The sequence below is a fragment of the Bidens hawaiensis genome, unplaced genomic scaffold (assembly GCF_021521415.1).
Source record: "Bidens hawaiensis isolate Kalapana, Puna unplaced genomic scaffold, B.hawaiensis_p1.1 tig00016864_1, whole genome shotgun sequence".
Taxonomy (NCBI): domain Eukaryota; kingdom Viridiplantae; phylum Streptophyta; class Magnoliopsida; order Asterales; family Asteraceae; genus Bidens; species Bidens hawaiensis.
In genome coordinates this window covers 60,105-132,193 of record NW_027492557.1, presented here as the reverse complement: position 1 = coordinate 132,193, position 72,089 = coordinate 60,105, and the positions used below count along the sequence as shown (strand labels likewise).

Here is a 72,089-nt window from a genome sequence, read left to right as displayed (position 1 = left end):
AAACTTGATCGGTGAAATTTTCACCGCCAGCTTTTGAATTTGGTAACACCTATAATTCTTTAATCACAAAAGAATTAAATCACACAAACGACATTTCCGATTAAAACCCCTTTCACGTTGAGTTTAGCCTGTTGCAAAACCAGAACCATACACCCTTATCTGATTTAAATAATCCTTTGTAACACTCTGATAGGAAGCCCAACTTAGTTTCGATATGCGCTGTTTGATAGCTTCATCTCAAGCCACCGCTTGTTGTCATCTTTGTTAACTTAATTATTGATTTCTTGAACTTGGCTATGATGCCAATTCAAGTCCCGGATCGATATTAAACATGAATTAAATGACTAACTCTCGTTAATATTAATCATAAAATATAACTAAAAAAGTTGGTTACGACTCTCATGACAAACCCTAACTCGATTTGACTCTTGATGAATCCTAACTTGGTTGCATCCCACATTTATAATGTTAACTCTAACTTTGCTAAAAAGAAATCTAATAACTCTAACCCTTTTAATTCTTAGGTTGGCCCTACACTAAGGCCGAACAACAATTGAGATAACAAAAGGAAGAAGGGATCGTGTCTTTTATTATTTGGACACTCTTTCACGCCTAGGAGCAAGGAGGCGTCGAATTCTTATGTTAGAAAAAACCACCAAGTGTAGAGTGGTAAAAACGAAAAAGCCGGTGGTTGAGATATTTGTTTAGCAACTCGAAAACATGCGGCTAGTGTTTAGTTGGTGGCTGATACGCATGTGGTGCTTATCAATGATGGGTTTGACAGAATACTGAAGTGATGACTAGAGAGATAGATCGTTGTATGTTATGGAGGTGGTGGTCAGGTGTCCGGGACAGAGAGAAGACTTTGGATGTGAACAAGGTGAAGTTTGGGTGTCCGTGAAAAGTCGAGATGGTTCGAGAAGACATAAACGTTGTAATGAATGATGGTTGAACAAAAACAAGTAAGGGGTGTTCACATGGGTCATGGGCCATTTGGAAGGATCAACCGACGTTTACGATTTTAGTTTCTTCATTTAGTTAGCTTAGACCAAGTTTATTAATGAACTTTCCTAGTTATAGGTCGTTGACCAAATAATAAAAGGAAATAAAACAGTTATCAAAACTCTACAGTCTGGTTGGTTTGACAACCCAAAGTTGTGATGAGTTATGTGACACGTATGAACCCAAGAGTGATTGTGATAAATTCTCTCTCTCTCTCTCTCTCTCTTTTCTTTACTTACAATTAGTATTTAAAAAAAAATTAGCAACTTATGTCATTTAACTTTTTAAAAAAAAATATAGAAACACAATTTTGTTTAGTTTTTTTATGAACATTTGGAAATGAATTTTATAAAATGTGTAGTACTTTTAAGAATATATATATTTTAATATGAGTTCGTAAGAATTTTTTTTGTTAAACTTGTATATAAATTATTAGGTTCAAAATAAAATTAATTAAGTGTTTAGTTTTTTAAAATCTAAAAGCACGGTGTTGTTTAGTTTTTCATATATAAACAAATTTCATTTAAAAAAATAAAAATTTTATTATTTAGAATAAAATATACATAATAAACTAAAACTAAATCATATTTATGTAACAAAAATATTGGTTTAGATTGGATTGTGAATAAAAGTAAAAAAAGGTTGAATTGGTTTGAGTTTGGCATGTTAAAGAGAGACATTAGTTTTTATGAAAGGTTGTGTTGATGTAGGTTGTGAATAAACATAGTAAGTAGTAGTGATAATTCACTTTTACCAACAATAAGTGAGTGTGTAACCGTGTGGTTAAGGGCTTGAACCAATAGTATTTTAGTAGGAAGGATATGAAAGAGGATACTTTGCTCCATCACAAATACACAATTAAAACCCTACATCAATTCAACATAAACAAGTGATCCTCAACTTCCCCGGTTATCATAGTCCAAACCAACTCTACACAATTCCTCCGATTCCTTTCTAGTGGAACACCAACATGTGAATCAAGGCCACAAACTTTTATTAAGATATGATGAACATAAAAAACTTTATAAAACTGATACAATAAACGTATTCTACCACTTGGTTATATGATAACCTTTACTTGCCCCTTAAGCTGTTAACTCCTAAACGTACTCGATCTCAAAAACAATAAAAAGGATAAACTAGAAACTTAAATAATAAAATATTCATTTTTTTAATGTCTTCTCCTAACTTATAGGATAAGCATAAAATCTTCCTTCCCACGAAGTAATTGGTATTGCCAACTTTAAGACTCCCTCTCAATATCAATACATGATACCCAATTTTATTCGGTCGAAACAACCACCCAAATTCTTGAACCCATTTGGTGTTTACCTTTCTACACCCCCTCTCAATACCGAACTTTCTCTAGTCGTGACATGCATGGATAACCTCGACTCGAAAGCGACTCAATGAAACAAATCGTGTCTTCCGACTTCATTTCAAGTAAGGGTGGCAAACCCAACCCAAATGGATTGTTTTGGGTCAAGATGGATAAACTTTAAAAGTAAGATGGGTTAGGATGGATCATAAAAATTCTTTAAGTGGGTCATGATAGGTTGGAAATATACAAGTGAGTTTCATTTATAGGTTAGAATGGGTCAAAACAAAATATCCAAGTTATCCAAAATTTATTTAATTCAAAGTACCCAAACTATCACGTGCGAAACAAAACTCATCCGAAACTCAAAAAACGATCAAAATGAAACAAAAATCCCGAGCCGACTAAAACGAAACAAAAAACTGAACCGAAATAGAAAAACGACCAAAACGAAACACAAAAAACCGGAATGAAACTGAAAAACTGACCAAAACGAAACAAAAAAGCGAAATGCAACCGAAAAACTAACCAAAACTTAACAAAAACACCGAATCGACCGAACCGAAACAACACTGAATCGAAATAAAAAAACGAACAAAACGAAACAAAAAAACCGATATGAAACCGAAAAGTTGACCAAAACAAAACAAAAAAAAATGAAATACAAATGAAAAGTTGACCAAAACAAAACAAAAACACCGAACAGACCAAAATGAAACAAGAAAACCGAAACGAAATTGAACTGAAATAGAAAAACAACCAAAACGAAACAAAAAAACAAAACGAAACTGAACCGGAATAGAAAAACGACCAAAACGAAACAAAAAAATACGAAATGCAACTGAAAAGCTGACCAAAACAAAACAAAAACACTGAACCGACCAAAACGAAACAAAAAAACCAAAACTGAACTGAAATAGAAAAACGACCGAAACGAAACTGAACTGAAATAGAAAAACGACCGAAACGAAACATAAAACTGAATTGAAACTGAAAAACTGACCAAAAGGAAACATAAAAAACTAAATGCAATTTAAAAACCGGATCAAAACGAATCAAAAACACCGAACCGACCAAAACGAAACAAAAAAAACTGAAACGAAACTCAACCGTAATAGAAAAACGACCAAAACGATACAAAAAACTGATATGACACCGAAAAGCTGACCAAAACGAAACAAAGAAAAGCGAAATGCAATCAAAAAGCTTACCAAAACGAAACAAAAAAACTGAAATGTAACCGACTAAAATAAAACAAAATGAATCAAAACGAAACAAAAAAAAAACTAAATGAAACCGAAAAAACTGACTAAAACAAACAACACTGAAAGCGAAAAAACTAAGAAATCGAAGCCGAAATCGTTGAAACCGAGCAAATACCGAAACTGACCGAAAAGAAAAAAACAAAACCGAACCGAAATAAAAAAACCCGAAAAACTCGAACCTGAACCAGTACAAAACGTTTTGTGTTTTTTTTAACGAACGAGGATGACGGGGGAAACATTTTAGTTATTTTACATTTTGCATTTTTTATTTATATTTTGAGTTATTATTTTTTTAATTGTTTTTTTGAATATTTTTTTGAGAGGTTTTTAAAACCTTTTGTATGGCAACCTTAACTTGGTCAAGATATGTTAGCTTTACCCATCTTGACTCATATCTATCCCAACCCTCTATTTTAAATATTCATCCTGACCCATCACCTAAATCCAACTCAACCCACTCACTTTGCCACCTCTAGTTTCAAGTGTTGAATTCCAACACTCCATCTAAATTCATACTTATTCATCTGAGGACTTTCATGGTCCGCATGTAACACCGGACGAAACGATTGTTTAATGCACACGACACCAATTAAAGTGACAATATTTATAAAATTCATATAATTAAAACATTCATCACAAAACATAAATCCAAAACAAATACCATATTTCAAACATTATCAAGTCTTAGTAAATAAAGTTCTAAAGTCCAACTAGGCAGTCTTCATAACTTGTGCATCCTTAACATGTAGCATGCATGTAGAAAATACTTGTCAATACAAGGTTAATGAGCAATCATTGGTTTAATACAGTATCTATATAAATCAAAATTCACGAGTCATATATCATTATGAACAATCTAATCATAATGTAAAATGCAATAATATAACTGAAAACTTCTGTTACCCATGGCACATATTGTCAATCTACTAGGAAGTGGGTACGTCACACTGTCACAGTGGCCATCCCACTATTGAGTTTGCCTTTGTGTTTGTGTAACCATCTCCAACATTAGCAAATAAACACCACCTAGTACTCAAGTAGCATGTATAGCATGAAACAATATGAAAGATAGCACAATAATCATACTAACATGAATCGTGTTTGAATATGTAAATCATGGAATCAATAGATTTAAATGACGGGTACATGCTACACTTCAAAAATATTAAAATAAAAAATAGGGCCACGAAATACTCGCCTCTTTATAGCAGGTGAGAAAGATAATAATGAGAATAGAGGTTGAATTATAATAAGAAGATTAGTTTTCCTAAGAAAGATAGAAAATAATCTTATCCATTCATTTTAAAATTGAATGGTTGAGATTAGATTAGAGAGATCATAAAGTGTAAAACAAGTGTAAGAGCATAATAGGGATAACACATTTGTTGACTTTCTCTCTCCACATACCAAATACCCCAATCATTTTAAAACGCCCATAACTTTTTTATACGACATTTTTTTTAAAAACAATTTCACCATAATAACGAGTGTTTTTTTTATCTTTTATATGAATACCATATTGCTATATCAAAATAAAAAAAAATTCGTGGGTTTTTTACAAAGTGTGTTTTACCAAAATTGTGTTTTACAAAATTGTGTTATACAAGTGTGTTTTATTTTTTCATAGTGTTTTTTGCATTGTGTTTTTTATATTGTGTAATTTAATTATGTTTTTCATTGTGTTTTTGTCATTGTATTTTTATTTTCATAGTGTTTATTCCATTGTATTTTTTACATTGTGTCTTTTTTATTTTGTTTTTCATGGTGTTTTATTTTCCGACGAAATTTTCGAAAACTTTTCCGTCAATGTGGTGGCGGTGGGCGGTGGTGGCTGTAGGAGATAAGTGAAAATTTAAGTGGGTTTTGGTTAAGTGGGTTTTTGAAATTAAATTAAGTGGGTTTTCAATAGGATATTAAGGTATTAGACAAAAATACCCTCCTTCCTAGCCTTCTTAGGATAATCAAACTTCTTATTTGATCTGTTCTCATGAAAATAGACTTTAAACCAATGAGACGGCTTGACTCGGCTCAACAAGAAGCCCTACGTAATTAAAATATGGATCTTAGAAAAGAGTAAACGAAACAAAATAACGAGTATTGAATACTAGAGGTTCAGTTCGTGTATCGAGGTTTTTTTTTTGTATAAAACTAGTTTAGTAATTAAGTTTAACGAAAGAACTATTTAGATGAATATTATGTTTTAATTTCTTTAATTTTAACTATAAAATGTAAGTTACAGTAGTTATTAATTAATTTTAAATGGTTCGGTTCGATTAAAATAAGCAAATCGAAGTAGATGAAGAAAGTATGTTAAGAGAGTGTTTCTAGATGTAACTTACATATAATACATAAATATATTTTTAAAATATATATTGTTTCGTGAAGTTCTTTCATGTTACCAAAACTCAAATAAGCTATCAAATGATGTCATTTCTATATATATAATATTGCTGATTGCATAATTTTATATTTATCATATTCGCAAAAAATTTATAATATTTATATAAATAGTAGGCTCGTTTAAATTCATAAGCTTAGTCAATTGACTCGTTTAAACCCGTCATTGTAAAATCTCAAATAACTTTTAGAACTAAATTTGTCTTAATGTTTTCTCAAATGCAAATTCCAACAGCCACAGGAACGTTGCGTAACATGACGACACTTAACCTGAGCTACAACAAGTTTACAGGACAAATAGCATCATCGATGCAAAACTTGAGCAAGCTAGTGTCCATTCTGCTAAATGAGAACATGCTAAGTGGGGAAATCCCAACTTGGCTATTGAAATTCAGAACCCTTAAAGCTTGGACTTGTCACACAATGAAATCTCAGGTTCGATTCCCCAATCACTAGTGAAGCTTGGCGAACTTTCAGTTCTAGATGTGAGCAACAACAAGTTAACGGGTAAAATCCCTTTTGGTGGGCAAATGACCACGATGAATGAGTTGAATTATTTTGAAAACAACAGTGGGTTATGTGGTATACAGATTAGGGTTCCGTGTCCTGAGGATATCCTACGGCCTGAAGGAAGAGACGAGGAAGATGAGAATAAAAAATCATGGTTTTGATGGGAAGGGATTTGGGTTGGTTATCCAGTTGGGTTCTTCTCATCAATTTTGGTCACGGGCCACTTCCTTGATTTTCTTCGGCTCTTCAAAGTTTGGTGAAGGTAATTAAGGATTGAAGAAACGTGGATCTACTCACTGGTAGTAAATCTACTTTCCTCGGGTGTGATTACACTGTTTCACCGATGGTTCCTCCTGAATCCGTGTTCTTCCACCTACAAAACGAACAACGCCGTTACTTACCCCTCAGAAAGGGACAGAGGGGTCCTCTTTGGGGTAACCCTCCGGCGTGAGAATAAGTATTCTGTAGGAGAAGATAATAATATTGTGAGAGTAATTCTGGAGAGTATTGCTTAATAGCTGAATACTCTCTAGATGAGTGTGTAAGTTACTCTGTAAGTGTAACTGCTTTGTATCTGAATGTGAATGTGTGTAGAATATCTGATGTCTCATGATGATGGAGGCAGTGGAGTATTTATAGTGCTAGGGTTTCCACTGATTGAACACAGCCTTGTTGGCCTTCTCCAATTGATCGGCGCCACGTGTCCTTTTTGGACACCTGGTGCTCTCTCATTGGCTATAACTGTGTGGTAGCACTTAGGTCATGCTGAGTTGTCCACCTTTCATTAATATGCTGTCAACATCAGCATTTTCTTATTCCTTAAAAGGATATCTTCTGGAAGGTTGTCTCACGTGTACAATCAAGGTTGCCCTAAATCCTGTTTTGGATAAGGACAAGGTTGATCGCATGCGCTTGCCCTGAGGGCGCGCAAAGTCTTCTCTTTATTCTCACACGCAGATATTTCATGCGCTTAATATGTACAAGCATGTAATATGCGCCACGCGTAGATATGATATGCACGAGCATGTAATATGCGCCACTCGCAGATTTGATGCGCGTGAGCATATGTGATGCGTGAGCATATGTGATGCGTGAGCATATGTGATGCGTGAGCATCTATGCTATGTGCCACGCGCAGTTTATGTGATGCGCAGACATATGTTATGCGTGAGCATCTATGCTATGCGCCATGCGCATAGGCTTTGTCTTTGGGCCTTTATCTTGATTTCACCCGTGTTTATCTTGTGGGTTGACCCGCTCCGGTGGAGGTTGAGGCGGGTACATACCTCTTCAAGCCCCCCAGTCTAATGTGTGTCTTGTCTCGCGCGAGCGAGGGATGACAGATTTTAGACTTATTAGTTTGCTCTTTGTGTAGGCTTTTTGTCTTTTTCTTTGTTTCTCGTCGTTGCGCGGAGGTCTATCCATTTGGTTGAAACGAAGCGTCAAAGACGTGATTGATTGTTGGTGACGTGCGCCGTAAACGTGTCAGACGTTTCGTGTGCTCGAGGTGCTACAGTTGTCTTTCACGTCCCCTCGCACAGCTGTTTGGGACACGTGTCGCGCTCGTATTGGTTTACACCCGCGAGTGGGGGCGCGTCTCTGCTCTGTGGCTGTTGCACGTCCCCTCAAACAGGGTCAGGGACACGTGTCGCGCCCGTGTTGGGTCATATCTGCTGGTGGGGGCGCGTGAAGTCCGAACAGTGCCGGCCTTTTCTCTTTCCTGGGCCTATAAAAGGGGACCCTTAGGAAAATTTCAATTTCATCTTTCATTGTTTGTGTTTTTTGAATCTCTGCCTTGCTTATTGTTCTTGCTGCACTTGTATGTCTGATAGCTCAGACTCCAGTACCCCGTCGATCACCTCTGTTGCCTCTCGAAGACGCCGTGTGAAATCAGTGGTGATGTCGACGTTGAAGAAGACCGGTAAGGGGAAGAAGGTTGTTGATACCACATCGGAGGAGGTGGGGAAGACCAAGGCCCCGAAGAGGTGGAATGAAATCCCCTGCAAATTGAAGCAGGCCGATCTCGACACCCTCGTCGCCTCTCAGGGTTTTCCCCCCTTGTTTGGCTGCATGTTGCCTTCGCCCGGGCAAACGGCGGCGAACCCGCCTGCCGGGTATATTACCGTATACTCCCATTTTTTCACCCACTGTAACCTTCGTCTCCCGATGACAAGGTTTGTAGGCGCGGTGCTTCAGTTTTTTGGGATACATATATCCCAAGTCCATCCGTTTGGACTTGTGCGCATGACTCATTTTGAGTTCATGTGCAAATCACAGCGCGAGGAGCCCACCCCTCGGCGCTTTCAATTTTTCTACAAGCCCAAGGTCCAGGATTCCTGGATCTCCGTTATTCCTCGAAGTCAGAAGGCTAAGTGCAGCACCGTCTCTTTCAAGAGCCTTCATGACTGGTCTGAGAGGTTCTTCTACATCCGGGCTGGCGTGATTCCCATCCGCATGGCAATGCGCGCGACTGATTCTGCGCCTGCGGATGTGGATGTTATCAAGAACCCAGTTGGCGCCTGGGTAAAGAAACTGACCGCCCAACCATCCCCCGCCAAGAAAATCTGTGAGGAAGCGCTGGTGGGGGTCGGCATGAGCCAGCGGTGGGCCGATGGCGCGAGTGCGCCCGTTATTCAAGTAGATGGCGAATGTAAGTTAATACATTGCCTTACTTCTGCGCTAATTCGATATTGTTTGCTAATATCATTTGTCTTCTTTGTTATGTAGGGACGAAGGAGTATGTCCACGCCGCCTACGATGATGCGCTGGAGGGCGGTTCCGTTGCGCTCGGCGCTGGGGAGGTGGGTTTCCCAGATCGCTTCGATGACATGTTCATCCCTGTCGATTGGGATTTGATTTTGACAGCGATGCGCCTGGTAAGCCTTTGTGCTTATGTTTATTCCTTCGAATCCAAAATGTGATTAACATATCTTTTGCGCGTACTTGTAGATGCGCTTGAGAATTATGCGCTGGAGGTCGCCGAGGAGGAGGAGGAAGAGGAGGTGCCCCTACTGAAGCGTAAAGCTAAGGGGATAACTGGCGCGGGGGCCAGTAAAAAACAGAAGAAAAATGATGCCCCTGCTGTTCATCACCATGCTCAAGCGCAGAGATTTAGGAAAACTCCGGTGTTTACCACCAAAATTCCCTTCCCTTCCCTGCCTGTGAAAGTGGGCAGACCTCCTGTCCACCTGAGGCATGGTGGCGCCGCCTCCTCCCTTCGCGCGACTGAAGAGATAAGCGCTGCTGCGCCTGCGACAGGTATGTTTTTCTTTCAACCATTATGGTTGTATGAGCGCGACTTATTATTAAATCTCTGCTCATTTGAATGTTTTGCAGGACCGGCGACGGTAGCGGATCAGCCTGAGGCGCGAAAAGGTGCCGAAACTGCTCCTGAGGTCGCCTCAAAGTCCAAAGTTCTACCTTTGAAAAAGGGTAGAATGGATTTTATGGCGATGTTCGCGTCGCGAACTGAATTGCGCCAAGGTAAGTGTTGCGCTTCTGACTTTTCACCTTTTTTTTTTATTTGGATCCAGTCCTTAACCATTTTTCCTTGTTGTTTTTTCATAGGAGTTGTAGCTGGCGTGCAGGCTACTGTTGGCATTCCTGGCGCTGGTGCCAGCGTCGTTGGCTCGGTTCCTGCTCCTGCAGACGCTGAGTCTCCCCTCATTGGGGTGTCAAAGGAGCAGGAGGCCGTTCTGCGCGCCGAGCTGGCGGCGTCGCGACCACCCTCACCTCCTCCTGCGCATAGCCCTCCTCGCGCGACCAATTTTGACTCAACTAGGTCGCCTGGGAAGAGGCCCATTGAAGAAGATGAGGAGGATGAGGAGGTTCAAGTTGAAGACTCCTTTGGAGATCGCGCCGGCCCTGCCGCGCCACAAGACACTGCAGGACAATCTTCTCGTGGGGCAGGCGCTGACTTGTCTGCTTCATCCCCGCAGGTATATATTCTTTTTTGCTCCTCTGCGCGGACTTCCATATAAGTATTTGATGACTTATAATTTTCCTTGTGTTTTTGCAGGAATCCGATCACATTTACCGCCCAAGATGGACCATTGATGGAGATAGCTCCTTCCAAAGCATGGGTGTGTGTGAGGAGTTCTGGCTCATGCCGTGCCTCCAACTGAAAGGAGGTTTCAGGAGGAGCGCACGCGCACTGACGTGCTAAACGATCACTTCTTCGCTGGCGCGGCTTTCTTCGCCGTCTCCCGAGAGCTTCACTACGATTACATAAGAGTACGTGATGCTCTCGCGGCGTCCCAGCAAGAAGCTAAGGTGGCTGCTTGGAACATTTCCGATGCTCGCGCCCGAGCTGAGAAACTCCAGGCCGAGCTCAGTGAAAACCGAGCTAGTTCCAACAGCGCCTTTGTCAAGCGCGGGCATGAGCTCCAAGCTGCGCGGGAAAGGCAGCAGGCTGCTGAGGCGGACGTGGCCAAGTACGCTCGGCGCGTCCGTGTCTTGGAGCAGGAGGCGGAGGCGCGTGACGAAGCTATTGTCTGAGCTATCAGCGACAAATCTAGCTTGGAAAGCCAAGTTGCGCGTCTCAAGGAGGAGCTAGCGGCCGCGCAGTCCGAGAAAGATGAAGCCCTGGCGACGGCAGCGTCTAGCCAGGAAGCACTTGATGCTGCGCGGGCGGAGAACGAAGAAATTACGGCGGCAGCGGCGTCCGACAAAGAGGAGCTGCAAAAGACTAAGGAGACTGTGGAGTTATTAAACTCCCAGGTTCCTGCCCTTGAGGCGTCTGTTGCCAGCCTCAAGCAGGATCGGCACTGGCTAGTGTCACAGGGCATGACTCGTTGCGCTTACGCGATGAAATACTCCGACGAGTTTCAAGCCCTGGTGATGGACTGCAACGCTTCCGCGCGCTTGGTGGGTCGAGCTGAAGGGTTCGCGGATGGCTATGACTATGGGATGCTGAAGAAGAACCCATCCGAGTACCCCTATCAGAGCGACGCGGCCTGCGCGGACATGGCCGCGGTGGGGGAGAAGTATATGAATACTCCCATCCCCATCCTTGAGCAGGTATTTTGTCCTTGACAACTTTGTTAAGTTATTTTCCAAGTGATTTTGTACTGAGTACTTTTCTTATAATTTGCAGATAGCTGCGCTTGCTGACCAGCCCGACCTCGGTGCGCTTAAAAAGTTGCTCGATGAATGCGAGGGGGCTGGTGGCGATGATGGTGGCGCGGAGGATGTTGCTCCTGCCAGCAGCGCTGGCGCGGCCAAAGAATCCGCTCCTGAGACTATTGTCATCGAAGAAGACTCCAATGAAGACGAAGAACTTGACTTTGGTCAGTTTGGAGATGATGAGGAGCGGGTTGCGCCAGATGCTGAGGGCGGCCATGATGAGGGCGATGAAGAGGCTGATGTCGACGTGGAGAATTAAGAAGCCCTTCATGTTTTCTTTTTTATTTTTATTTGTAACTCATATCTCATCATATTGTAAATTTTATTACTTTGAATGAAATTTGTTTTCCCCTTTTTACATCTTGCGCATTTCCATTCATCTCCTCATACTTGTTTGTGTAAATATAAGATATGCTCACACGTTAAAAATAAGAACAAGGTTGTAAGGATATTCGTCACCTAACCATTTTTATATTTTTGTAAGTGGTTTTGCATTATGTTGTTTATGCTGACGCGCGCCTTGGGTTTTCATTATTCCATTTATGCGCGAAGCAAGCGCGCATTTTTATATGGAATTATGAGTTTTAGCCACTGCATGTCAGCATGTGTTACTCAGATATCCACTATGATTCCGCGCGTGACCTTGACCTGAGACCTTAACAACTATGATTTAGCATGTGCTTGCCTTAGTTGTGTTTAAGGATTTTTATGGTCTGGCCGCGCGAGATGTAGGATGGATGTTTGTGAGTGCTTTGAGCTAAGGCTCGTAGTTTAGGGCTAAGGCCCTGACGTTTTTAGAGTTAAGACTCGTTAACGTTTTTGAGCTAAGGCTCGTAGGTTTGGGCTAAGGCCCGCGCATGTATGTTTTACTTCTCTTTATTTTTGTTTTGAAGTCAATATTGTATTGTCATATTGCTCAACATTAATAAAGGAAGTGTGAAACATGTATGCAATATGTAATAGAACAGATATTGAAAGATAGTGCGAATCATCATTCATATTGGCTAGAAAACCTTGATTACAAATTTGAATTTCTACATGTTGCATTTTCGAAGCTGCGCTGCGTTCCATGCGCGCGGTATCTTTTTTCCATTCAAATCTTTTAAAGCATATGCGCCTTTCCCCAAGACTTCTGATATTTGATAAGGTCCCTCCCAATTGGGTGACATTTTGCCTGGGGGTATCGCGCGGCTAGCTTCATTGTTTCTTAGGACAAAATCATTTTTCTTGAAGTGACATTCTTTGACGCGCTGGTTATAATATTTTTCCAGCCTTTTCTTGTATTTTGCTTCATTGATGATAGCCGCTTCTCTGCGCCCTTCAAGTAAGTTGAGATCCAATCTTCTTTCACGCTCGTTATCAGTCTTGTTTATCATGAGCACCCTATGGGATGGGCACCCAATTTCTGCTGGGATCATAGCCTCCGTCCCATAGGTTAGGCTGAACGGGGATTCGCCATTGCTAGTTTTGCTTAGTGTCCTGTGCGCCCACAGGACATTAGGTAACTCTTCGACCCAAGAATGGGATTCTCCCTCCAACCTTTTCTTCAGGCCATTTAACAAACTTTGATTCACGCGTTCCACTTGGCCGTTCCCCTGAGGGTGGTATACCGAAGTGAAGATTTGAGTGATGTGCAATTCTTTGAGCCAGCTAGAAATCTTCTTGTCAGTGAATTGTTTGCCATTGTCGCTCACAATTTCCATTGGAAGGCCAAAACGGCAAATTATGTGACTCCAGATAAATTGCTTCATCGCCTCAGCTGTAATTTTTGCTAATGGCTTGGCTTCAACCCATTTTGTGAAATAGTCTACAGCCACTACCAAAAATTTCACTCGCCCTTGCGCTTGCGGCAGGGGCCCCACAATATCAATTGCCCATTTGTGGAAGGGCCATGCGGAAGTCACTGGAATCAAATTGTTCTTTGGCCGCATGGTGTTTGGCGCGTAGCTCTGACATGCCTTGCATTTTTGGATTTCCTTTAGCGCGTCCAAGTACATGCCTGGCCAATAGTAGCCTGCGCTCATTGCCTTAGCAACCACCATGCGCGGGCCAGCGTGTATCCCACAAATTCCTTCATGTATTTCTCTAATCACATAGCTTGCTTCTTCAGCATCTAGGCATTTCATGAGTGGTCCAAGATAAGAGCGCCGATATAACGTACCATCAAGCAATTCATAGTTCTGCGCTTTGTGTCTTATCTTCCTCGCCTGTGCGCGGTCGTCTGGTACCTTCCCCTCCTTCAGGAATTCCATTATTGGAGTTATCCATGAGGAAGGGGTTGTATGAATTACCAGGACAGACTGCGTTTGCACCGACGGGTTGCTCATCACCTCCACTCTGACATCTCTGCCAAAGTGATCGAAGTTGGTTGATGCCATTTTACTCAGGGCGTCAGCGGACTTGTTCTCACTGCGCGGGATGTGTATGAGTCTGAAGAAGTCAAACTGCTCAATGAACTTTTTTGCCTGCTCTAGGTATAGAGGCATGGTGTTCTCCTTAGCATCATAAAGGCCATTGACCTGTGCTGCTACCAAGTAAGAATCAACATGTGCCTCTAGCCTTTTAACTCCAAACTTGCGCGCAATGCGCAGACCAGCCAGCAGGGCTTCATACTCAGCCTCATTGTTGGTACTCTTGAAGTCCAACCTAATAGCATAAGTATACTCTTGATTTTCACGGTCCACCAGCTTTAGGCCTGCGCCAGACCCTTCATTGTTTGAGGCTCCATCTGTGAATAGCCTCCAAAGATTTTCATCATCATTGGCTCGCGGAGGGTCCACCTCGCGCTGAGCCTCTTCAATCTTTTCTTCTGGGATTTCTGCGATGAACTCCGCCAAAACTTGACCCTTTATTGCTGGACGGGGCTTGTAGGTGATCGTGTGTTCACCTAATTCCAGCGCCCACTTTGTTAGCCTTCCGGAGAGGGCTGGGCGTCGCAGGACTTGCTGGATATTGTAACCAGTCAAGACTTCAATAGGATGACCATTGAAGTATCTGTGAAGTTTGCGCGACGCGTGTGTCAATGATAATACCAACCTCTCCATGATGGAGTAGCGCGTCTCCGGGTTTGTCAGTACTCGACTCACATAGTATATTGGCGTTTGGATCCCCTCGCGATCCACCAATAATACCGCGCCGATAGCGCGTTCTCCAGCTGATAAGTACAACGTTAGGGTTTCGCCAGGAAGTGGAGCGGTCAGCGCGGGCAGCTTTATCAGACACTCTTTCATCTCATTAAAAGCTTGTTCGGCCTCTGGCGTCCACTTGAACTGGCTCTTCTTCAAACAATTCCTCAGAGTGTTAACGAATGGAGTAGACTTGCTGGCATGGTTCGCTAGGAACCTGTTGATTGACACCAATCTACCATTCAGCTTCTGAACTTCTTTCATGGTGGATGGTGAAGGCATGTCAAGGATGGCTTCAACCTTTTCTGGGTTCACCTTGAAACCATCCTTGGTGACTATCACACCCAGGAATTTTCCCTCTTCTGCGCCGAAAGTGCACTTGCTCGGGTTGAGCTTCATGTTCACTTCCTTTAGGCGCTGAAGAGTTTCCTCGATGTCTTTAAGCATCTGTTTTTCCTCCCTGCTTTTGATTACCACATCATCTACATAGACTTCTAGATTTCTCCCGATCTGGTCGTTAAAAACCGAATCCATAAGTCTCTGATAGGTTGCACCCGCGTTTTTTAAACCAAAGGGCATTTTTGTGTAACAAAAAACACCCTTGTCGGTTCTGAAAGCGGTCTTGTCCTCATCTTGTGGTGCCATTTGAATCTGGTGATAGCCTTTGTAGGCATCCAGGAAGCATTTGAGCTTAAATGGCGCCACGGAGTCCACCTTTGCATCGATGTTTGGGAGGGGGTAACAATCTTTTGGACATGCTTTGTTGAGGTCCTTGAAGTCGATGCACATCCTCCATGACCCGTTGCCTTTCTTTACCATTACAGGATTGGCTATCTATGTCTGGTATCGTATCGGACGGATAATGTTTGCGCGCAGTAGGTCCTCAACCTGATCATTCATTGCCTTCGTCTTCTCATCACCCATGACTCTCTTCTTCTGAGCAATTGGCTCAACCGACTTGAACGTGTTGAGAGAATGTTGCGCCAAGTCTCGCGGGACCCCCGTCATATCGGAGTGTTGCCACGCGAAGACTGACGTGTATTTCGTGAGCAATTTTTTCATTCTCACCCTCGTCTCGTCTGAAATGGTCGCGCCAATTGTGATTGTTTGTTCCGGGAATTTTGGGTTTAGAATCCACTCCTCTGGCGCGTTGTCTGCCATTGGAAGCTTCATCCTCCCCTCCCGCGGTGTACTTGTCACTGCGCACAAATGATCGCGGTACACAAATGTTACGCCCGTTGGTGTAGGGAACCCTAATGCGCCGTGCGCTGGCGACGGTATAGCATTAAACTGGGCAATCGTTCCCCTACCCAGGATCATATTGTGGCATGACGTGGTGGGCAAGACCAAGAAATTGACAACTTCGGCTCTCTTGTGTTCATCATCCCCCATAGTTAGTTCAAACTGAATTTGCCCTAGGGGATGGATGATTTCATTCGAAACACCACAGATTGGTGCGTTCACAATCTCTAGCCTCGCTTGGTCTGCCGGATCTAACTTCCTGAAACATTGCTCATACATAATGTCAGATTCACTTCCAGTGTCCACCAGGACTTTTGACACTTCATAATGAGCAATGTGTGTGGTGATGACGAGAGGACTGCTGATTGAGGGGCCTCCCCTGATTCTTGGGAAGATGACTTGCTGCTCGCGCCAATCTCCGTGGATTTGCGCGCCTCTCTTTTTTAATTTCTGCCCTTGCTCCCCTCCCTCAGCCACACAAATCCTCTTGTACTTCTTGCTGGCAGAGGCTCCTTCCGCTTGCTCATCTTCTACCCTTGGGTGTTTTACCAAGTGAGCCAGCTTGCATGATTTCACATCCTTCTCGATCGCATCCTTTAAATGATGGCACGCGTCGGTATTGTGGCCCGGGGACCTGTGAAATTCACAATATTTGCCACTGTTTTGTGGCCCCTTGTAGTGTAGTTGCTTGGGGCTCTTGAATTGGACATTCTCAGTACTTAACACCTGCGAAGGTGTTTTTGTGAGGGGAGTCCATATTCTTGGCAGAGGTCTGCTAGGATCTCTGCTGCCCTCCCTCTTGTCACCCTCCCCGCGATTACGAACGTCCTTTTGGGGCTGGGGTGAGCTTGGTTGCACCTGTTTTTCTGCTGTAGAAAAACTGGTTGGTTGCAACCTGGACCAAACGGAGTTCTGTTTGGCCCTCTTCTCTTTAGCGCGCGGTGACTCAGCTTGATGCGCTCTTTCTCTTGCCCTATCTTGGGCAATTTGTTTCTCATTCCTCGCGAAAACTCGCGACGCTTCCATTAACTTTGCCCACGTGGTGGGCATGCCATCTCTGCTTACGAGAGCTCGGCGGAGTTGATCACTGCGCGCACCTTGTATAAAGGCGACGCGCAGTAGTTGCTCCGTGATACCCCCGATCGCCAGAGATTCCTGATTGAAACGAGTGATGTAATCCTCAATCGTTTCATCATTCCTGCGCACGCAGTGCATGATGTCATCAGGATCGCGCGTGTGTCTGCGCTGTTGTACGAAGTGGGCTTGGAACTTTTCCAGTAGTTCCTCGAACCCATCAATTCGCCCAGTTGGCAAACTCTCGAACCATACGCGCGCCGCGCCCGTGAGGCAGCGCGCAAACATATGACACCACGTTGGCATCGTCCAACTCTCTAGGTTTCCCGTGTTGTAGAAACCTTGTAAGAAGTCGTCTGGATCTGTTGTGCCATCATATTTGCCCAGACCACTTGGCATCTTGGTTTTGTGCTGGATGGGGGCCTTAGCGATGCGCTCTGTGAATTTTGAGTGTTTCACTAAGATGGCCGGCCTGTACGGCGTGGTCACGTCCACTTGCCCCCTCACTGGCGGGCTATACGGCATCTGTAAATCCAGATCGGCTCTGGCTCCAGGCGCCGCGTTCACAGGCGCGCGGAGTTGTGAGCCTCCTGCATGAGTGTCTCGCGTCTTCCTCATGCTATGCACCTCTTCATCACTGAACTCAGTGTGTGCGGTGTGAACAGAATGTCCTTCTTCCGGCGCGAGCGGCCTTTTTGTCCCATGAGCATTCTGCTTATCGAACGCTTGCCTCTGTGTTTGGTCGACTAGTTTTTTCTGCTTGACCATTTCGGCGTACTTTTCCATGAGACGCCGCTGCTCGTTTATGAGCCATTCATTCGGATCGTTTGTTTCGTCCTCTGGACCCATTGGTCCTTTCTGTTTCGCGCCGGCCAGATTTTGTAACGTGAGATCGTCTGGAGGAGTTTCAGTCTGGCCGTGAGGGGTTGTGACGAAGGGACGGTTACTGGTGGTACGCGTAGATTCACGCGGCACCCTCAGAAATTGTGATCCCTCACCAACACCCTCACGTTCAATATCCTCCAGAGCTTGATCAACGTTACGAACGCCGGAAACCATGGTGAAAGAATTTTTTTTTATATATAGATCTGATGATCTGGTTGCCGTTTGTAACAGTGGATGGCGCCAATGAAGAAACGTGGATCTACTCACTGGTAGTAAATCTACTTTCCTCGGGTGTGATTACACTGTTTCACCGATGGTTCCTCCTGAATCCGTGTTCTTCCACCTACAAAACGAACAACGCCGTTACTTACCCCTCAGAAAGGGACAGAGGGGTCCTCTTTGGGGTAACCCTCCGGCGTGAGAATAAGTATTCTTTAGGAGAAGATAATAATATTGTGAGAGTAATTCTGGAGAGTATTGCTTAATAGCTGAATACTCTCTAGATGAGTGTGTAAGTTACTCTGTAAGTGTAACTGCTTTGTATCTGAATGTGAATGTGTGTAGAATATCTGATGTCTCATGATGATGGAGGCAGTGGAGTATTTATAGTGCTAGGGTTTCCACTGATTGAACACAGCCTTGTTGGCCTTCTCCAATTGATCGGCGCCACGTGTCCTTTTTGGACACCTGGTGCTCTCTCATTGGCTATAACTGTGTGGTAGCACTTAGGTCATGCTGAGTTGTCCACCTTTCATTAATATGCTGTCAACATCAGCATTTTCTTATTCCTTAAAAGGATATCTTCTGGAAGGTTGTCTCACGTGTACAATCAAGGTTGCCCTAAATCCTGTTTTGGATAAGGACAAGGTTGATCGCATGCGCTTGCCCTGAGGGCGCGCAAAGTCTTCTCTTTATTCTCACACGCAGATATTTCATGCGCTTAATATGTACAAGCATGTAATATGCGCCACGCGTAGATATGATATGCACGAGCATGTAATATGCGCCACCCGCAGATTTGATGCGCGTGAGCATGTGAAGCGTGAGCATATGTGATGCGTGAGCATATGTGATGCGTGAGCATCTATGCTATGTGCCACGCGCAGTTTATGTGATGCGCTGACATATGTTATGCGTGAGCATCTATGCTATGCGCCATGCGCATAGGCTTTGTCTTTGGGCCTTTATCTTGATTTCACCCGTGTTTATCTTGTGGGTTGACCCGCTCCGGTGGAGGTTGAGGCGGGTACATACCTCTTCAAGGATAATTCAAATTCTTGATCATGTGAGATGCGTGTGATCTTGAACGGCTTTGGAAGCTTCTGCATGCAGGTGTTGTTCAACTTTTTAGTTCTTTTGAATAAATCGAATCATCTAGTTTGTTAGATGATGTTCGTGTCGTATGATTTGCTCGTTTGTTATTTCTACTATTTAAGCGTCTGTACTTGTTTGCTTCATAGGCAGTTTTCATAATAAACAAAAAAGCTTCCAGCCATGTTTTGCTCTTTTTTTTATCTATACTGTGTAATTGTGTTCCTGTAGTTTTGATAAACTATAAATAGGAAGTTGTGATCCGTTCGGAAAATGTAAACTTTATAGTATATGTTGATTTAAAGAAAACTGCATTAATATTTGAATATTTCTTAAATAATAAAAAAGGAGGATTTCGAATATTTAATTCATCGTGATCAAACCAAGTTTTTATAACCTATAAACAAAAGTTGGTCACTTTCCTTTCTTTCTTTTTTTTTTCAAAAATACCATGTCTATAATCCTATAATGTTCGTGTTTGATTAATAGCAATCATACCTAGTGTTTATAAACTATAATAAAAATAATTGTAATCAGTTCGATATATGTAGACTTTATACTATCCGTTAATATAATATTAAATAAATTTACAAGTTTTTTTAATAAAAGATAGGATAATTAAGGACATGTATACGTTTTAAGTGTAGCACCTAAACTGAAATGCTTTGATGGGCCACTATTGGGTCTCAAGGGACATGGTCTGGTGATAATCTATTTATCCTTTGTTTTAGAGATTGAGGGTTTAAATCTTATTTTAAAAAGTATGGGTTTAAATCTTATAAAGTGCACGTATACTAGTAAAAAAAAATATAGAAAAGAAAAGTATTAGACCAAGCCAAAACATAATTATATATATATTATAGTATTGATGAACTAAATTTGCGAATTAAATGTCTCATCTACCTATTCTAATAAAGTAAAATAATTGTAGACAAGTGTAGGTTTGTTGTTAATTCTCATAATTTTTTCCCTCCAAACTAATATATGTATCTATAACAATAATTATTCACTTTCCTTTTACACTCCATTTATATTATATCTATAACATACTTAAATTATTCATTTTTCTGTAAACTCTATTTATATTATATTTATACACTTTTACAAAAATAAATATTTACATATTATACTATTATATATTGTTTGAATAGATTTCACAACATACTTGATGAAATCCAATTAACAACAAACCGTGTTTGTTAAATATTAAAGAATATAATATTAAATGTTATTATTAACATATCATACTATATATATTGTTGAATGTATATTGTTGAAGAATGCAAATAAAAAAACTCTAATATGCTTTCAATTTACGAAGTAATTTTTTTAATTATTAAATAATAAATATATGCTTAAAAGTTAATTCATTTTTTAAAAATAAATCCATTTATCTATTAGTTTTTTTATACATTGTCATATAACTTATAAATATATGATTTAAATCTATCTATTTATTTTTTCGGTTAATTTAGTAAACTATACATATATGTGTTAAATTGTAATGATAGTATATACCAATCACTTTCAAATATAATAAAGTTTATCATATTTAGTTTCTTGGTTTTTTTATCAAGGATTGCTTCGGATTCTTTGTGGAACTTAAATTTGATTGTTACGAGATAAAAGTTGGTAAATAGATCGTCTGGTACAAATTAACTACATATGGTTCAAATTTGTTGTAGGTAAATGATGGGTAATTTGAATATTTTTAAAATTTTGAGAATGCAACGTTACAAGTTCAAAGTTTTGACTTGGAAATGTAAAACAAATGAAGGTTAGATATATAAACGTGATTGCGTTTCGAATTTAATTTTTAAGGATGTTTTTGGAAATAGTCAAAAGATTCAGGATTTTACACATTAAGTATTTTTCCATGACTATTAAAATTTAAGAAAAATTGACAAACACTTCTGACATGCCTCCTACAAGCCTATGTGTATTTGCAAAAACAATTAATAAAAACCATGTAATTATCATTTCTATAAGTTACAAATGCAAATATGCAATATTTAACACCGTAATGTGTATTTGAGGAGATGATACTATACATGTAACTCATGGCATTTCCCAATAGGAATAAGACTCGATAAGTGATCTACAAAACCAATACTTTTTGCAATAAGAAACAATAAATCGAATAATAGCTTACACTCACAATCAAAAGTTACTTTTTAATATATAAAATACAATAAAACGGTTGTTTGAGAGATGGTCCGCCAATATCAGCATAAAATCGGATTGTAACTATATCGGGTTTGATTTAGAAATGGTACAATGAGTTGTACTGGGCGGTACAACCAGGTTGACTAGTTAACCTAATTTAAGGTTTTAATCTAGCGGCATTTGATCAATTTACCATAGAATCGACTTGCTCTCAATATTGCCACTTGGCAACTTTTGGATTATTTTTTTTTATTATGGATTAACTTTTGGAGTACTTTTTATTATAAACTCACGTACTTTTTATTTTTTTAGTAGAAGTCGTATTTTTATGAAATTATAGAATTGAAAACGTTAACCTGGTTGAACCGCCCCAATACAAACGGTTGTATCATTAATAAGTCCAACCCTCTACAATTATATAATTGGTTTTTAAAACATTGGTACTCAGGTTGCTTTTTTTTAACCAGCAACACTTAATATTTCATTAAAATCATAAACAAACAGTGTAAAACAACTCAGCAAGAAACTGAATACATGCAGAATAGGAAATTACTATATGACCAGCCTTTATAACCTGTATACTTCCCCTAACAAACTGGATTGTTGTCACGGTTTGCGCTCGGAACTTCGATTCATTTCTTTAGTACCAATCGATTCCATGCGAGCCCTACATTATTGGGTTGTGTCGCCACCTAGTGTCTGTTTTGTCACAAAAAGGTCCAACTGTGTTAAATGGGTCGTGATTGCGGGTCAAACTAGGAAATTTGACAGAACATAACCCATTGATCATATATGGGCTTATTTTATTACAATTACTGCTAACTAGCTAGCCAACTAGGCATACAAAAATCACTGTAAGCCCATCTGCAGCCTTACAATTCGCCTATTTATGATTTTAAGTAATAAAACTAAGCGACTTGGAGATTTACTGGAAATTATACCATCTTAATCTGCTGTAAATTATATTTAACCTTGAAAATAAAAGTGGAGAATTGGTAAAGCATTGGAAAATATTGCCATTCAAAACGTTAAGTGACACAAACATCGAATATTGAAACTTATACATCTATGGGATTCGTCGTATCTTCTTGTGTCCTGTCTTCAGAAATAATAGTCATTATCATAAACATCCTCGCCATCCCCATAATCATCATAAACATCCACGTCATCCCCATAATCATCATAAGCATCATCATTGTTCCCAAAATCATCATATACGTCATCCTCAAAATCATTACCACCATCTTCTTGTTCATGTTCTTCTTCAAGAACGTCATCCTCAAGGACTTCATCCTCAAAATTATCATTCTCATGAACATCATCATCAAGAAGAACTTCCTCAAAATCATCATTCTCGTGAACATTATCATCCTCGAAATCATCACCCTCAAGGACTACATCATGCCCAAAACCATCATCTTCAAAAACATCATTCTCATGGACAACATTATGCCGAAATCATCATCCTCACGAGCAACATCACCCCCAAAATTATTATCCTCAAGATGAAGATAATGCCCAAAAACATCCTCAAGAACAACATTATGCCCAAAATTATCATTCTGAAGAACAAAATTATGCTCAAAATCATCATCCTCGTCCTCTTCTTCCTCAATATCCATGATGTGTTCTTCATCCCAAAGAGGACAAGTGCACGTCGCCTTCTTGTTCTTCCATTCTGCTCCACACGTGTAGCAGAATTCATATCCACATCTGCAAAATAAACAAACCTAAACTTGTAACAATACGATGTTGCTGCTATCCATGGCTCTACAATGCCAAATTCAAAATCTACCTAGAAATTCGAATCGTATTCGGTACATTAGAGGTGTCGGTTTCAACTTGTTGGTCTTTAAATTATTTATCAAAGAGTATTCAGTTCTAAATTATTAGTCTGATATAAACTGAAAGAAGTAAAATATATTGTTAATTTACAAACAAAACAATTTTAATTTTGAAATACTTTAAACTCGTTTCCAAAAAGCATAAGATACACAAATTTACATTTATTTTACAGGTATGGTGGTATGGTAAGACCATATTACACTTGCAGGCCAACTTTTCAGAGATAACATCTATGGTCCTCATCAGCAGCAACACATTAACTCACTAACTGATGTTAAGAAATATTTAAGGAATTAGAAAACCATATATACTACAAGAAAAATTAAACTTTAGGAATATTCTGTTTCAAGATGGATCAGGGCCATGCCTAGACTGTATTGTAATGCTTACAACATCATGTAACAGTTTTTAGAAAGTATCATTGCAGTAATAGTTTTAACATATCTTCTTAAAGATTAACCAGTGAAACAAATGTACCTGCATGTCATGTGGTAGCAACCGGCTGCTAATTCTATCATATGTTGGCATTTTATGCACTGCCGCCAAAAATTCTTTGCTGCCAGACTTTTGAGCTTTGATTCTTCCACAATTAGTGTTGGGCTTCTTCCTTTATACTCTGCACAATTCATATCATTATGCCATGGAACCCTGCAATTAATGCAAAAACTACCATGACATTTATAACATGTTACAGCTCCAACTTCATTAATCATTCCAGGAAGCTTAAGAACTTCAGTTTTTGACATCAAAGCGGAGCATTTAGGATAAGGGCAGTAAACTTTTTCTGTCACTGGAATTGAATCTTCTTTAAGCCGTTCTCTCATCATTTCAATAAACTTTGGGTTCAAGAACTTTTCACAACTTTCAAATCTCAATTCATTCTCGCAACCTTCATGAGGGCATTTTGGTAACACGCCATTAAGCAATTTCACCTCTACTTGTTGCCTCACGCAAGAGTAACAGTATCGATGGGTACAACCTTCAACTGCAAAAAATTGGTCTATGGACTTATCATCTAAGCATATTACACAATTTTCAAGCTTTTCTTGGCTTGATGCTGCATTGCTTGTCTCGGAACTTATTGCTTCTCTTGCAAGCTTAAACGCAAATTTGACATCCTTACGAGCAATAAAAGAGGGCTCACAATAAGTGAAACTTTTCCTAAGGAGATTCACTTGATCCAAAAAGTTTATAATCTTTTGTTGTTTTGGCCGCCACTGCCCACTAACCAGAAATTACCAACACCGATTTTATAGTTGCAACCTTGGCCCAAGAGTCAATTGATACAGAGATGAGATACATTGAACAATAAAATCAGCTTGTAAATTTAGAGGCGAGCAATAACCTAAACCGAACCAAGAAAAAAAACCAAATTAATCGAAGACTGAGTTACTTGAAAGTCGGTTATTAGTGTTTTTTTTACCCTCAGTTAATTGAAATTAACCGAACCATCCATAGTTTCATGCAATTCTAGCTTTATACCTCCTTTTCATGTTTTATACCTTCTCTTCGTGTTTTAGTAAGGGGATATATGTAAAAATCCCTTTATTTTAGACCTTTATTTCATGTAATTCTAAGCAAAAATTGTAGCCCAAGTTTGGTTTTGGTAATTAACCGAACCGAATCGAAACCGACAAACTAACTGAACAAACCACACCGATTAACCAAAAACAAACTGATTAATAAAATAGATTAACGCATGACTTCGTATTCGGTGGAGTCTATTAATTGAACCGAACACCAGGGGTGTGCACAGTTCGGTTCGGTTAATAGGCTCAACCGAATTAACAAACCGGTTTTTGGTTAATCAGTTCGGCTCATTCGGTTTTCAGTTCAGTTCGGTTAATAACCAAAATCAAATGTGGGCTAAAATTTTAACTTAGATGCATAAATACGTGAAATGAATGTTTAAATGCATGAAATGGAGATATAAAAGCTACAAATATACGAAATTATGAATGGTTTAGTTCGAGAGTACAAAAAATAACCAATAACCGCCTTTCGGTTATCTGTCAATTTCGGTTCGGTTAACACCTACATTGTAAGATGATCAATTGAAAATGGGGTAAATGAACTCACAAACTGATACAGTGGATAATAACCACAATACAACACAATTCGCTTAAGATCCAACGCAACCGCGGCACGCAAAGCCTCGATCAACACCCGCTCCTCCACACTCCGCCTGCTCACTATATCACATTCACTCAAATCCAGAGGCTTCTTCAACTCATAAATCAACTCGTCTTTCGAATCGCATATGGCGACACCAATTCCAGCCATTGTAACTGTTTGGTTAATAAAACTAGAGTAATAAACCCTAAATGTTGTTGTCTCTTCGTTGTTCGAATTAGAATTAGAAGAGCCTTCGTCTTGAATGATCATGCGGTGTGTAATTAGTTTCTCAAGCTCCTCTACGGTTTCCATGTAGCCGTTGATCTTTCCCGCCGTTGATTGAGAGTGAGTGGACTTAATAATAATAATAATCAAGTGCAAATTAATAGCCCATCTGGTGAGATATCCAGGTTATAAAATATGGAATGGCAATTCATTTGTCATAAGCTATAATAAATAATTATGGTTTCGGTGCGGTTTTGGATTAAAATCGAACTGAAAACCAAAGTTTCGATTTTATGATCTTTCAAAACCGCTCGGTTTTTTTTATTTGGGTTAAAAAAAATCAGATTTGCTAATCGGGCTAGAAATTTCCGGGTCAAAGAAATCTGACCAATGATATTTTGAGATCGGGCCTAATATTTATTTAAGAAAAAAAAAATCAATTAATAGAATATTTTTGGCCTAGGATATTAAGAGCTAATAAAAATATTTTTTTTTAATTCAATAAGAGCCCAACGGCTCTTTTTCGAAAACCAAGACAACTTTTCTCTTTCTTCTCCCGCTAACAGGCTCACGCCTGCTTGGTTTTTCGCGCTAGCGCCCCGTTAACGCCCCGTTTAGCGCCCCGGTGGTGTGGTGTTAGCGCCTGGGGGCGCGAGCGGAGGGGCTCTAACGCCCCGGTTAGCGCCTCACACCCCTTAGTCTTAGTCAAAAACTTCTTAGGCTGAGGGGTGTGGGGGGCTCTAATGGGGGCGCGAGTGGGGGCTCCAGCCAATAATATTATGACGTGTGGCAGAGAGAGAAACTGGATAAGGGGGGTGTTGGAGCCCCCGTTGAAGCCCCTGGCCCTGGTGTGGAGGGGCTCCGGCGGATTTTTTTTTATTTTTTTATAAATATATTCAAAAAACGTATTATTAAAAAAACTCATAAATTATTAAAAAAAAACACACATTAAAAAAATAGTTTGGAAGATGGGTTGATTTTGGGTTTGGGTACCAAAATAAGCTTGGTATTCACAAAAACAAAAACATCTGGTTTATAATATATATATTTAATAACTTATTGTTAATGACGTAATTACCCTCAGTAACCGTTAACAATATCCATGGGGTAACAACCTAACACCCTCACAAACGACGTGAACTCTTCCACCTCATTCATGGCGTTCTGAGCTCTAACATCCGCCATTGAAGCTTCAAAATCCACAAAGTAAACATACTCAAACCGCTTCTTCCTTCCAACCGGCCGATTCAGGTTCGGTCTACTCTCTATCTTCGTCACTTTAATATTCCTAAACGCAAATGCAGCTAACACCTTATACAACACATTGTTATCATCATCATCATCATCATCATCATCATTATTAGTTTATTTAGATTGACTAGCGAACACAATACTTGTTTTATACAACACATTATTATTATTATTATTATTATTTTTATTATTATTATTATTATTATTAGTTCCTTTAGATTCACCGAACACAATACTAGTCTTAAACCGGTTACCGGTGATCGGAATCACCGGTTCACGAGATAATATTACGAACCGCGTCACATTGTTCGAATCATCCTCAATTCGATCTGCTAGGATGTTCAGGTTATAGATCTCGGCGGCGTGTGACGACGCAATTGCCGCGGTGTCACGGAGGTTGTTCGCGGCGAGGTGTTGTGCAGCTCCGGCGGTGTCTCCGACGGCGGCGCGTGAGGCGCGTGAGATGATGTTAGTGAGAGTGTGTTCGCATTTTGAGCTAAGGCTTGTGGATGACTGATGACGCGGTGGATGTGGTGTGTACGGACGCCTGGTAGGGCCAGGAGGCAGTGGTTGAAGGTGAGGTGGAGTTCGCGGACGATGTGGAGGCGGTGGCAGTGGAGGAGGTCGTAGGTGCGGTGGACGCTCCCCGCGAGGGAGTTTTCGATGGGGAGAATTGCGCGGTCGGTGGGGTGAAGCTCGACCGAGCGAAACGCGTCTTCGGATTGATTGTAAGGGATAGGTTCACAGTTAGGGTAGGCTTTCCTACGCGCCGGGAAGGCCTTGGTAGGCGACGCGTAGCGTCACATTATGCTCGTGGTTAAAATTTGTTAGCGGTTTGGGAAGTTTAACTATCGGTGTTAGATCTAGGGTTTAGGGGCGGTTAATGACAGTGACGGTGTCAGGATTATCACTTGCGAGTGATTTAATGTTGAAGAAACACTAAGTGACCCCGGGCAGACTACGGATAATCTGGGGGTTAAATAGATGTTTCCCATAAGGATTAGGTCCGGCAGAGTAGATTGTTCTTCAGGTGACCTGCAAAACAGACACCGTAAGCTCGTCACTGAGAAGGGGGGGTTCCTCCTTGTGACCACCCTCCGGCGTGAGAATCAGACTAGATTGCTCTGAATATGTGAATATTAAGAGATTGCTAGAGAAGATAAGACATGGCGGGAACAGCTGACGTACTGCACGTAAGGTCTTCTCTGAGCATGGTGGTCTTGCAGATCCAGTTGGTCTCTGCGCAAACGTCCCTCTTTAAGGTGAGTCTTTGCGCATACGTCCCTCTTTAAGGTGAGTCTTTGCGCAGACGTCCCTCTTTAAGGTGAGTCTTGCCGGTCCAAACTGGGCTCTGCTGGGACCTACCTCTTCAACGAGGTATAATCATTTTCTGGTAAGGTTATATTTTATACACTAACGGCCGATTTTGTTCTATGTTTTCAGGTAAGGTTATATCGTATTTCCGGTAACGAGATTCAAATTTTCCGGTTATAAATTAGAAAAGCAATTTTACATGTGTTCACATAATTCAAATCTTACACAATTTGTAATTTATTTATTATGTGATATTAATATGAATATTAATATTTAATTTTATCATTTTAGGTTATTGTCCCCAACTTGACACAGTTTATTTCACGAAAATTAAGGATTTGTTGATAAGATGTCTTATTATTACTTTTTTGTTTAATATTGATGTATATTATTGTTATTATTCATGTATTTTTCACAATTCATGTAATTTAATTGATTATTATATAAAGTTATTATGCAGTTTTACTTTGACGGGGTTGTTTTGCATTTCACTAGTTATTTGAAAAACCGATATTTAATTAATTTGACCATTTCATAATTGAGGTTGATAAACTTTTTAATTTTTTTATACTATCCTAATTATAAACTAATTTCATAATTTTTCAATATTCATGCCTTAAATAAAAATGATTGTACGTATAATAATCGTTTCAAAATACTTAAAGTTATTCAAAAATTTCAATATTTCTACCCGTGTTGTAGACGGGTTAATAACCTAGTCTATTAATATATTTAGGTCCGCCCCAGAGTGGGTGTTCCTGAACCCAACCCATAATCTTTCGTGACACACACTCTAAAATTTCGGGTTGACCCCAAAACGACCCATCAAATCTATTTCATCATCAGACAAATTTAAAAGACTATTTTGAAAACAAAATGAAAACATAAAAAATATAAAACCCCAATAAACCCTGTATCATCATCAACCGAAAACACAATGTTGTAGACCAAATGACTGAAACCCTAGTAACTTTGCATCTCCGGCAACGACACAACCAGCCGCCTGCCGTTGCTCGCTTATTAAACGAGCTTGCTTTTAGGCTCGGGCTCGGGCTCTATTTAGCTAGGCTCGATCAAGCTTTCCAACGAGCCGATTCCAAGTAGCTCGCGAGCCACTCGGCTCGTTTGCACCCCTAATTAGAGGAGGGCAAAAGAACCGGTTAAACGAACCGAAAAATCGAACCGGAGCCGAACCGGTTTGAAACCGATTATTTAGGCCTGTTGTAAACGAACCGAACGTTCGGGGAACTGTTCATGAACCGTTCGGCGGAAAGTTCGTTTATTTAATAAATGAAAGAACATTAGAGGTGCAAACGAGCCGAGCCCAAACTCGACTAGGCTCGAGCTCGGCTAGTTTACTATTTATCAATTAATTGTTATATGATTATAAATATTTTTAAATATTTTTTCTATTATAATATTTTATGTATAAAATAACATATATTATTTAGTTATTTTTATTTATTTTTTCATATCATATATATATATATATATATATATATTTATATATTAATTAATAATTCTTAAATATATATTTTAAAAAATTATATAAATTACAAGTTCTTTTAGGCTCGCGAGCCGGCTCGAGCTTGATAAGTGAAGCTTGGGCTCGTTTATTAAACGAGCTTAATTTTAGGCTCGAGCTCGGGCTCGGGCTCGATTAAGCTCGGCTCGATCGAGCTTTTCAACGAACCGATCTCAAGTAGCTCGGCTCATTTGCACCCCTAACGAACATGACCACATGTTCCGTTCGTTCATTTATGTTCATGAAGGTTCGTTTATTTATGTTCGTTTATGTATGCTTATTTATGTATTAAATATTATCTAGAAGAGCCATCTACTTGAAGGTTTTATATTTTTTTAATTTGTGTTCGTTAAAGTGTTTTCATTAATGTTCGTTTATGTTTGTGTTTATTTGTATTGTTCGTATATGTTCGTTTATCTTTGTTCGGCTATGTTTGTTTAGATTTTAAACAAACGAACACAAATGTTCATTTTTTTAGTAAACGAACATGAACATAAATATTTGTTCGATTAAGTGTTCGTGTTCCGGTGTTTGTTTTGAGTATAATGAAAGAACACGAACATGCCCCTGTTCGTGTTTGATCAATTCGTTTACAAGCTTTCATTGATCACATTGATTAATAAATCGGTCTCCACTTTCGGTTTATGATCGTTTGTTTGTTTTATTATTAGTATTACTGTCATTGTTATTATTTCTTGATAATGGTAAAGCATTAACTTGTAGTGGTTTTTTTCCTCAGTTGACCATGGCTCATCCTCAAGTGCAAGAAGAGTTAGAAGCTATATTACGATACATTGTTAATCCAGTACCGTTGCAACAGTTAGTCACGGATATGGTAGATCTTAGTGAAGAGGTCCAGGATCATTCTATGCAGATATGGACTCGTTGCATGAGTTATGATCGCGACAGGTTGTTTCACATGCTCACTCTGCTGATGGCAGATAGCAAAGAACATGAAATGGCTGCATTTACTCTGTTAGGCCAATTTTTAACTCGCGAAGAATGGGGTTCGATTTCCACGCTTACTAAGCATTCAATCAAAGGTGGCATCTTAACTTGCCTTTCAACAGTAGAAGACAACCAACCTTATGGCACCTTGGTTAGTATGTCCAGGGTTGTTTCTGATATACTTTCATTCCACGGTTCGGTGACGGGATCTTGGGATGAGCTTATCCCGTTTGTTATGCAGTGTCTTGATGGCCGGTCAAAAAATCAGCAGAGACTTGCTCTCTTACTGATAACATCTGCCCCACGTTTTATGAGTAATATGCTTGAAATGGATCGAACGGGGAAGCTTAGACACGTAGTTGATAAAGTTGTAACCCTTATACAGCCTGATGAAACCGCTTTTATGTCTCTAGCAATGCACGCAATGATACGACTATGGTGTTGGTTGTCAGATGCAAACAAATTTCTGATTCAGGAGCATGTGGTAGTGATTTTCAATGCATTAAGTGTGTTTGCACGGCAACACGGGCGTGTGGCTGGAGATTTTCTCCTCAGGCTGACTTATCAAATCAGACCACATCTATTAACTCGGGAGTCAGATTTAGACACCGTAATAGCATGCCTAGTAGATCTAGGGCAGCCAAATATGTATGAGTTTGATACAAACAGGCATGCTATAGGTCTTATGCTCCACATGCTGCCATCAGTGCCGATCTCTTCTAAAGCGCGGATAATGGGTAATTACGTGAGCAAGCTGTTTACTATAACCATGCTACTTATGTCACAAGAAGAACCCCGAGCAAATGTTGTGCAACCTATCTTCAACTTTGGGTGTTTGGCTTGTGGAAACATCATATATCTGTTTGGTGCTAGTGAGGTTGTAAGCCGCTTTGGAGATTTAATTGATAACTTCATAAGACCGTCTCAACATTGGTTGAGGCGTCGTTCTGCTATAACGGCTGTCGGTCAGCTGTCGCACAAATTCCCACTTGTAATTTTCTTTTTCTTTTTTTTTCTTTTATTAGACTAATGTTTTTTTCATTCTCTGATCTTCAATTGATTTTTTTGTAGGAGATGCCACAAAAACACGTGGATCGAGTGATGCTTTGGATTATAGCATCAGTCGATGATCCTGATGTGCGTGTGAAGTGGGGAGCATGTGATACAATTCAGAAGCTAGCGTCACGTATAATACGCTGCAGCCAATACCGCACGAGAATTATAAGGAGTCTTTCTCGTAATGCATTGGTAACAAGTAATCAGCAAGTCAAGGTTGGTAATCCACATAAATGCATATTACTTAAGAGCACATTTGAGTGTGCCCTACCTGTTTACATTAAATGCATTTTCATTACATGGGATACAGAAAATTAATATAGTAGACAAACACTAAATACCTGAAAAGTGAGATCTTGACTAGTGTATAGGTTGGATCTTTGATAGCCACAAATGTGCATCAAGATTCATTTTTTTCAGCTCCTTTATTGTCCTTTCAAATTGTACAACAGTTATTGAGGTTGGTCTAACCTTTTGTCTATCACTAACTAATGTGAGGTTTTGTCCTCATGAGTTCATCAATGCAATCCCTAGGTTTACACATATATGAATATTTTACGTGTTTTTTGCATGTTTGTTTTTGCAGGCGTGTTTGAATGCAGCACACGACCGAATTTGTGAAAGCGATCAGGTATTTACACAATCTGAACCTGTAAATTTTCATATTTATTTTGTTTTTGAAATAGTAACTAGTATTTAGTTTTGATAAAGTCAAATGAGCATACATATTATGCCTTTTACTGTATGCTTTTTAATAGTAGTTAAATTGTCATGTTAAGTTAGTCTAACGGCATTCAAATTCTATGATGCACTTATGACCTGACCTGAATCTTGATTTTTGTTAGATGTATATGCATACAACGGCTCCTTTAATTGTCTTGACAAATTTAATCTCAAATGTAATCCATGTGTTAATCTAGGAAACAAGTATTTACGATTGTTGATGCAAGTAAATATCAAGTTATATAGATGATGTTTAGATAGGTGCTTGGTTAAAAAAATGTAGATAAAAGAAATTTTATATATGAATATTTTACATGTTTTCTGCATGTTTGTTTTTGCAGGCGTGTATGAATGCTGCAAACGACAATATGTGAACGGGATTAGGTTTAAAAATAGGCTGGGATAAGTCAAAAGAAAGGATCACCACCTTTGTGTTCATTTTGTTTTTACCATCACCATTACTAGTGCTGTGAGTCTGGACACCGTTTCTGCTATTAAACATGCGCATGATATATTTGATTTGGGTGCACTTTCAAGCGGATTCACTCGTGGTTTATCCGATATGTGTATAAATTCCATGTGCAAGATTATGGTGTCTAATGTCTTATATTATCCCCATGTGTAGATGACGTAGTTACTTTGGAACCAATCAAGTTGAATGACAGAGTGGTAGAAACAAGTCGATGATGATAATTAACTCGTACGCTATTTGATATTATTTAAATAGATAATAAACTGAAGATGCATTGTACACTCTTTTATGAGTGTAAACAATGTCTTTTATAGGTCACAATAGTTTTCTTTAGTAGTTGAATTATTTAAAAATGAAGATGCATTGTACACTCTTTTACGAGTGTAAACATTGTACACTATTAGATATTAGATATTATTTAAAATGAATATGAACATGGTCACAATAGTTTTCTTTAGTAGTTGAGCATCAATTGACAAAGTGTACTGCTGGTCTATTCAAGGTGTACACACTAATTCAAGATACAAAGTGAAAGCAACTTTAATCTAGGCATACTTTTATTGGATATTATTGGTGAAGTCCAAGTTTGGGATTATTGAAAATAAGGTCTGTATCATTAATATATTAGTGTATACTAGTATGTGTGTCCGCGCGTTACGGCTGGGACGTAATGAGGATGCGGTCGGTTTGCGGTGCGGGCGTGATGCAATGAGGATCTCGTCGCTAATACCACAACTTGACTTTATTTAGTCAACCAAACCAATTGAGGTTTTATAATGAGTTTAGTCCGTCAGTCAAAACAATTTATGCAGGTCTAAGCTTAGGCTCGCTACATGCTTAGGTTGACAAGCCTCCTAAATTGCTAATATCAAACAATGTGTTTATTATGATTAACATAAAGTCTTATCTTTCTATAGCTCATATTAGATGCAGGTTGTGGTGGATTGTAGCTCATATTCTTGGGTAGAAATCTCTAAAATACATGTTTATGAATATATGTTAATAAAAAAAAAATAAGTTGAAAGTTAAGGAATATATCCTAACAAAATTCAGTACACTACCGGCTATATATGAATAAAAATATAAGTTGTTACTTTGTGTAACCCAATTTCAAAACTTGATTAAAAGGTAGTTTGCTCAAAAAGCAATTATGGGGACTAAGGGGGAGGAAATTATATCCGGCTTGCAATAAACTTTATATGAAATAAACAGTATGCATGCTAAAGGTATGCTCAAAATATAATTTAAGAGATGATGTTCCGGTAATAAACTTAAAAATGAGCATGAGGCGCAAACTACCTTATGCAGCACAGTTAATTATATGTTTGTAGTTTCTAATTGTTGGCATTTAGTTTTTATTAACACAACACATGGGTGTATGAACATATGAACACAACTAACAGCAACATATATGAGCAAAGTTTTTATAGGTGGACCGATCGTTTTACCGATCTACTGGTCATACCGGTTGAATCGGTTGAATGTGATCGAGAATCAGGTAATCAACTTCTTCGGCATCATCTTCATCCTTGTGCCCATAAGACGGTTTAGGTGACGAGCCTTGCTGACCATTGCTTTTGGTAATTAAAGTTGAAATATTATTCTTTTTGATACGGGCCTGTTTAAAAGAAGCTTTCATAGGATAAAACCAATCTGTACTGAACTCGAGAGACGCATTATTTTTAATTGCAGTCATTGCATAAAATGAGTTGAGAGAACACAACGTAGAGATATCTAGGCATGTTAACGAAGCAAACGTTAAACCATTTGCTTACGTTTGTTTATGTTCGTTAGACCCATTATAATTTAGTCTAGCTTTATGAAATTAATATATCATCAATTATAATATTTTTCTAGTTTTATTAAGTTATTAGGCCGAACATATTAATGTTATGGTTATTTTTAACTAGGTTAGGTACCCGTGTACAACACGGGTTTAACAATTTTAATTTTATAAGTATAAAACATTATAAATATCAATAATAAAAAGTCACGATAAACAATTTTGGGTTTTAAATATAGGAAAATTTACAAATATCCCCTTCCTATGCCTACTAATTACATATTTCCTCAAACTTTAAAATCAAATTACATATTTCCTATTTTCATACTAAATTACCTAGCTATCCTTTTATTTTAATTTTTTTTCTCTCTCTTCTTTAATCAAATCAACTCAATACTTGTTCTTGTTGAGTTGTTTCAATCAGTTGCCGCCAACATTGCTTACCGGAATCACCGTTCTGTTCCGGCGGTTCCGAACGGTTTCATCTTTATTGCTAAGAAAAATCGGGTATAAAAGCTGAGCTGCAGTCTTTTCGACACACCATCTCGTTTTTTGGAAGCCCTCTTGACCTTGACACTTTAACCCAAGATTTTCCGGCAGGATTCGTCACTTCCGACGAGTCAAAGACGAAACGAAACCGAATCTGAACACCAAACAAAAAACCTGTTTATTTATCTCCACTTCTTAATAAACTCTTAGTCATAAACGCGACGTGCAGAAGTCCATCAAAAAAGCTACAAACAGTTGAAGAAAATAAGTTTTGAACACGCCATCTTGCATCTTCGTTCCCTAAAAGTTGAAGATAGATGTGATTGCCGAGTATTATTAATAAAATAATAATAATAATGATGATATAATAATAATAGTAATAATAATAACGTTGAATATACACCTCCTCATCCATTATAATCATTTCAATTCACCAAATTTTGTTAGGGATATTGTTGTTAGGTTTTCTCCATAATTTAAGAACGCTAGCTTTGATCTTATAATATGTTTTTTGTTAGCATTAAGGTCTGTCAACTAATCAAAATTTTAGCTCAATTACCCTGTGTATTAGACTATTAGGTAGTGTTTGGTTTGATGGAATAACATGTGAATTGAAATGAATCATTTCAAAAGAATAAATTAAAACATGTTTGGTTATCATGTGTTAATAGAATGGGTTATTCCTTAAAAAATGAAATTCCTTTCATTTATAGGATTTTCATTCCTTTAAGAAGGGTGTTTTTTTCCTCATTTCTTCAAGGAATGGAATGAACTCGATAATAATAATAATAATAATAATAATAATAATAATAATAATAATAATAATAATAATAATAATCTCTATTATTGTTATTTTATCAATATTGTATTAGAATTATTATTTAGATTATAATTACCGTATATTATCAATATCATTATACTATATTATTATTATTATTATTTTGCATATTATAATATAACTATTATTATATAAGAATTATTAGTATATTTAAATTTGAGAAGTTAACAGTTCACAGCATACATGTATGATTCAACATTTTTATGAGTATGTTTGTTTGGTTAAATAATCTCGGTGTAAGGCGCGAGTCTTAAAAACTAGTTATTATGAATATTCTATTATTATTATTATTTAACTATTATTATTGTTATTATTATTTAATAATAATAATATTCGCTTTTGTTGTTGAATAATAATAATAATAATAATAATAAATAATAAAAAAGTGTAGAATCATTTTATTCCTACATGGTAACCGAACATGACAATGAAATATTAATAATCCATTTCATTCCTTTGTGTATTTAATTACCACGTTCATTTCATTTTCTCATTTATTCCATTACCTCATACCAAACATACACTTAGAGTTACTGATAAAAGAATTACCTTTGGTATTTAATAAAATCTAAGTATAATAATCAATGTAGGAAAACATAAAAACTTACTTGGATTTTAGGATTCTAAGAAATTGATTTACCAAAGGGAGTTGAGAATTCAGTCCAATATAAATTTACCAATAATCTTGTGGTGTTTATAACATTATTGAATTAGCAGTCATTTAGTGAGATAATGTTTTTTTTCCGGAAACATAGTAATAATTCTGACCCGTTATCAATTAATTTTTAAATCGTGATTGAGTAATTTAAATTTGAGAAATCAATTAACTGAAAATTTTACAAATATACATTTTTGTTTTTGGTGATGGAAACTAATGTAAAACAATTTCCTTAGTTTAACTCAAACTAAATCAATCAAAATAAAATCCATTTTGAGTAAATGAAATGAACAATATACAGTTTCTAAGGATAAGCAAATTCGGTATTAGTATCGATTTAGTATCTCGGTATCGAATCAGTATCAACGTTTTGAGTTTTCGGTACCGGTACGGTACATGTATTTTCATAATTTTACCTTAAATACCGATACCGAACCGAACATTTCGGTACCAGTACTAGTACCAAATGTTTATGATTTTCAAGATCGGGATTTTCAGTGCGGTACAGTACCAATCTCATTATTGATAACGGCCAAGAATTCAATCCAATATAAATTTACCAATAATATTGTGGTATTTATAACATTATTGAATTAGCAATCATTTAATGAGAGAAAGTTTTTTTGAAAAGATAGTAATAATTTTGACCCATTATTAATCAAATTTTAAATTGTGATTGAGCAATTTAAATTTGAGAAATCAATTAACTGAAAATTTTACAAACATACATTTTTATTTTTTGTGATGGAAACTAATGTAAAACAATTTTCTTAGTTAAATTAAAACTAAATTAATCATAATAAAATCCATTTTGAGTAAATGAAATGAATAATATACAGTTTCTAAGGATAAACAAATTCGATATTAGTATCGATTTGGTACGGTTGGTATCGATTCGATATCAACGTTTTGAGTTTTCGAAATTCGATATTAGTATCGATTTGGTACGGTTGGTATCGATTCGATATCAACGTTTTGAGTTTTCGGTACTAGTACGGTACAAGTATTTCCATAAGTTTACCTTAAATACAGATACCGAACCAAACATTTTGATACCGGTACCCGTACCAAATATTTATGATTTTCGAGATCGGGATTTTTAGTACGGTACGATACCAATCTCTTGCATAATAGTTTCTAATAATTCATTCAAAACTTATAATATGTACCTTTTGAATAAAAAGTATGTTGTTAAATGCATATATGGTTGGTTGACCATCCATAATCAACTTCAAGAAACCAAAATATAAAGTTTTATAATAAGACAAGGTATATCTATACTATATATAAAGCATGAGTTAGGAATCACTTAAATTTTAAGAGGTACCAATCCTATTGCTTTATATACAACATATAATGCACCAAAAATTTAGAAATTAGGGGTCGTAAGGTCTTTACTCACAAGTATGCTACGTAACTTTCATTCTTTCAAAATATATGTAAAACTTCAGTCCCTCAACTTCACTACCTTTTTTTAACGTTTAATAATAGTTACATATGGCCCCTAATTCAAAACCAACTACCCCACGACTTTTTTAACGGTCATAATTTTTTCACACGTTAATATTCTTTAACAAAAATAAATCATAAAAACGAGCATTTTATTCTCTTTAATTTGATTATGATATTGCTATAGTTTTTTTAGTTTTAAAAAGTTAACATGTTACGCGCTTACCATTTAGAACCGGGTAATAGGTCGAGTCAGGCGAGCTTGGGTCATTTGTAAAAGTACATTAGGGTCGGAATGAGTCGATACAAAAATGGTTAATTTGGTTCGGGTTCTAGTAGAAAGGGGCCATGCCAGAACGTTGTCGAATCAGAATGGGTTTGGGTTCAAAACGGGTTGGTTTAAAAAAAATGATTTATTCCAAATTACTGTATATTTCAGGTTTTTCTTGTTATTTTCGTTACAAGTTACGCAGATACAGTTGTTTACATGTACTGGGCCCAATGAAGTCCAGCACCACGTAGCACACTGTAAGTCTCGAATCTGGATCACTACAATATGATATCAACCAAACGAGTATTGGTGCAGAATATTAACACTCGGTGATTCAAGAATAAGAATAAGAACAGTAAAAGGTAACTCGGAATTGCTTCAAACACACGTATATTATTGAATACGTCAGGTGCTTAAGCACTTACAATAATACTTGGAATCAACAACCTTTAACCCTATACATCACATCTCTATATATAGGGATAACAACCAATAGGCCGTCCCAAACACCAAAAGCCCACCGAGAACACATGAGTGTTCTCGGTTTACATATGCACCCAAAAACCCAAACCCAATATCTAGAACTAAGTACAAACAAGCTCAAACCACAAAACTAGGCCCAACAATGTCCCCTTGGTTTGTAGCTTTATCTTTACTCTTCCTCCATGTAATCAATATCCGCATCCTTCAATCCTCCAGCCCAAAACTTGTTATTGATGATAGTTGCCACCATGCTTGTGTATTCTTTGGCGGCTATTTCAAAAATACCATCAACAACAATATGATGCGTGCTGAGTGTCTTGATATCCTTCTCATGAAATTTCAACAAATCTTAGGGTCAGAAAAGAGATATTGACCTTTCCCCTTTTGTAGTTTGACAACAGCTGTGGCAGTAAAAGAATCGTAGAACCAGAATCTCATGTTATCCAATGTACCATCAGGAATGACACCTGGTATTGGAATGTAAGTAGCTTTCTTTGTGGGAGGCCACATCACATTTACCATAGTATTCCCAGTTCTTGGATCCCAGACTCCTTTGGCTTTCTTCAGGAAGGAATCGGCAGTAGTCATTTGCGGAAAACCTCTATCAACCTGACGCTTCAGAAAATTGAAAAAATCTGTTCCTCTTTTTTCATTTGTTGGATTGGTAAATGGAGCATTAATTAAGTCACTCAAATCAACCTTAGTCCAATAACCAAAGTCCTTTATCTTTTTATAATACTCCATTGTCCCTGAATTTCTCTTAACCCACCACATGTTCTTATCTGCATCAAACCCCAGAATAAGACTCCAGATCGATCACCATATTTATCAGAAAATCCCTTTTGAAGCGTAACAACATATCTCTCTGGGTGATCCGAAGACACAACATTCTGATATGAGTTCTTCATTACCAGCAATTTCTTCTTTCCCTTTTCAAGTAGTTTCTTCTTAATTCTGTCAGATTTTTCTTTTGTAATAGATGGTGCATTCAAGTACTGGTTTAGAGACTCTGATTCTTCTTTTCGACTGACACCAGTGTTATCATCTGGATGAACATCAGAATCTTTGTTTTGATCAGTAGTGGGAGTTTGATATGCCATATCTTCATTACATTTGAACTCATCTCCAAATTTCTGAACTAGCTTTTGTTGGAGATCGAGATACATAGCTGTCAAGCCTCCCATTCCGGACTGCAGCTCTTTAATCTTGGAGTCTTTATCCGAGTTGCTAGCCTCAAGTTCCTGGATACGGACGTCTTTAATCACTAAATCCTGTTCGAGTTCAAAGACTCGACGTTGTAGCGCCTGGACATCTACAAGAGCATTCTCGAGAACACTCCTTTTCCCTTGTTCTGAAGATAGTTTTCTTGCATAGCAAGAATTTGAGCAACCTTTTCAGAAACACACCTTGATCAAATTGACCGGATGACCCAGAGGGAATATCTGTAGTATCAGTGTGTGGAATCTCTATTTCAATATCAAAATCATCACCGAAATCACTGGACAATAACTCCATAAATGTTGGCTCAGTAGTAGATGCAACTGGTTCAGTTTGCGATTCTGGAGCATGCGATTCTGGTTGATCGGTGTTTTTTTGAGGGCTGGTGGTTGATTCTGGTGCTGGTGCAAGTGTTGGTGTTGGTGTAGCTTCGGTTGTTTCGACTTCACTGACCAACTCGCTCGATCTCGAATCATCCCTTTTTCGCTTGCGATGGATAAGATCAGCAGTTGGCTATTCAACATAGTCTTCCTCAGTGTTTTTAGTAACTGTCAGAGGAGGCTTCCGAGCAGTTGACTGAAATAGGACTTTAGCCGCTTCGAGGGCTTTTAATCTTTCATCATCTGTAAGAGTACTTGGCTGACAGTGCTCTTATTCATCTTCTTCATCATCGGAGATCTCAAATGTATCAGCACGTGGTTGAGCGGGTACCACATGTTCGTCAGCAACCTGAGCTATGACAGGCTCAGCTTCGGTCTTAGCAAAATGACCGAATTTTTCCAGGGGTTTTAATCCTCTATAAACCACTTTGGCTCCTTTTCTTGACTGCTTCATTAACCCAAAGGAATTGGGTCCCATAGATTTCATATCCAAAGTCTCAACAGTTTTAACCAAGTCAGTGTAATGAGAGTCAAAAATCATCTGTAAAAACCTTGGGTACATAAAAAACATCTCATTCTTCTTTTCCCTTAGATTTCTCATCATTTCATTGAAGACGAACTTGGAATAGTTTTAATTCCAACCCATGATTAGAGCAGCAATGGCAGACATTTGGGTGTGACTGATTTCATTTGAACCCCGCTTTCTTCCTGAGATGCATGTGAAGAACGTGTGCAATAGGTATCTCCAGTAAGGGTGAAACAGTTTCTTGATTGCCGGTGGATAAGTGCCTTCATACCCCATTCTTGTAATTACTTCGGTAACTTCGGCTGTAGAGTACTCTGTTGGGTAGTCGGGTTGATCCCCAAACAAAAGTAACTCTCTGACAATGGATTCAGTAACAGTAACCGGCTTCATCTGTATTTTGGAGTCGATTGAAATAATTCCATCTGCCCCTTGAGAATTGATCTTTGCATTCTTCCAGAAATCAGTTACCATCTTCTTGCAAATGACAGGATTCTCCCGAAGAGCATGAGAGATCCTGCAAGTATTCAGTCCAACAATCATCGACTTGAACTCCTTGTGAGCCAATGGTGGATCATACATGTGACCAGCTATATTATGAGTATCTACAAACTTTAACGGATATTGATCAGCCATATCTGCACCAAACATATCAAGTTAGACGTCAACTAGATTTGATTAATAGTGGTTAACAATTTATATGAGAGTTTTCTTTTGGGCCCAGATCAGTATATGGCCCCAAATCTCCTATAGGAACCAAAAGAAAGTACTTGACAGCCCAAGTTCACAGCCTGGAATAGGTTTGGGCCTTAACAGTGAGGGTTAGGCCCAAATGGGATCTCGGTCAACAAGCGCGTTCTCGGTCACCACATGGTTTTCGGTCAGTAGCGATTAATGAAAATTGGCCGAGAACAGAGGTTCTCGGTCAGTATTTAACCGAGAACAAATGTTTTCTGTCAAGACTTGACCGAGAACATTGTTTTCTGTCAAATAAAGGGTTCCTGGTCAACCAAAGTCAACCGAGAACTTCTTTGACAGCTGTGAACATAAAACTCTTGGGTTTCCACATTGGGAAACGTGCGTTCATCTTCAATCACCGAGATCCCCACACAAACCACCATTAAACAAACATCTTGTTCAAAGGCATCAGCCGAAAACGCTAAATAAAACCAATATTCCCTTCAAAACCCTAATGGCTCATAAATCCAATTTCTAATTATGGTCACCCATGAAATCAGTTCATGAGACCACTAAGATTGTCCACAGTAGCATATAAGACTCGTTTGATCTCGTCCAGTACCTGCTAGTCAACAACGAACACTTTAAAATGTGATTAGTGAGAGAGAATTCGATTTCGGCAACGAGGACCTGGTGATATGATTTCGGCTGAGAAGATTAAGGGGTTTGGGTTTGAAGAGTAATAAGAGAAAAGAAAACTTGAAGGTGTACTTATACTCAGATCAGACGGGCCAAAAACCATTACTGGGCTTAAAATAAACCAAAATCAGCCCAACTAAATTCTTGACCCATTTGGATGGGTCCTTTTTTTTAAGAAAACATGATTTATACAAACGTTTTGAGGAGAGAAATTTTAAGGAAAAGCAATATTTAGACAGGACAAAATAAAAAATAAAAATATTTATCCACACAAACTAAAACCAAAACAAAAACAAAACCAACTCCCTTTATATTTAATGTCGGGATCAAATTTCAGTTCCTTGTAAAACTGCCGCCCTTTTATGAAAAGATCCGAACATGGAATCGTATCGTTTAAGAGGCTGTCACAAGGATCATGTTCAGCGTTATTATGACATTAATAGACAGATTGATAGCGTGTATCCCATACTTAGCATGATCTTTCATCGCATCAGTGATATGATTAAGGTTCAGTTAGGCATAAAGCTTAGATGGACATCACTCATGGACTTGTGATGCCTCCTATCTCTTCTCAAAGCGTATTTGGCTTTCCCCAGATCACCCCAATTTGACTCCAACCCCCTAGTGCTTGATCAAAATAATTTTATATAAAGCAGGCTTAGATTTAAGGTTGAACGTTGGACTTAGTGCCAGTAAACTGACAAGCCTTTCATTCAAGACATGACAGGTCTTACTTGTGTGCCCCCATCTCTGTAGTTCTATATGACCCTTTAAGCCTTGATAATTAGATAGCTTTAATAGATATAGATGACTTCAACCACAATAATATATTTTTTTAATAATAATAATAGTAGCAATAGCTTGACGATACAATATTTTTGGTGATCAAGACACTAGCGGGCTCGTGTATGACTGGGTAATTGCTTTTCTGCCTATCATTCAGAGAGATATATCTGGAGACATACACCTGTCTTCAAAATGACTCTCTACATTAAGTTTAGCAAATTTTTAGTTTATATCACTTTAAGTTTTACTCATCATGGAAAGTACCATACACATCAATGACTGTTCTAGAGCCTTTTAAGCTTAATAACTTCACCCGTTAGGAAAATAGAAACAATTTATGTATCACTTTCCAAAGGTTGGATCAATTTCCATTTGAAAATATTTTAAAGCTTCTAAAAAGAGGCTGTTAACTGAATAGTAATATCACTTCCCGGAGAGTTAAGTAAAACACACGTGTTAAGCATTCAGTCACCCCGGTCACTTTAAGCCTTCAGGATAATGGCTATCCATTGTAACCACAAGTGGTTAACCGGACCAAACATGCATGAAAACACATGTCCTTCCAACTCAGAGTTACCGACATAATTTTAAGTGAAAGCACACGAAACACAAAAACATATCATAATCGCCCGGGTGCTTTCAGTCGTTAGGTAAATGGCTATCCTGTGAAACTACAAGTAGAACACTAGAACACCAGACCAACCATATACAAGTATATGTCCTTCAAACTTGAGCAACCGACATAATTTTAAGCGAAAATGAATCTTGAAAAACTCAATTTTTTTGGTAAAGACAACGCACACACACTGTTTTTGACATTTTGATTTTTCAACACACACACACAATTTTTGTCTTTTTGATTTTTCTCCCCCTAAATTTGTGCAAAAACTAAATATAAATGTACAATTTTATCCCCAAAAAGACTCAATCCTCGAAATGAAGCATTTTAAGAAAACTCACAAGCACATTAAATTTTACTGTTCCGACCGGTTTTGTAAATAGGTCCGCCACGTTGTTGTCGTTGTGGACTTGTTCAAGATGAATCAATTTTCGATCGAAGCAGTCATAAATAAAATGAATTTTAATATCGATGTGCTTGGTTTAGAATGTTGGACTAGATTTTTCACAATGGCAATTGCCGCATCATTATCACATAAAATGGGGGTGTCAAGAAATTCCAAACCGTAATCCAGCAACTGGTTTTGCATCCTGATAACCTGAGAGCAGCAAGCGGATGCGGCAACATACTCTGCTTCGGCTGTCGAGGTGGATACTGTTTGTTGTTTCTTACACTGCCATGAAATGAGCCGATCTTCGAGAAACTGAAAACCGGCTGAAGTGGATTTCCTATCAATGTCATCTCCACCATAATTGCTATCAGCAAAAGCATAAAGATTGAATTTTGATTGTTTGGGATACAAAAGACCTAACTTTGGTTGTCTCTTCAGATATCTAAAAATACGTTTAACAACAATTAAATGAGAGAGTTTAGGTTTAGCCTGGAAGCGAGCACATTTATAGATTGCGAACATTATGTCGGGACGGCTAGCTGTGAGATACATCAGAGACGCGGTCATCGATCGATAGTATGTTTGATCTATGGGACTCCCTTCAGGATCAGATGACAAAAGCGGTCTTTCTGCCATCGGAGTATTAGCACTCTTGGAATCTTGAAGCTCAAACTTAGCCAGCATATCTTCAACATACTTTCCTTGATGTAACAAAATTCCCGTTGGACTTTTCCGAACCTGTAATCCCAGAAATGTTGTCATTTCACCCAACTAGGTTCTTGAAGTGCCATTTCAACATTCTTTGGCTCGATTTGAGATATGAAACATGAAAACATACAACTGTTTATATGTCCGGTCTGATTTCTAGTGGACACACCTGCTTCAATCAGACCTATGATGTTTTCAATCGGAAGATTCTTTTGGGTTCTTGATGGAATTGGCTGATCAGAGACATCACTATTATGTTGAAGATTTGTTACGTTCTCCCCGGAATCAATGAGGGGGGTTTTTCCATCCAGACGTTGCTGTATTGTGAGAGTACGAGGTGCCGGCAATGTATTCATATGGAATGGCGTCGGGAAACAGAGTGCTCCCGAATATCTGATGAACAGAACTCTCCCCCTCAACATTTGCAGTATTCTCAGACGAGATTGGTGAATAGTTGGTCTCTGAAGATTGTTTAGGCTGATTATCTGATGTAGTCGAAGCACTAGTCAACTCAATGACCTCATCATCCAGTAATGGAGAAATATGAGACAGTGAGTGAGAATTGTCTTGTGTAACTTCCTCTGTGGAGCCACCTTGAGAGGCTGTGTTGATGACTGGAAATACATTGAAGGGCTTGAAGAATTCATTGTAGCCGAATAACCAATCAGGACCAACACGGACATCAGTCTCATTTTCTTCTAACCAACGAACTTCATAAGACTCTAGAATCTGCTTACTTGACTTGTTGTAGACCCTATATGCTGTATTTCCCGCATATCCAACGAAGTAACACTCATCCGCCGCGGCCCCAAACTTTGGAGTGGTTTCTAGATTTAGTAACGTGCACGGACAACCGAAAGCTCTGAAATGTGCGACAGTGGGTTGATGGCCATAAACGATCTCATACGGAATCTTCACCTTGGACTTATTGATTATCACCCTGTTCTGAACATAACAGGCCGTATTGATGGCTTCTGCCCAGATAAATAGTGGCAGTTTAGAGTCACATAGCATTGTTCTTGCTGCTTCGATTAGAGTTCAGTTTCTTCTTTCAGCGACACCATTTTGTTGAGGCGTTCGTGGAGCACTGTACTAACGTAGCACCCCCTTTTCTGAGCAACGTTCTTGAATTCTGTTCCATTATCACAACGAATTCCTTTAAGCTTTACGCTTAGTTGATTCTCCAATAATACCACAAACTTCTTGATCAAATCTGCAGTTTCACTCTATTTGACAAGAAAAACGCCCATGTAAAACGTGAGTAGTCATCAGTAATAACAAGACAATAAGAGCTACGAGACAAACTTAAGACATGGACCGGCCCAAAGAGGTCCATATGAAGTAACTGAAAAACTGATGAGATGGTATTAATTAATTTTGGCTTATGAGATATTCGATGATGTTTACCCAAAGCACAAGCCACACATTTTTCAACAGTCACAAAATCCTTGATTGGTAGACCACGCACTAAATTGTTTTTAGCAAGACGATTTAGATTTTTTATATTAGCATGACCAAGCCGACGATGCCAAAGCATCGCATTATGTTCTGACACTTTTGAAAACAAACAAGTTATTTCGTCAGAAACATTTTTGTTAATGTCGATCATATAAGCATTATCTTTTCGTTGTGATCGAACAAGAATCCATTCTTCTGGTATGATTATACCAGGTTTCATAATTAAGCACTCCTTCTTAGTAAAGTGAGTTGAGAAATCTTTGTCACAAATTTGTGATATGCTTAAAAGACCGTGCTTCAATCCTGGAACAAAATTTACATTTTCAAACTTCAACACCCGTTACTTACAGTACCCTTTTGAGTGATATTTCCTTTCTCTCCTCCTGCAAAGGACATATACCCACCATTAAATGTATGATTGTCATGCAGCTGGTGATGTCCCCTGTCATGTGCCTGGAATAGCCACTATCAACATACCAAGGTCTGATGATATTCCTCCATAGCTGTCCCTGCACGAAGAGCGTGATTAATTAGATTTTGGTACCCAGTCGTCCATGCTTACACTGGGTGACCCTGACTCATCTATGGTTGTCACAGACTGCCATGACATATCCTTTTGATCATTAAAAATAGAATGATTTGATGCTTTCGCCGGAGACTTAGGCAACCATTTATGTCTGTATGATTTGGAATTATAAGTACGAATGGTTGTCATGATCTCCGTTGTTTTAGACGTAGAATGATTAGATGAAACCGTCTTCTTCTCATGCTTTGGTCTAGTGTTAGTGTTTACATAAGATTTTGAACTTGAAACTCCCTTACTAACCCTTCTTTTGAACATGTTAGGTTTGGTCTGATGAGGACTAAACCTGCCAGGTTTTTTTCGATTCCAATCATCGTCAAAGGAACTAGCCGAATGGTCTCTAGACCCTTGTCTATATGCAATATGAGGCACATATGGCATGTTCCTTTGATAAAATCCGTAATATGGAATGTACGGACGATGTGGACAGTTTCTTGCAATATGACCAGGAGTGCCACAGTTGAAACATGTCTGGTGTTTTATGAAAAATTCATTTTGGGCAACTCCTTGTCTGGACTGGTTGTGTGGATCAGTTTGCTTAGTTTTGCGAGAGTTATGATCACCCCTCTTGAACTTATCACTTTGTTTGTCTTTAGAGCATCCCTCCTTGACAAACTCAGGTGCAACATATTTTTCTGAATTTTTTAAAAATTTGGTTTTATTGGAAACCACATTATTAGATGTTAAAGTTTCAACCGAATCAACCACACAAGAATCCTTACTCTTTAAAACGGAGCCCACACAAATAGTTGAAATAACAGAATTCAAAACAGGAGGTTCTAAAGAAACATTAGAAATAAAATTGTTATAGAAATCAAAACTAGGGTCGTCATCCTCATTGGTCCACTCCTTCACAATTACTTTTTCTGCACATGAAGTAGACACATTAGAATCATTCATACTTGAGGTGGATTGTAGCTCATATTAGATGCAGGTTGTGGTGGATTGTAGCTCATATTCTTGGGTAGAAATCTCTAAAATACATGTTTATGAATATATGTTAATAAAAAAAAAAAGTTGAAAGTTAAGGAATATATCCTAACAAAATTCAGTACACTACCGGCTATATATGAATAAAAATATAAGTTGTTACTCTGTGTAACCCAATTTCAAAACTTGATTAAAAGGTAGTTTGCTCAAAAAGCAATTATGGGGAATAAGGGGGAGGAAATTATATCCGGCTTGCAATAAACTTTATATGAAATAAACAGTATGCATGCTAAAGGTATGCTCAAAATATAATTTAAGAGATGATGTTCCGGTAATAAACTTAAAAACGAGCATGAGGCGCAAACTACCTTATGCAGCACAGTTAATTATATGTTTGTAGTTTCTAATTGTTGGCATTTAGTTTTTATTAACACAACACATGGGTGTATGAACATATGAACACAACTAATAGCAACATATATGAGCAAAGTTTTTATAGGTGGACCGATCGTTTTACCGATCTACTGGTCATACCGGTTGAATCGGTTGAATGTGTCTGCTTAGAGTTGCATGTTTCATCGAGAATCAGGTAATCAACTTCTTCGGCATCATCTTCATCCTTGTGCCCATAAGACGGTTTAGGTGACGAGCCTTGCCGACCATTGCTTTTGGTAATTAAAGTTGAAATATTATTCTTTTTGATACGGGCCTGTTTAAAAGAAACTTTCATAGGATAAAACCAATCTGTACTGAACTGGAGAGACGCATTATTTTTAATTGCAGTCATTGCATAAAAATGAGTTGAGAGAACACAACGTAGAGATATCTAGGCATGTTAACGAAGCAAACGTTAAACCATTTGCTTACGTTTGTTTATGTTCGTTAGACCCATTATAATTTCGTCTAGCTTTATGAAATTAATATATCATCAATTATAATATTTTTCTAGTTTTATTAAGTTATTAGGCCGAACATATTAATGTTAAGGTTATTTTTAACTAGGTTAGGTACCCGTGTACAACACGGGTTTAACAATTTTAATTTTATAAGTCTAAAACATTATAAATATCAATAATAAAAAGTCACGATAAACAATTTTGGGTTTTAAATATAGGAAAATTTACAAATATCCCCTTCCTATGCCTACTAATTACATATTTCCTCAAACTTTAAAATCAAATTACATTTTCCTATTTTCATACTAAATTACCTAGCTATCCTTTTATTTTAATTTTTTTCTCTCTCTTCTTTAATCAAATCAACTCAATACTTGTTCTTGTTGAGTTGTTTCAATCAGTTGCCGCCAACATTGCTTACCGAAATCACCGTTCTGTTCCGGCGGTTCCGAACGGTTTCATCTTTATTGCTAAGAAAAATCGGGTATAAAAGCTGAGCTGCGGTCTTTTCGACACACCATCTCGTTTTTTGGAAGCCCTCTTGACCTTGACACTTTAACCCAAGATTTTCCTGGCAGGATTCGTCATTTCCGACGAGTCAAAGACGAAACGAAACCGAATCTGAACACCAAGCAAAAAACCTGTTTATTTATCTCCACTTCTTAATAAACTCTTAGTCATAAACGCGACGTGCAGAAGTCCATCAAAAAAGCTACAAACAGTTGAAGAAAATAAGTTTTGAACACGCCATCTTGCATTTTCGTTCCCTAAAAGTTGAAGATAGATGTGATTGCCGAGTATTATTAATAAAATAATAATAATAATGATGATATAATAATAATAGTAATAATAATAACGTTGAATATACACCTCCTCATCCATTATAATCATTTCAATTCACCAAATTTTGTTAGGGATATTGTTGTTAGGTTTTCTCCATAATTTAAGAACGCTAGCTTTGATCGTATAATATGTTTTTTGTTAGCATTAAGGTCTGTCAACTAATCAAAATTTTGGCTCAATTACCCTGTGTATTAGACTATTAGGTAGTGTTTGGTTTGATGGAATAACATGTGAAATGAAATGAATCATTTCAAAGGAATAAATTAAAACATGTTTGGTTATCATGTGTTAATGGACTGGGTTATTCCTTAAAAAATTTTTTCTTTCATTTATAGGATTTTCATTCCTTTAAGAGGGGTGTTTTTTTCCTCATTTCTTCAAGGAATGGAATGAACTCAATAATAATAATAATAATAATAATAATAATAATAATAATCTCTATTATTGTTATTTTATCAATATTGTATTAGAATTATTATTTAGATTATAATTACCGTATATTATCAATATCATTATACTATACTATACTATTATTATTATTATTTTGCATATTATAATATAACTATTATTATATTAGAATTATTAGTATATTTAAATTTGAGAAGATAACAGTTCACAGCATACATGTGTGATTCAACATTTTTATGAGTATGTTTGTTTGGTTAAATAATCTCGGTGTAAGACGTGAGTCTTAAAAACTAGTTATTATGAATATTCTATTATTATTATTTAACTATTATTATTATTACTTAATAATAATAATATTCACTTTTGTTGTTGAATAATAATAATAATATTAATAATAATAATAATAATAATAATAATAATAATAATAAAGTGAAGAATCATTTTATTCCTACATGGTAACCGAACATGACAATGAAATATTAATAATCCATTTCATTCCTTTGTGTATTTAATTACCACGTTCATTTCATTTTCTCATTTATTCCATTACCTCATACCAAACATACACTTAGAGTTACTGATAAAAGAATTACCTTTGGTATTTAATAAAATCTAAGTATAATAATCAATGTAGGAAAACATAAAAACTTACTTGGATTTTAGGATTCTAAGAAATTGATTTACCAAAGGGAGTTGAGAATTCAGTCCAATATAAATTTACCAATAATCTTGTGGTGCTTATAACATTATTGAATTAGCAGTCATTTAGTGAGATAATGTTTTTTTTTCGGAAACATAGTAATAATTCTGACCCGTTATCAATCAATTTTTAAATCGTGATTGAGTAATTTAAATTTGAGAAATCAATTAACAGAAAATTTTACAAATATACATTTTTGTTTTTGGTGATGGAAACTAATGTAAAACAATTTCCTTAGTTTAACTCAAACTAAATCAATCAAAATAAAATCCATTTTGAGTAAATGAAATGAACAATATACAGTTTCTAAGGATAAGCAAATTCGGTATTAGTATCGATTTAGTATCTCGGTATCGAATCAGTATCAACGTTTTGAGTTTTCGGTACCGGTACGGTACATGTATTTTCATAATTTTACCTTAAAATTTCGGTACCAGTACTAGTACCAAATGTTTATGATTTTCAAGATCGGGATTTTCAGTGCGGTACAGTCCAATCTCATTATTGATAACGGCCAAGAATTCAATCCAATATAAATTTACCAATAATATTGTGGTATTTATAACATTATTGAATTAGCAATCATTTAATGAGAGAAAGTTTTTTTGAAAAGATAGTAATAATTTTGACCCATTATTAATCAAATTTTAAATCGTGATTGAGCAATTTAAATTTGAGAAATCAATTAACTGAAAATTTTACAAACATACATTTTTGTTTTTTGTGATGGAAACTAATGTAAAACAATTTTCTTAGTAAACTAAAACTAAATTAATCAAAATAAAATCCATTTTGAGTAAATGAAATGAATAATATACAGTTTCTAAGGATAAACAAATTCGATATTAGTATCGATTTGGTACGGATGGTATCGATTCGATATCAACATTTTGAGTTTTTGGTACTAGTACGGTACAAGTTTTTCCATAAGTTTACCTTAAATACAGATACCGAACCAAACATTTTGATACCGGTACCCGTACCAAATATTTATGATTTTCGAGATCGGGATTTTTAGTATGGTACGATACCAATCTCTTGCATAATAGTTTCTAATAATTCATTCAAAACTTATAATATGTACCTTTTGAATAAAAAGTATGTTGTTAAATGCATATATGGTTGGTTGACCATCCATAATCAACTTCAAGAAACCAAAATATAAAGTTTTATAATAAGACAAGGTATATCTATACTATATATAAAGCATGAGTTAGGAATCACTTAAATTTTAAGAGGTACCAATCTCATTGCTTTATATACAACATATAATGCACAAAAAATTTAGAAATTAGGGGTCGTAAGGTCTTTACTCACAAGTATGCTACGTAACTTTCATTCTTTCAAAATATATGTAAAACTTTAGTCCTCAACTTCACTACCTTTTTGTAACGTTTAATAATAGTTACATATGGCCCCTAATTCAAAACTAACTACCCACGACTTTTTTAACGGTCATAATTTTTTCACACGTTAATATTCTTTAACAAAAATAAATCATAAAAACGAGCATTTTATTCTCTTTAATTTGATTATGATATTGCTATAGTTTTTTTAGTTTTAAAAAGTTAACATGTTACGCGCTTACCATTTAGAACCGGGTAATAGGTCGAGTCAGGCGAGCTTGGGTCATTTGTAAAAGTACATTAGGGTCGGAATGAGTCGATACAAAAATGGTTAATTTGGTTCGGGTTTTAGTAGAAAGGGGCCATGCCAGAACGTTGTCGAATCAGAATGGGTTTGGGTTCAGAACGGGTTGGTTTAAAAAAATGATTTATTCCAAATTACTTTATATTTCAGGTTTTTCTTGTTATTTTCGTTACAAGTTACGCAGATACCGTTGTTTACATGTACTGGGCCCAATGAAGTCCAGCACCACGTAGCACACTGTAAGTCTCGAATCTGGATCACTACAATATGATATCAACCAAACGAGTATTGGTGCAGAATATTAACACTCGGTGATTCAAGAATAAGAATAAGAACAGTAAAAGGTAACTCGGAATTGCTTCAAACACACGTATATTATTGAATACGTCAGGTGCTTAAGCACTTACAATAATACTTGGAATCAACAACCTTTAACCCTATACATCACATCTCTATATATAGGGATAACAACCAATAGGCCGTCCCAAACACCAAAAGCCCACCGAGAACACATGAGTGTTCTCGGTTTACATATGCACCCAGAAACCCAAACCCGATAGCTAGAACTAAGAACAAACAAGCTCAAACCACAAAACTAGGCCCAACAATCTCCCCCTTGGTTTGTAGCTTTATCTTTACTCTTCCTCCATGTAATCAATATCCGCATCCTTCAATCCTCCAGCCCAAAACTTGTTATTGATGATAGTTGCCACCATGCTTGTGTATTCTTTGGCGGCTGTTTCAAAAATACCATCAACAACAATATGATGCGTGCTGAGTGTCTTGATATCCTTCTCATGAAATTTCAACAAATCTTAGGGTCAAAAAAGAGATATTGACCTTTCCCCTTTTGTAGTTTGACAACAGCTGCGGCAGTAAAAGAATCGTAGAACCAGAATCTCATGTTATCCAATGTACCATCAGGAATGACACCTGGTATTGGAATGTAAGTAGCTTTCTTTGTGGGAGGCCACATCACATTTACCATAGTATTCCCAGTTCTTGGATCCAAGACTCCTTTGGCTTTCTTCAGGAAGGAATCGGCAGTAGTCATTTGCGGAAAACCTCTATCAACCTGACGCTTCAGAAAATTGAAAAAATCTGTTCCTCTTTTTTCATTTGTTGGATTGGTAAATGGAGCATTAATTAAGTCACTCAAATCAACCTTAGTCCAATAACTAAAGTCCTTTATCTTTTTATAATACTCCATTGTCCCTGAATTTCTCTTAACCCACCACATGTTCTTATCTGCATCAAAACCCCAGAATAAGACTCCAGATCGATCACCATATTTATCAGAAAATCCCTTTTGAAGCGTAACAACATATCTCTCTGGGTGATCCGAAGACACAACATTCTGATATGAGTTCTTCATTACCAGCAATTTCTTCTTTCCCTTTTCAAGTAGTTTCTTCTTAATTCTGTCAGATTTTTCTTTTGTAATAGATGGTGCATTCAAGTACTGGTTTAGAGACGCTGATTCTTCTTGTCGACTGACACCAGTGTTATCATCTGGATGAACATCAGAATCTTTGTTTTGATCAGCAGTGGGAGTTTGATATGCCATATCTTCATTACATTTGAACTCATCTCCAAATTTCTGAACTAGCTTTTGTTGGAGATCGAGATACATAGCTGTCAAGCCTCCCATTCCGGACTGCAGCTCTTTAATCTTGGAGTCTTTATCCGAGTTGCTAGCCTCAAGTTCCTGGATACGGACGTCTTTAATCACTAAATCCTGTTCGAGTTCAAAGACTCGACGTTGTAGCGCCTGGACATCTACAGGAGCATTCTCGAGAACCACTCCTTTTCCCTTGTTCTGAAGATAGTTTTCCTGCATAGCAAGAATTTGAGCAACCTTTTCAGAAACACCAGAATTTGACTGACCTTGATCAAATTGACCGGATGACCCAGAGGGAATATCTGCAGTATCAGTGTGTGGAATCTCTATTTCAATATCAAAATCATCACCGAAATCACTGGACAATAACTCCATAAATGTTGGCTCAGTAGTAGATGCAACTGGTTCAGTTTGCGATTCTGGAGCATGCAATTCTGGTTGATCGGTGTTTTTTTGAGGGCTGGTGGTTGATTCTGGTGCTGGTGCAAGTGTTGGTGTTGGTGTAGCTTTGGTTGTTTCGACTTCACTGACCAACTCGCTCGATCTCGAATCATCCCTTTTTCGCTTGCGATGGATAAGATCAGCAGTTGGCTCTTCAACATAGTCTTCCTCAGTGTTTTTAGTAACTGTCAGAGGAGGCTTCCGAGCAGTTGACTGAAATAGGACTTTAGCCGCTTCGAGGGCTTTTAATCTTTCATCATCTGTAAGAGTACTTGGCTGACGGTGCTCTTATTCATCTTCTTCATCATCGGATATCTCAAATGTATCAGCACGTGGTTGAGCGGGTACCACATGTTCGTCAGCAACCTGAGCTATGAAAGGCTCAGCTTCGGTCTTAGCAAAATGACCGAATTTTTCCAGGGGTTTTAATCCTCTATAAACCACTTGGCTCCTTTTCTTGACTGCTTCATTAAACCAAAGAAATTGGGTCCCATAGATTTCATATCCAAAGTCTCAACAGTTTTAACCAAGTCAGTGTAATGAGAGTCAAAAATCATCTGTAAAAACCTTGGGTACATAAAAACATCTCCTTCTTCTTTTCCCTTAGATTTCTCATCATTTCATTGAAGACGAACTTGGAATAGTTGTAATTCCAACCCATGATTAGAGCAGCAATGGCAGACATTTAGGTGTGACTGATTTCATTTGAACCCCGCTTTCTTCCTGATATGCATGTGAAGAACGTGTTCAATAGGTATCTCCAGTAAGGGTGAAACAGTTTCTTGATTGCCGGTGGATAAGTGCCTTCATACCCCATTCTTGTAATTACTTCGGTAACTTCGGCTGTAGAGTACTCTGTTGGGTAGTCGGGGTTGATCCCCAAACAAAAGTAACTCTCTGAAAATGGATTCAGTAGCAGTAACCGGCTTCATCTGTATTTTGGAGTCGATTGAAATAATTCCATCTGCCCCTTGAGAATTGATCTTTGCATTCTTCCAGAAATCAGTTACCATCTTCTTGCAAATGACAGGATTCTCCCGAAGAGCATGAGAGATCCTGCAAGTATTCAGTCCAACAATCATCGACTTGAACTCCTTGTGAGCCAATGGTGGATCATACATGTGACCAGCTATATTATGAGTATCTACAAACTTTAACGGATATTGATCAGCCATATCTGCACCAAACATATCAAGTTAGACGTCAACTAGATTTGATTAATAGTGGTTAACAATTTATATGAGAGTTTTCTTTTGGGCCCAGATCAGTATATGGCCCCAAATCTCCTATAGGAACCAAAAGAAAGTACTTGACAGCCCAAGTTCACAGCCTGGAATAGGTTTGGGCCTTAACAGTGAGGGTTAGGCCCAAATGGGATCTCGGTCAACAAGCGCGTTCTCGGTCACCACATGGTTTTCGGTCAGTAGCGATTAATGAAAATTGGCCGAGAACAGAGGTTCTCGGTCAGTATTTAACCGAGAACAAATGTTTTCTGTTAAGACTTGACCGAGAACATTGTTTTCTGTCAAGATAAAGGGTTCCTGGTAAACCAAAGTCAACCGAGAACTTCTTTCACAGCTGTGAACATAAAACTCTTGGGTTTCCACATTGGGAAACGTGCGTTCATCTTCAATCACCGAGATCCCCACACAAACCACCATTAAACAAACATCTTGTTCAAAGGCATCAGCCGAAAACGCTAAATAAGACCAATATTCCCTTCAAAACCCTAATGGCTCATAAATCCAATTTCGAATTATGGTTACCCATGAAATCAGTTCATGAGACCACTAAGATTGTCCACAGTAGCATATAAGACTCGTTTATCTCGTCCAGTACCTGCTAGTCAACAACGAACACTTTAAAATGTGATTAGTGAGAGTGAATTCGATTTCGGCAACGAGGACCTGGTGATATGATTTCGGCTGAGAAGATTAAGGGGTTTGGGTTTGAAGAGTAATAAGAGAAAAGAAAACTTGAAGGTGTACTTATACTCAGATCAGACGGGCCAAAAACCATTACTGGGCTTAAAATAAACCAAAATCAGCCCAACTAAATTCTTGACCCATTTGGATGGGTCCTTTTTTTTAAGAAAACATGATTTATACAAACGTTTTGAGGAGAGAAATTTTAAGGAAAAGCAATATTTAGACAGGACAAAATAAAAAATAAAAATATTTATCCACACAAACTAAAACCAAAACAAAAACAAAACCAACTCCCTTTATATTTAATGTCGGGATCAAATTTCAGTTCCTTGTAAAACTGCCGCCCTTTTATGAAAAGATCTGAACATGGAATCGTATCGTTTAAGAGGCTGTCACAAGGATCATGTTCAGCGTTATTATGACATTAATAGACAGAATGATAGCCTGTATCCCATACTTAGCATGATCTTTCATCGCATCAGTGATATGATTAAGGTTCAGTTAGGCATAAAGCTTAGATGGACATCACTCATGGACCTGTGATGCCTCCTATCTCTTCTCAAAGCGTATTTGGCTTTCCCCAGATCACCCAATTTGACTCCAACCCCCTAGTGCTTGATCAAAATAATTTTATATAAAGCAGGCTTAGATTTAAGGTTGAACGTTGGACTTAGTGCCAGTAAACTGACAAGCCTTTCATTCAAGACATGACAGGACTTACTTGTGTGCCCCCATCTCTGTAGTTCTATATGACCCTTTAAGCCTTGATAATTAGATAGCTTTAATAGATATAAATGACTTCAACCATAATAATATATTTTTTTAATAATAATAATAGTAGCAATAGCTTGACGATACAATATTTTTGGTGATCAAGACACTAGCGGGCTCGTGTATGACTGGGTAATTGCTTTTCTGCCTATCATTCAGAGAGATATATCTGGAGACATACACCTGTCTTCAAAATGACTCTCCACATTAAGTTTAGCAAATTTTAAGTTTATATCACTTTAAGTTTTACTCATCGTGGAAAGTACCATACACATCAATGACTGTTCTAGAGCCTTTTAAGCTTAATAACTTCACCCGTTAGGAACACAGAAACAATTTATGTATCACTTTCCAAAGGTTGGATCAATTTCCATTTGAAAATATTTTAAAGCTTCTAAAAAGAGGCTGTTAACTGAATAGTAATATCACTTCCCGGAGAGTTAAGTAAAACACACGTGTTAAGCATTCAGTCACCCCGGTCACTTTAAGCCTTCAGGATAATGGCTATCCATTGTAACCACAAGTGGTTAACCGGACCAAACATGCATGAAAACACATGTCCTTCCAACTCAGAGTTACCGACATAATTTTAAGTGAAAGCACACGAACACAAAAACATATCATAATCGCCCCGGGTGCTTTCAGTCGTTAGGTAAATGGCTATCCTGTGAAACTACAAGTAGAACACTAGAACACCAGACCAACCATATACAAGTATATGTCCTTCAAACTTGAGCAACCGACATAATTTTAAGCGAAAATGAATCTTGAAAAACTCAATTTTTTTTGGTAAAGACAACGCACACACACTGATTTTGACATTTTGATTTTTCAACACACACACACACAATTTTTGTCTTTTTGATTTTTCTCCCCCTAAATTTGTGCAAAAACTATATATAAATGTACAATTTTATCCCAAAAAGACTCAATCCTCGAAATGAAGCATTTTAAGAAAACTCACAAGCACATTAAATTTTACTGTTCCGACCGGTTTTGTAAATAGGTCCGCCACGTTGTTGTCGGTGTGGACTTGTTCAAGATGAATCAATTTTCGATCGAAGCAGTCATAAATAAAATGAATTTTAATATCGATGTGCTTGGTTTAGAATGTTGGACTAGATTTTTCACAATGGCAATTGCCGCATCATTATCACATAAAATGGGGGTGTCAAGAAATTCCAAACCGTAATCCAGCAACTGGTTTTGCATCCTGATAACCTGAGAGCAGCAAGCGGATGCGGCAACATACTCTGCTTCGGCTGTCGAGGTGGATACTGTTTGTTGTTTCTTACACTGCCATGAAATGAGCCGATCTTCGAGAAACTGAAAACCGGCTGAAGTGGATTTCCTATCAATGTCATCTCCACCATAATTGCTATCAGCAAAAGCATAAAGATTGAATTTTGATTGTTTGGGATACAAAAGACCTAACTTTGGTTGTCTCTTCAGATATCTAAAAATACGTTTAACAACAATTAAATGAGAGAGTTTAGGTTTAGCCTGGAAGCGAGCACATTTATAGATTGCGAACATTATGTCGGGACGGCTAGCTGTGAGATACATCAGAGACGCGGTCATCGATCGATAGTATGTTTGATCTATGGGACTCCCTTCAGGATCAGATGACAAAAGCGGTCTTTCTGCCATCGGAGTATTAGCACTCTTGGAATCTTGAAGCTCAAACTTAGCCAGCATATCTTCAACATACTTTCCTTGATGTAACAAAATTCCCGTTGGACTTTTCCGAACCTGTAATCCCAGAAATGTTGTCATTTCACCCAACGAACTCATCTCAAATCTTTTCTTCATAACACCTTCAAATTCTTTGCACAAGTCAGCACTGGTGGAACCGAAGATGATGTCATCAACATAAATCTGGACCAGAATCAAATCCTTTCCGACAGTTTTCCGAAACAAAGTTTGATCAGTCGTTCCCCGCTTGTAGCCGTGGTCAAGTAGGTGCGCGGTCAGTGTAGCATACCACGCCCATGGAGCCTGATGTAACCCGTACAGAGCCTTGTCTAACTTGTAAACATGATTTGGTTTCTTAGAGTCAACGAAACCCGGTGGCTGATCGACATAAATTTCTTCTTTGACCTTACCATACAAAAACGTTGTTTTAACATCCATCTGATAAACTGTGAAACCCATATATGATGCATAGGCCAGATAGATTCTAATTGCCTCAAGTCTAGCTACTGGAGCATAGACCTCTGTGTAATCTAACCCTTCTACCTGTCGAAACCCGCGAACTACAAGTCGTGCCTTATTACGAACAATAACCCAGTGTCATCTTTCTTGTTCCTGAATACCCATCTTGTATCAAGAGCTTTCTTTCCTTCCGGCAGTTTAACCAATGTTCTTCATGCATAGCATCAACCCAACTAGGTTCTTGAAGTGCCATTTCAACATTCTTCGGCTCGATTTGAGATAGGAAACATGAAAACATACAACTGTTTATGTGTCCGGTCTGATTTCTAGTGGACACACCTGCTTCAATGAGACCTATGATGTTTTCAATCGGATGATTCTTTTGGGTTCTTGATGGAATTGGCTGATCAGAGACATCACTATTAGGTTGAAGATTTGTTATGTTCTCCCCGGAATCAATGAGGGGGTTTTTCCATCCAGACGTTGCTGTATTGTGAGAATACGAGGTGCCGGCAATGTATTCATATGGAATGGCGTCGGGAAACAGAGTGCTCCCGAATATCTGACGAACGGAACTCTCCCCCTCAACATTTGCAGTATTCTCAGACGAGATTGGTGAATAGTTGGTCTCTGAAGATTGTTTAGGCTGATTATCTGATGTAGTCGAAGCACTAGTCAACTCAATGACCTCATCATCCAGTAATGGAGAAATATGAGACAGTGAGTGAGAATTGTCTTGTGTAACTTCCTCTGTGGAGCCACCTTGAGAGGCTGTGTTGATGACTGGAAATACATTGAAGGGCTTGAAGAATTCATTGTAGTCGAATAACCAATCAGGACCAACACGGACATCAGTCTCATTTTCTTCTAACCAACGAACTTCATAAGACTCTAGAATCTGCTTAGTTGACTTGTTGTAGACCCTATATGCTGTATTTCCCGCATATCCAACGAAGTAACACTCATCCGCTGCGGCCCCAAACTTTGGAGTGGTTTCTAGATTTAGTAACGTGCACGGACAACCGAAAGCTCTGAAATGTGCGACAGTGGGTTGATGGCCATAAACGATCTCATACGGAATCTTTACCTTGGACTTATTGATTATCACCCGGTTCTGAACATAACAGGCCGTATTGATGGCTTCTGCCCAGAAAAATAGTGGCAGTTTAGAGTCACATAGCATTGTTCTTGCTGCTTCGATTAGAGTTCAGTTTCTTCTTTCAGCGACACCATTTTGTTGAGGCGTTCGTGGAGCACTGTACTGACGTAGCACCCCCTTTTCTGAGCAACGTTCTTGAATTCTGTTCCATTATCACAACGAATTCCTTTAAGCTTTACGCTTAGTTGATTCTCCAATAATACCACAAACTTCTTGATCAAATCTGCAGTTTCACTCTTATTTGACAAGAAAAACGCCCATGTAAAATGTGAGTAGTCATCAGTAATAAAAAGACAATAAGAGCTACGAGACAAACTTAAGACATGGACCGGCCCAAAGAGGTCCATATGAAGTAACTGAAAAACTGATGAGATGGTATTAATTAATTTTAGCTTTTGAGATTTTCGATGATGTTTACCCAGAGCACAAGCCACACATTTTTCAACAGTCACAAAATCCTTGATTGGTAGACCACGCACTAAATTGTTTTTAGCAAGACGATTTAGATTTTTTATATTAGCATGACCAAGCCGACGATGCCAAAGCATCGCATTATGTTCTGACACTTTTGAAAACAAACAAGTTATTTCGTCAGAAACATTTTTGTTAATGTCGATCATATAAGCATTATCTTTTCGTTGTGATCGAACAAGAATCCATTCTTCTGGTATGATTATACCAGGTTTCATAATTAAGCACTCCTTTTTAGTAAAGTGAGTTGAGAAATCTTTGTCACAAATTTGTGATATGCTTAAAAGACCGTGCTTCAATTATGGAACAAAATTTACATTTTCAAACTTCAACACCCCGTTAGTTACAGTACCCTTTTGAGTGATATTTCCTTTCTCTCCTCCTGCAAAGGACATATACCCACCATTAAATGTATGATTGTCATGCAGCTGGGTGATGTCCCCTGTCATGTGCCTGGAATAGCCACTATCAACATACCAAGGTCTGATGATATTCCTCCATAGCTGTCCCTGCACGAAGAGCGGGATTAATTAGATTTTGGTACCCAGTCCATGCTTACACTGGGTGACCCTGACTCATCTATGGTTGTCACAGACTGCCATGACATATCCTTTTGATCATTAAAAATAGAATTATTTGATGCTTTCGCCGGGGACTTAGGCAACCATTTATGTCTGTATGATTTGGAATTATAAGTACGAATGGTTGTCATGATCTCCGTTGTTTTAGACGTAGAATGATTAGATGAAACCGTCTTCTTCTCATGCTTTGGTCTAGTGTTAGTGTTTACATAAGATTTTGAACTTGAAACTCCCTTACTAACCCTTCTTTTGAACATGTTAGGTTTGGTCTGATGAGGACTAAACCTACCAGGTTTTTTTCGATTCCAATCATCGTCAAAGGAACTAGCCGAATGGTCTCTAGACCCTTGTCTATATGCATTATGAGGCACATATGGCATGTTCCTTTGATAAAATCCGTAATATGGAATGTACGGACGATGTGGACAGTTTCTTGCAATATGACCAGGAGTGCCACAGTTGAAACATGTCTGGTGTTTTATGAAAAATCCATTTTGGGCAACTCCTTGTCTGGACTGGTTGTGTGGATCAGTTTGCTTAGTTTTGCGAGAGTTATGATCACCCCTCTTGAACTTATCACTTTGTTTGTCTTTAGAGCATCCCTCCTTGACAAACTCAGGTGCAACATATTTTTCTGAATTTTTTAAAAATTTGGTTTTATTGGAAACCACATTATTAGATGTTAAAGTTTCAACCGAATCAACCACACAAGAATCCTTACTCTTTAAAACGGAGCCCACACAAATAGTTGAAATAACAGAATTCAAAACAGGAGGTTCTAAAGAAACATTAGAAATAAAATTATTATCAAAATCAAAACTAGGGTCGTCATCCTCATTGGTCCACTCCTTCACAATTACTTTTTCTACACATGAAGTAGACACATTAGAATCATTCATACTTGAGGTAGATGGACTGGTGTTTGTAGAACCGGTCCCTCACCCCTATCCTGTTTACCATACTTCATATCTTTTATCTTTTCCTTATGTTCTTTGGTAACAGGAGTAGGGACATAATTGTGGTTGTAAGGTGGGGGAACTTGACTGTATCCGATTCCCTCACCTTCATTTTCCTTCCTGGTTCTCAATCATCGAGTTAACTACTTTACTGGAACCTTCGATTTTTTTGAAATTAAATTCAGCCTTTTCGAACTTGCTAATTAGATTTAAAATTTCTAACTTAGAAGCTTCCAGTTTAGCAATCAGATCAGCGACTTCTTTATTAGCATCACGATGATGACAACTTTTTATGCTAAAATCAGACTTAAGTTTCTTAATGTCTTTGTTAAGAGAATTAATTTTGTCTAAAAACCCCCTTTCATTTTTCTTAACTTTAAAACTTTCTTATTTTATTCTTTCCATATCTCTACTTAGACTGTCATTATGAAGTTTATACATTTCTATTTTCTCACTACAATTTAAGGAACACGGTTGAAAACGTACCTCAGATGAATCTGGAGAAGTGAGCGCCATGTATGCAAATTGGAGCTCCTTGACCTTCTCTTCAGCAGTGTTTTCTTCTTCAAGATCTTCAACAGTCGCGAAATTTGCAATCTGATTTCCAATGTTTACAGCTGCCATCTGACCTTCCCAAGAGAACGTTTGAGCAACCATTCCTCTTTCACCATTACCCGAACTGCCTCCAACCTCACCTAGAGCATTTCCAACTAGAACCAACACCCTTTCTGTATTTCCATCTTTAGCTGGATTAGTGCATTCACGAGCAAAATGACCCGGCTCGTGATAGTTGTAGCATCTCAGGGTGTCTTTGTTGAAACCCAACTTTTGGTTATTAGGCATGTTCCAATTATTTCTACCCGTCCTCTTAGTAAACTTCTTTGCACGAAAAACCGCTATGGCAATTTGCCACGAAATGTCCATTTCTTCAACATCATCGGGATGAATCTGATCTAGTTTAGCAGTAACTACCGGTTGAATCAAGTCTCCGGCCAGAAAAGCATGATAACAATTCATAAATACCGCCATTAGAGCTATATTCTCTTGAGTTTCTTTAGGTATAGTGGGAATCTGGCTTGAGATTTGACTGGGAGTGGTTTTGCCAGAATCATTTATAGACTGATTAGATTTTATGAAGAAGACAGGTGCTGGATTGGGCGAGCTGGATGATGGTGATTTACCTAGAGTGGACAAAAACATCTGAAAGTTTCCCTATGGTGCTTGTTGAGTAGGCTTGAATAATGAAAAACTATCTTGAGACATAAGAGCACTGTTAGAAGCAACATTATATCCCGCAGCACTATAAGAACTAGCGTGATTTATTGCCCGCTGCTTATCATCCATATCACAGGCTTTAATGGTGGCTATCATTTCAGTCATGCTCATTCTGTTCAGATCCTTGGTCTTTTTGATAACCGCAACATTCATGTCCCAATTTTTTGGCAGAGAGTTCACCAACTTGTTAATTTCTGAAGTCTGCAGAAAGATTCCTGCAGCTCTCATGTCAGTTACGAGATTCAATGTTTCTCCCAAGACATGATTGAACATATTAAACTTTTGTCGCAACAGATCTTGGCGAATTCTCTTCATGTCCTCATTCCCTTCATAAACCTCTATCAGTGCAGCCCACAATTCCTTAGCTGTTTGGAGTTCTCTAAGCTGCAGGGCAATCTCGGGTGAAAGTGCCATGGTTAGATTTGAAAGGGATTTCTCATCTTCCTCAACCTTAGCAAAATCATCTTCATCATAATCAGCAACTGGTTTTACAAGAATCTCGTCTGAATTCTCCTTTTGATAAGTGATCCTTTGAGGTCCCCTCATAATGCTTCTCCAAATTTTCGCATCTTTCATTTTGGCATAATGTTCGAAACGAAACTTCCACTCACTGAACCCCTCATGAGACAATAAGCGAGGTATACGAGTAGCGGTGCCCATGATGAAATCAAGCTCTTGGTGAAGAGACGAGTTGATGGAGTTGCTCCTGTTAGTTAATTGAGCCGTAGCAATTAGATTATAGATAATTTTAGGTTCAATTTAAGGTTAAGTCCAATAATTAAGCCCAAACCAACAGACTGGGCTGAGAACACTGAAAACTTGGGCTGAGAACTAAGGTGATGAAGGTTGACCAAGAACCTAGTTGGTTGACCGAGAACCCGGTTGGTTGACCAAGATTGACCGAGAACGCAACGTTGACCAATTCTTTGACCGAAAACCACTCTTGTTGACTAATATTTTGACCAAAAATTACCCTTGACCGAGAACTCAATATGTTGACAATCAGTTGACCGAAAACTAAGCTTGTTGACCAATTCTGCTGACCGAGAACAATAATACGACGAGAACAATCACTAATAATGTTGCCGAGAACTAACAATGGCCGAAAATCAGAAAATTCCTCAACTAACTTGTAGCAAACTCCCGAGAAAATGGGATTTTGATTTGTTTCCAAACCAAGGTCAATATGTTCACAAAAATAGTTTCTTTCTTCTTCTCCTATCGCACACTCACCGGAAACAACAGGAACCACCCAACCTTGATATCTTGAATCCGTTGATATCTATTGGTACATAGATGTCAGTAGTTCATAGTCTAATCGAGTCTGTAATGTAATTATGTTTAATATTTATCTTTATGTATGTACGTGAAGTTGTCAACAAGTTCGCTTAGGCGAACTTGTTGAACAAGCGAAGTTGTTGACAAGTTCGCCTAGGCGAACTTGTACAACGAGCGAAGTTATTGACAACTTCGCCTGAGGCGAAGTTGTCGTGTATTTAAGTAACCTACGGGTTACTGTTTAGGGGGTTGATTTTGCTTGTTTTGTTCGTTTTGTTTATCGTGTGCGAGTTCAGTCAAGAACGAGAGTCTGTACCAGTGATCTATATCACGTGTTTGAGTTATATAATATAGCGTGTGTTCGGTTATTGTTCGTGTGATTGTTTAATATATATTCTACGCTCGTAACTACCTACGCAGGGATTCCACACCTGCGTTGTTAGCGATATCCCGTGTACGATCCGTCCAAGAACCTACAATTGGTATCAGAGCTTTTGCTCGATTGTGTGGTTCGGGATATTCACACGGGTGTAGAATTCGTTTCATTTCGGGTGTTACCGGGACGAGTTTGTGGTGTTTTTGCTCATTCTAGCTTCCTACCAGTGTGTTCAAGCCTTCAATCCGTCAAAATCGTCGTTAAAATCCGTTTTTCAGATCTGCAAAAAGTTCAAGTTCGTCAGGCGAAGTTAGTGTTCTTCAGGCGAAGTTGCCGTCAGAGAGAAGTAGGGTTTCGGCGAAGATATAAGGAGAAGCGAAGTTATTCTCAACTTCGCCTACTTCTTCAAGTTCGCTTAACCCAGCGAAGTTCTCTATAAGTTCGCCTACTTCCTAAGTTCGCTCACCCTAAGCGAAGTTATTCTCAACTTCGCTCAGTCACGCGAATTTAAGAAAGATCCAGCGAAGTTATTACTTAAGAGAAGTTATTCTTAACTTCGCCTACAGTACACTAATTAAAAAAAAAAAAAATTTATTTTGCAGGTCTCTTAGTCTTCAAGAAGGATGTCATCGATCAACATCTCAGAGCTTGTAAAGTTGGAAGTTGAAGCGGGGTCAACTACAAAGGGAACCGATTTTGTTGCGTGGAAGGATCGGTTTATACAATACATTAAGTACCAGGATGCGAGAATGTGGGTATGCATCCAAGATGGATATATTCCACCAGTCATGGTGTATGAGGGTCGAGACCAGATTAAAAAGTACAGTAAGATGGAAGAGGAAGAGAAGAGAATGTATGAAGCCGAAAGCAAGGCTCATGCAGCAATCACAATGGTTCTTCCACAGGAGATCCTCCATACATTCAGAAAGTACACATCAGCTAGAGAGCTTTGGGAAGCTCTTGAGAGCAGATTTGAGGGGAATACAGGTATTCGTGCCTCAAAAATAAAGTTGCTCAAAACTCAATTTTCAGTCTTTAAGTACTTGAAGAATGAAACTCTTGATGATATTATCACTCGATATTATCATCTAATGACTGAATTGAGCAACTTCTCCATTGCCTACCGAGAAGAAGGAATTGTGGAAAAGCTTCTCGATGCTCTCCCACCAAAGTGGGAAATGTATACTGTGCTGATGAGGGAAGATAAGGACTTCCCTGCCTATGATCTTGAAATCACTGTCAACAAGCTCAGAACGTTCGAGCTTAATATGGTCAGAAAAGAGACATCTATGGATCAGGTTCAAGATCCAGGCATGTACGGTGCGAAAGTAAACTCCAGTTCAAGTACAAAGACTGATACTGCCGCCTACTACTCGAAGGGCGAGACAGATGCAAATTCTTCACAGGAGGGGCATGTGTCAGTAAACACTAATGGGGATGTTTGCTTTGTTGCGGGTGGATCAAGTGGTACTCAGCAAACAGCAAGCAAGAGCAGTGGATCTTCAAGCTCCACAAGCAATAATTACTCGAAGATGCCAATGAGCGTCAAATCCGCTGAAGAGCAGTTTGGCCTCTATGCTTCGTTTATTGCTTCATATGAAAATTATATTCAAGGAAAGGTTGTTGATCCAGCGATGCTGGACGAAGACTATGACCAGATCGATGCTGATGATCTGGAGGAAATGGATTTACAATGGCAGATGGCCATGATAGTGAGGAGAGTAAAGAAGTTTATGAGAAAGACGGGGATAAAGTTTGTTGGTGGCAGGCCTGGGTTTGACAAGTCTAAGGTTAGGTGCTATAACTGTCAACAAAACGGGCACTTTGCCAAAGACTGCAGAAACGAGAGAGTTGAACGTGGTCAAGGCCGGTCTACTCAGCACACTGGAGTGAATAAAGAAATCAATGCCATGATATCCAGAGAAGCAGGTGAATACAACTGGAACCTGCATTCGAATGAAACTGGTGAGCAGGCGAATATGGCTAAGGTAGAAAATGAAGACTGTGAGAAGATGACTGGAGATGAGAAAGCTACTGGTGAGGAAAAAGCTTTCATGGCAAATAACGATGATCAACGCTCCGAGGTAAGTTCTAAATCTTTTTGTACTAAATGTGAGAATTTGTCTGAGCAACTTGTTACCATAACTGATCAGTACGTTCGTTTAGATGCTGAATTTAAAACCCTTAAAGAAGATCACCACTTTACAAAGGAAAGAGAAAACAGTTACAAAGTTAAAATAAAAGCATGTGAAAAAGACGTAAAAAGCTTAAAAACTAAACTTGCTGAAAAAATTGATGTAATTGATCTAAGTTATGAGGTTTTAGAAGAAAAGACTAAACTTATTGCTGAACGAGAAAAGCAGATTGCTGACCACCAGGTGAAAGTGTGGAACTGAACCGAAAACTCGAGCAGTTCCGAAATTCCTCAGCTATTCTTGATCACCTCGTTAGTGATCAAGGTACCTCTGCAAAGAGGGGAGGAATTGGTTATCACGAGGTGCCACCACCTTATAACCACAATTACACTTTCAACCCTAGTGTTCAGAAATCAGTGGATTTTGAAGTTCCTCAGACAATTCCAATCAAAGTTACATGTAAAGAACCAACTGTTAGTAGTGGCGAAACGAGTTCGCCTGTTTCTAGTGTGAATGTTTCTGTTACGAGTCCAGTCTCATCGGATTCGGATAAGCTGTCCGAATCAGGTAAGACAAAAGAGAATGTAGTGCTACCCACTGGTGGAGATAAAAATAAAACTTCTAAAAAGAGTACTCCACTCAACCCGTACGTCCCACCTTATGTGAGACGAGCGACTGGTAACACTGCCTCTACATCCAAAACAACATTTGAAAAGAAAAAGGAGAATAGGTGTTGTTTTAGATGTAATAAGGTAGGACATCTTGTTGCAGATTGTCCTCTGACGCCGAAATTCAGAGGCGTGAGACCTATTAAATCTGAGCATAAGTCTACTGATAATTTTAGTCCTGTTAAAAATGAAAACTCTTCAAAGTTTCGAAACGTAACTAATTCAGGTTTTCACAGAAACAAACTTCAGTTTTACAATGCTAATCACCAAACCGTAAGATATAATACTTTCAATACGCATAGGTTTGGAAGGCCTCACATTCAATTTCCAAGGAGATTTTCTACTAGGACTGACAGGAATTATCCAAATGCTAACTTTGGAAAGCAGAAGTACGGGATGTATAGATCCAAGACCAATTGGTCTTGGGTCCCTAGATTCTAATCATTTGCTTTACTGTGCAGGAACAGTTGAACAGGGCTGCCCACAGTCTTTGGATTGTAGATAGCGGCTGTTCCCGGCACATGACGGGCAACAAATACTTGTTGCACGACTTAAAACCTGTTCAGGGAGCGAGAGTTAGTTTTGCTGGTGAAAGTGGAGGCAGAATAACTGGTAGAGGTACTGTGTCAAATGGAAGGATGACACTTGAGAATGTTAATTTTGTGGAAGAATTGAAACACAATCTGCTGAGTGTGTCGCAGATTTGTGATAAAGATTACACTGTCCATTTCACGAAGAATGAAGCGATCGTGTTGAAGCCTGGTTTTCAGATACCAGACGAGTGGATAGTGATGAAAGCTCCACGTGAAACAAATACATATGTGATGGATATGAGGTCTACTGAAATGGCCAAGGGAGAATCGTGTTTAATGACGAAAGCAAGCGAATCGGAATCTGAATTGTGGCACAGGAGAATGGGGCACATTCATCTTCGGAAGATGAACTTCATTGTCAAGAACGGGCTTGTGATGGGCGTTCCCTTGAAAAGTTTTAACTTTGAAGACAAATGTATAGCATGCAAGAAGGGAAAGCAACACAAGAAATCCCATCTCACCAAGAAGGTCAACTCTATTGCCAGTACTCTAGAACTACTTCACATGGATCTCTTCGGTCCCGTGAATGTAAAAAGTCTAGGAGGTACTTCTTACTGCTTGGTGATCACTGATGACTACTCGCGATACTCGTGGGTATATTTTCTGAAATCGAAAGATGAGACGGCTCAAATGGTGAAGAATCTGATTACCAAAGTTGAGAACGTCATGAGTAAATCAGTTAAATACATCAGAAGTGACAATGGGACAGAGTTCAAGAACTTTGAAATGGAGATCTTCTGTCTTCAGAAAGGAATTGAACATCAATACAGCGCTCCGTATACTCCGCAACAGAATGGAGTGGCTGAAAGAAAGAACCGAACTTTAATTGAAGGAGCCAGAACTATGCTGGCAGATTCAAAACTTCCGGTGATATTCTGGGTGAAGCAGTTGCTACAGCCTGCTATGTTCTGAATAGGGTGTTAACCGTTAAGAGACTTGGAAAAACATGTTACGAGCATATGCATGGAAGAAAGCCCAACTTGAGCGGTCTTGAACCATTCGGGTCTCCTTGTTCGATTTTGAAGACTAACTCGAAATTTGGTGAAGTAGCCGATGAAGGAATCTTAGTCGGTTATGTTGTTGGGACTCCCAACAGACGGGTCTTCAATACGTCGACTTGCAAGGTGGAGGTGGTGTGTAACACCGACATTACTAGTTACCAACCGCCAAAACCAAGCAATGGACCTGCTGAGCTTTTCGACTATGTTAAGCTTTTTAAGTCATTTAACATCCCTGATTTGGAAATTTCTGAAGAAGAAGAAAGAATTGCGACGAAGATGATACTTGATGAGGAAGAGAATCTATTGCAACGACAGCTTATTGAGAAATGTCAACCTTCCACATTAAACACTATTGATACCCCTGCTGCCTTACCTGAAGATGAGTTCATCAATCCTTTTCACTCTCAGCCAGAAACAACCATTGATGAGATCTCTTCAAATTTGGAAGATAATTTGCATGTCGGTGTTGTTCCGACCACGAGAATTCACAAAGATCACCCATTGGAGAATGTTATAGGTGATGTGTCCTCTAGTGTACAAACCAGAAGTAGCTTGAATGAGCACACCTGTGTTTATACAAGCATTAAAGAAACGGGTATAATGGACGAATGTTTGTACTCCTGCTTTATTAGCCAAATTGAACCGAAAAATTATCAAATGGCTCTTAAGGACAGCTCGTGGGTCGAGGCCATGCAAGAAGAGTTGGCTCAATTCGAGAAGATGGAAGTCTGGACTTTGGTTGAAAAACCAAGGAATGTGCATGCTATAGGCACAAAATGGGTGTTTAAGTGCAAGAGGGATGAAAAAGGGATTATCATTAGAAACAAGGCGAGGCTGGTTGTTAAATGTTTTAATCAGCAAGAGGGTATTGATTACAATGAGGTGTTCGCTCATGTCGCCAGGTTGGAAGCGGTTAGATTGTTTTTGGCATTTGCGGCCTTTAAAAGGATGAAAGTGTTTCAGTTGGACGTGAAGAGTGCGTTCCTAAATGGAAAAGTGGATGAGGTTGTGTATGTTGAGCAACCTCCGGGTTTTCCTGACCCAGACTTTCCTGATCACGTATACAAGTTGAGCAAGGCGCTGTATGGATTACATCAGGCACCTCGTGCTTGGTATTCAACGTTGTCGGACTACTTGCTAGAAAATGGTTTTGAAAGGGGTTTGATTGACAGCACACTGTTCGTGAAGAGAGAAGGAAGCGACTTCCTACTAGTTCAAGTCTACGTGGATGACATCATATTTGCTGCATCAAGAGTCTCCATGTGTCAAGATTTTGAGGATGTCATGAAGAAAAGGTTCGAGATGAGTGCTATGGGTGAACTAACTTTCTTTCTAGGATTGCAGGTTGATCAGAAGAAGGACGGGATGTTCATTCATCAGACGAAGTACGTTCATGATGTGCTCAAGCGATTCAAGATGGAGGACAGTTCTCCATATGACACTCCAATCTGCGTCAATCACAAATTGGACGCTGAATCAGATGGTGACGCAGATGTGGACCCAACTCAGTATCGGGCTATAATAGGTTCTTTGATGTATTTAACTGCTTCTAGGCCTGATATAATGTTTGATGTTTGTCTTTGTGCTCGTTTTCAGGCAAACCCAAAGGAATCTCACATGAAGGGTGTGAAGAGGATTTTGCGGTATCTCAAAGGCAAGCCGAAGCTAGGGTTATGGTACCCGAAGGGAGGAGACGTGGAACTAGTGGCTTATACAGATTCTGATTATGGAGGATGCAATCAGAGTCGGAAGTCGACAACAGGAGGATGTTAGTTTCTCGGTGGTAGATTAGTTTCCTGGCAGTGCAAGAAACAGACATCAGTCGCAATCTCAACGTGCGAAGCTGAATACATGGCAGCATCCAACTGCTGTTCTCAGGTTTTGTGGATTCAGCAACAATTACGCGATTATGGTCTAAATTTCTTACTCACTCCTATTTTAATTGATAACACTGCTGCCATCTCAGTAATTAACAATCCCGTGAAACATAGTAAAACAAAACATATTGACATTCGTCATCATTTCATACGGGATTGTGCTGAGAAGAAACTGATCAAGGTAGAAAAGGTCGATACGCTGGAAAATTTCGCTGATTTATTTACAAAAGCGTTTGATAAATCCAGATTTCAAAACCTAATTGAGCTGAACGGGATGATCAATCCCGAGTAATCATGTTTTTGTGTTTGGTTAAAAAAAATAAAAAAAAATAAAAAAAAAACCATCATTATTGCTTAAAATTAGTCGGTTATCTTAGTTTGATGGACATATCCTCGGATATGTTTTGGTCCTCGTTTCTACTTAGAGAATGAGGGTCGCCATTAACCAGACGACTGAGAGTGACCGGGGC

The 72,089-nt window shown here is 38.4% G+C and overlaps 2 protein-coding genes and 1 pseudogene across 2 annotated transcripts; 1 reads left to right on the top strand and 2 right to left on the bottom strand.

Moving 5' to 3' along the window:
* Positions 1 to 22,487: 22,487 nt before the first annotated feature.
* On the bottom strand, positions 22,488 to 25,691 carry LOC143552370 (E3 ubiquitin-protein ligase RSL1-like). The gene is made up of 4 exons (XM_077042612.1): positions 25,344 to 25,691; positions 25,243 to 25,298; positions 23,742 to 24,488; positions 22,488 to 23,132 (listed from the first exon to the last, which is right to left on the bottom strand). Exons 1-4 carry the CDS (start codon positions 25,689 to 25,691, stop codon positions 22,814 to 22,816), a joined length of 1,470 nt encoding a protein of 489 aa, XP_076898727.1. The 3' UTR covers positions 22,488 to 22,813.
* A 993-nt stretch (positions 25,692 to 26,684) lies between these two features.
* LOC143552369 (arogenate dehydratase 3 pseudogene) lies at positions 26,685 to 30,377 on the bottom strand (annotated as a pseudogene).
* A 62-nt stretch (positions 30,378 to 30,439) lies between these two features.
* Positions 30,440 to 32,795, top strand: LOC143552368 (importin subunit beta-3-like). The gene is made up of 4 exons (XM_077042611.1): positions 30,440 to 31,633; positions 31,714 to 31,914; positions 32,285 to 32,329; positions 32,763 to 32,795. The coding sequence occupies exons 1-4, from the start codon at positions 30,440 to 30,442 to the stop codon at positions 32,793 to 32,795; spliced, it is 1,473 nt and encodes a 490-aa protein (XP_076898726.1).
* The last annotated feature ends 39,294 nt before the right edge of the window (positions 32,796 to 72,089 follow it).

Excerpts from the sequence above, each read along its gene's own strand:
- LOC143552370 (XM_077042612.1), bottom strand. The coding sequence starts at position 25,691 with ATGGAAACCGTAGAGGAGCTTGAGAAACTAATTACACACCGCATGATC. Across the intron at positions 25,299-25,343 it reads ATTATCCACTGTATCAGTTT|GTGTTAACCGAACCGAAATT; the intron begins GTGAGTTCATTT and ends CTTACAATGTAG. Across the intron at positions 24,489-25,242 it reads GCGGTTATTGGTTATTTTTT|TGGGCAGTGGCGGCCAAAAC; the intron begins GTACTCTCGAAC and ends ATTTCTGGTTAG.
- LOC143552368 (XM_077042611.1), top strand. The coding sequence starts at position 30,440 with ATGGCTCATCCTCAAGTGCAAGAAGAGTTAGAAGCTATATTACGATAC. Across the intron at positions 31,634-31,713 it reads TGTCGCACAAATTCCCACTT|GAGATGCCACAAAAACACGT; the intron begins GTAATTTTCTTT and ends ATTTTTTTGTAG. Across the intron at positions 32,330-32,762 it reads GAATTTGTGAAAGCGATCAG|GCGTGTATGAATGCTGCAAA; the intron begins GTATTTACACAA and ends TTGTTTTTGCAG.